Raw genomic sequence first — 72089 nt, forward strand, 5'->3', positions numbered from 1 at the left:
CCTCGCTCGTACTGCGCTGGATGGCCGGAGATGTATTTCTCAATTTTCAGGTTGAATATCCGGTTGCCCGTTGTCCTGGCTCGCTGCTGGTATCTACCTCGCGTCGCTCGCCCTTGGGGAAGGTGCTCGTCGTCGCCTGTGGCTGGATGACGCAATCTAACCCCCCTTGGAATAATGGACTCGCCCGGGATGGCGTTGTTGAAAATAATAACAAGACACTTAAACTTTCACAATGCTCTGCTTTATTATATCACATTCACTCGTACACAGGCCTCGCACAATCGGCAGGCGCGTATTATTCGCGTACGGCGATGCTTCTAGAACGGACCACGTTCTTGTTGCTGGGTGCCCGAAATATCGCGATTTTTTACGCGTTCGCAAATTCTAACGCGGAAATATCTGCGTTCGAGCGTCGTCGAGTTGTATTCGCGTAGTACTATGCACTCGCGCTCGATATTCGCGCTCGGATATAATTAATTGGGCGATTCCACCTTTCGCTAGCGAACGCTGTCTCGCACGCACGTCCGTTCGCTGTGGATGCCACTCGCAGACTTTCTTGCCTGGATACTGCGATCCGTTAGGACGTCTGCATGCACCCCCCACCCGACGCCCTCCGATTGGCGCTTCCGGTGTCATACGTTTCCTCTTGCCAATCGGGGGACTTCGGGTGGTTCCTTCTCATTCACACTCGAAGTCTTCTCTGTTCGGCGTCGAGCCCCGCATGCGCATACGCCGCTCGACCCCGAACAGAAGTATGTTCTGTTCAGAAATGCAATTCCGGTGCGTTCCTTTTCCGGCGTTTGTCCGGTACGGCCAATGAGGCGCTACAAGAAGTAAAATTAAATATGCGTTCATACGCATCATGTAACGAATAAAAAAAAATTAATTAAGATCATGCCGGAATTGCAGCAATACTATGACCTATCCGGTCGTTATACATATGTATATAAATGTAAACTTAATATTATAACATGCACAATACAAGAGATTAAATAATATGAGAAAATAATAATAATACGTGTTATTCGCGTTCGTCACGTCGCGGATTCGTCGATGGTTGTATCATATATCTCGTAAAAGATTGACGCGTAATCCGGCGCGTGATTATTAATAACTAATGAAATGAATACTAAATAAATAACGTTTCCCCATCTTATCCTTAGATAAAATGTAATGCCTTGCGGTATTGGCAATATTATACGCTGACTCTCCCTTCGATTGTATCGCGGTGTGTCATCCATGTCGCTCGCGACTCGCTACACTGGGGCTCCTAACCTCAACCTGTCAAATTCTGACGAAGGTGAGCTCGCCGCTCAGGTAGTTTTCTCGGTCGGCGGATCGCGTCGGGTGGTGCTTCCTCGGGTGGCTATCGGCCCCTTGCACCTGTCGACGTATGGTCGGGTAGAATGAGTCATTTGCGTTTTAACAGAAAATAATACAAAATATAATCTTTATTTGATTCAACGTAATCTACGCGTTTCTCGCGTTTAACATAGAGTTTCTCATGCGCTCGGCGCTGGTTAATGTGATCATGAACATATCTTTCTTTTAATAACATATAATATATTTTAGTCTTATAACTACGTGTGTATTCGCGGCATTCACTCGGTCGCATTCACACCTTATAGAGTATTCGTCGCTCTCGGCGCGGTTTTACAAAGAATATCTTAATATCTATTTCACACGGGATTATATGTATTTTTACACACAAGATTATATGATTATATGATTTTATGATTATATACGCGCGGTTCGCGGCTCTGCCGGTCGCGTTACAATGCGCTTGACTTAATACTATGTTTTTCACACTTCCTCGTAGTGTGAGACGCTTTGGGACGCCTGGTGCATCCTGTCGTCATCTTCCTGGTCGTCGGCAATCGGCGGCGGCTCGTACACCATGACTTTCACGGCGCTCGAGTCCGTCGTTTCCGTCGGCGTTGACGTTGGCACTCCCGTCGGCGTTGACGGTCGGCTCCTCGGTGTCGGGACGTATCTTGGCGTTGCTCTCGGTGATTCGGCTCGGCCGTTCGTCCTCTCGTTCATCTCGGCTTCTCGGGCTGTTGTCGTCACGTTGTCCATCCTTGTGATGGCTACGGCGAGGCTGCGGATCGGCGCAGCGCCGGATACTGCTGGCGGTTGCAGGGGCAGCCAAGATCACGGAGTCGCATGTCCGCTCGGCCTTGTCGCTTCTGGAAAATAAATAGGCCAAGTTTGAATCACAGCACCGCAAGCTATTGGATGATTATCGCAAGGACCTTGCGACTTATGAATACCTCACCGGTTATTATCTCGACGAAGTCGAGGCCACGTATTTGGCGCAGCACGGTCACCTGACGGAGTTGCTGCGGTCTTTTACCGCGAACCAGCCGCCTGCAGTCGAACCTCACTCTATTAAGTCAGAGTCGACCTCGTCGCGCAACACTCTGCCGAGGATCGACATCCCGCATTTCTTGGGAAAATTCGAGAAATGGCCGGCTTTTCGTGACTTGTTTCAGTCCATAGTGGTCCGAGAGTCTTCCCTGTCTAAAGTAGAGAAGCTACATTACTTGAGAACCAGCGTGGACGGAGACGCGGATCGACTGATTCGTAACTTACCTACCACCGAAGAGAATTTCGATCGAGCTTGGGAAAGCGTAAAGTCACATTACGAGAACAAGAGGCTCCTGGTGCGCGCTTACCTGACAACCTTCACGTCTTTACCTCAGAAGTCCGATTCCGTCGATGACCTTCGTACCATCTTCCACGGGGTCGTAACCACCGGCGCCATTGGCGCCCTGGAGGGCATTGGCCGCCCGATCTCCAATTGCATGAACTTGTTCGTGCATCTTGTGGTGGAGTTACTGGATCCTCGGACCCGGCTGGCGTGGGAGACGTCCTTGGGGCGTTCCGCCGTGCCGCCCTCCTACGAGGAGCTCCATGACTTCTTGCATGAGCAGCTGGTGACGGGAAGTGTTCCGCATTACGAAGCCCGAAGCGGGCTCCGGGAAACCAGCGGGAAAGCAGACCAAGCATGCTCGTTCCAACGTTTCCCGCAGGTCCAAAGTCGAATTTCGTGGGCATTGCTCGCTCTGCAAGGGAGATTACTTCGTCATGACTTGCAAGCAGTATAAGCAGAAGTCTGCTCGGGAGCGTCGAGATCTGGCTAATACTCACCGGCTCTGCTGGAATTGCCTCGGTCGCCACCAGGTTAGCGATTGCCCCTCCACCAGAAACTGCGGTAAGTGCTCGGCACGACACAATACTACGCTGCACGACGCATTTGCGACGTCCTCGCTCGCGATTGCGGCAGCGGCCCCGGCGGTCACCGTCCTCGTCGCAGGACTACCCTCCGTGGAGAGTGCTCCGGTGCTCCTTGCCACCGCTCGTGTTTTTGTGACTGACCGCGCGGGTACCCGACATCCGGTGAGAGTGCTAATCGATCCGGGCTCCGAAACGTGCATGATTGCGGAGTCGCTAGCGCAACGTCTGCGACTTCCTCGCACCCCCACTTCCGTAGCGATTTTCGACATTGGCGGTCAACAGACGGGCGTATCGCGCGGACGAATCACTCTGTCACTCGTCTCACGTACCGGGAAGGCTACTCTGGAAATCTCAGCCCTTGTATTCCCGCGGATGACGATCTACGGCACTTCGGTTGATCGGGGCTCTCGGGCGTGGCTGCACCTGGACGGACTGGAATTGGCGGACCGGAATTCTGCAGTCAGGACTCTGTCGAGTTGCTGCTTGGCGCAGACGCTTACGCGCACATCGCGCTGTCCGGACTACAAAAGGGTGGATCCCGCAAACCCATCGCGCAGAACACGTCGTTCGGTTGGGTCATCCTCGGCACTGCCGGCGCTTCTCATGCTGTCTCCGCTGTCTCTTCGTTGCAGTGTTCGTCGCTTGATGAGTTGACCGTCCTGGTGCGTTAATTCTGGAAGCAGGAGGAACCACCACGCCCTGTCGTGCCTCTCATAGCTGACAAACAGAAGTGCGAGAAGCACTTTGAACGCACGCATTTGCGCGTGCCCGGCGGTCATTACCAAGTGCGTCTGCCGGTCCGGGACCCGCTTCCGGATCTTATCTTCTCGCGCCTCCCGGCCTTGCGGATGCTGTCCATGATGGAGCGCCGCTTCGAGAGGGACGCCATCCTGCGTGATCGCTATCACGACTTCCTCCGCGAGTAGGTCGCCCTGGGCCATATGTCTCCTGCAAACGTCACCGCTGGCTGGTCCCCGCCCGTCGGTGTGCTATCTGCCGCACCATGGCGTCTGGAAGGGGGCGGATGACAGTGCAAAGATCCGCGTGGTCTTTAACGGTCTGCCCGCGTCCGCCTGGGAACGTCCCTCAACAAATGCCTCTTCCCGGGTCCGAACCTGCTGCCGTCCCTCGCTGACGTACTAACACGCTGGCGACGACACCGCTTCGTGGTTGTCTCTGACATCGAGAAGATGTACCGGCGGATCCTGGTGCACCCTGAGGACCGGGACCTCCAGCGAATACTGCGGAAAGAAAATAATCTATTAACCGAGTTTCAGCTCAACACGGTGACGTACGGCCTCAGCAGCGCGCCTTATCTGGCGATCCGTGTACTCCGACAGTTGGCCGCCGACGAGGGGTCGACGTTCCCTAGAGCCGCGGAGGGCCTGCAACACGACGCCTATATGGACGACATCCTGTCCGGCGCTTCCAACCTGCCCGATGCAAAGCGCCTTCGGCGAGAGTTAACGTCGCTGTGCACGGTGGGCGACTTTCTCCTGCGAAAATGGACCGCCAACTGCGCCGCGCTTCTGAATGACGTACCCGTCGAGTACCGAAGTCCGCGCGCAACGGATGACTTCTTGCCGGTTGCCGAACACTCGGTGCTGGGTCTCCGTTGGAATCCGGAGAGCGACTGCTTTTCACTTATCGTCCAGCGTCCCCCGCCGATGGCGCCTACGAAGCGGTCGTTGCTGTCTGCCTCGGCGCGGCTGTTTGACCCTCTAGGATGGTTGGCGCCGGTCATCGTCCTCGCCAAACTGCTGATCTAGACGACCTGGTTGCAGCAGCTGGATTGGAACACTCCCTTGACCGCGACCGAGGCCGCTGCCTGGTCCCGGCTCGAGACCGAGCTTCACGATCTAGAGGCACTGCCGGTGCCCCGATGGTTTCAAAGCGATGATACCGCGGCGCGGATCAAGCTCCATGGCTTCTCCGACGCGTCGGAGAGAGCGTACGCCGCGGTGGTGTATCTTCGCTCGTCGTCGGACGGGGAGACATCTGTCTCCCTCGTATCTGCAAAGACCAGGGTGGCTCCGCTGAGGCGCGTGTCGTTGCCTCGTCTGGAACTTTGCGGGGCCGCTCTCCTCGCTGGACTGATTGCTCACGTGCGGTCGACCTTGGACCTGTTGGACGTGCTTGTTCACCTGTGGACAGATTCTACAGTTACTCTAGGCTGGATTCGGGGCCACCTGGCGAGATGGACAACTTACGTTGCCAATAGGGTCGCCGAGATTCAGCGCTCGGTGCCGACTGCCCGATGGCATCATCTACCTGGCCGAATCAACCCCGCGGACTGCGCTTCTCGAATGCCCCCCCGAGAACTGCTCTCTCACACGTTGTGGTGGGACGGACTTCCTGCGCGGGGATGTTTCGCGGTGGCCGGAGGAGCCAGAACCGTTGACCCTGAGCGACGACCGCTCCCGTGCCTCGCGGCCTTGAGGATGTCGGAACCGGAGGAGCTCACCCGTTTCTCCTCGCTGCGGAGACTGTTGCGCGTCACGGCTTGGATGCGTCGATGCTCTCGGCTTCGCGTGACCGGGGCCGCGGAATCGCTGGTGAGACCTGCCCCCTTGAGCGTCAAGGAGTTGCGCATGGCCTTGGAGTGCTGGCTCAGGGTGGTGCAAGGCGGCGCCTTCCCATTGGAGCTTGCGGCCATCGCTGCGGATTGAGCGCTCCGCTCTGGGAGCTCGCTCCGACGTCTCGGCCCGATGGTGGACTCCCGTGGAATCTTGCGCGTGAGTGGCCGCCTGAAGCATTCGTTGCTCGACGTGGAGCAGCGGCATCCGGCAATCCTGCCTCCGGAATTCCACCTGACCTTGCTGGTAATCGAGGATAACCATCGACGGACTTTCCACGGCAGCACTCAAGCGACGCTGGCAACAATCCGACAGCAGTACTGGATCTCCCGGGGATGACAGCTCGTGAGGCGTTACATTCATCATTGTACGCGCTGTGCCCGATGGGCGGCGACCCCGCAGCCTATGATGGGCAGTCTGCCCCGAGCGCAAGTCACGCTTGGACGTCCCTTCTTGTGCACTGGAGTGGACCTCGCTGGACCGGTGCTGTTCCGGACCAGCCGGGGTCGCGGCCATAAAGCGTACAAGGCGTTCCTGGCCGTCTTTGTTTGTTTCAGTTCCCGGGCGATTCACCTGGAGGTGGTGAGCGACTACATGGCGGATGCCTTCCTGGCCTTCCGCCGCTTCATGTCTCGTCGGGTCTGTGCCGGGCTGTCTACAGCGACTGTGGCGGCGCCAACTTTGTCGGCGCAGATTCGCAGCCGCCCTCTTCGAGCCAGCCAGTCGAGAGGTCCATCGTATACTGGGGAGCCTAGGGACAGACGGAATACAGTGGCATTTCAACCCACCGGCTGCACCGCACTTTGGTGGGTTGTGAGAGGCCGGCGTCAAGTCGGTCAAACACCATCTTCGCCGAGTGATAGGAGAAACGAAACTCACCTTCGAGGAAATGTCGACGTTCCTGGCTGAGGTAGAGGCGTGCCTCAACTCCCGGCCGCTCCAGGCCTTTGGACGATCCTGACGACCTTGGGGCCCCTGGACACTTCCTGGTGGGCGGCCCGCTGAACGCCATCCCCGAGCCTGCGTTGATCGAGGTGCCAACCAACCGACTGAGCCAGGCTGTGCGTGATCATCTGTGGCAGCGGTGGACGCAGGAATACTTGCAGGAGCTGACCCCACGTCTCAAGTGGTGGCGGACTACGCCGAACTTGAAGGAGGGTCAACTGTGTCTCCTCCGGAGCGAGACGACACCGCCAACCCGCTGGCCGCTGGCATGAATCGTGCGCCTGTATCCTGGCGACGACGGGCAGATCCGGGTCGTTGACGTGCGGATACCTGCTGGGACGCTCACCAGGCCCACCGTGAAGATTGTACCGCTGCCTGCTGCCGACGCCGATGCTGCCCTTGAATAGTTTCCTCTGCATTTTTAACTAAATCCGTGTCAACTCGTGACCTAGTTTCTGTACATAATATTTCGAACAATAGCGATTAATTTGACATTATCATTTTCTATTCGATACCTTTGTTAAAATTTACCTTTTAATTATGAGAATATTTTGTTATTTTTTCCTTCGCGTAGAAGAGTCCTTACCTGACACCGCAATGAGGATCTGTCATTCGCTTGATTTTGTCATGCGCACGTGTTACATCGCCGGTGCGGTTGCACGCTGATCAACTGATTGCGACCCCGTGGATCAGGCTGAATCAAGATCGGCACTTCACTCGTCGCGATTCCCGCCTTATTGAAGAGCAATCACAGCGCCCTGCCGCGTCTACCGACGAGGCGGGTGGGATGTTTCGAAAATAAGCGCAAATAGCGCGAAGCCTCGGGCGCTCGCGCTCTCGCTAGCGGCAAGCCGAGCCCTCAATATTTTGCTTGAATCGGCAGCCTTCACAATTCGTGAATATCACTGGCGAGTCGCGTGAGATCGATGGTACGCGGGAGCCTGTTGTCAACATCTCGAGTCTCTGGAGGAGTCGTGTTCACTCCGTGTTATTTAGTCAGATATTTGTTTGATTGACTCCTCCGGAAGTTCGAAGAGACAAGGCCCGTTCGTTGCTCTCGGAACCAGTGAATCGCTAGACCGTCGCCGAGTGCGGACCGCATTTTCTGTCTTAGCGAAAAAGCGCGCCTTCTTTCTTTTCTCGTTTCGCGCGTGCTACTCGCCGACATTCGCAAGCTTCTACGTTCGCGAATAGCCTTTGTATTTTGCGAGTCAAAGTATACGTAACTTTCTTATTGAAAACGCAGTTTTTATTTCTTTCGCTTGATACACATCTTTCTCTCCTCTCATCCTCGCCTGAGTGAACGCCGCGGATCCGCGTTGTGTCCGATTCTTTTCCGGAACTCTTTTTTGTGACATATTGTTACAATAAAACTTTTGTATAAAACATTTTTTGATATCTCCAATACCTTTCGAGATATATCGGAAAAAGATAAATAGCAAAAATCTGCTTTACATTATGCACTGAAAAAAGCATGAGAGAATGCGACAGCATCGCGACGGAGAGCGTTAAAAATATTTTAAAGAAATTTTTTATTAAGGTTTATTTATGATATTGGATATAATATAAGATACTAAAAATATAATAAAATAAAATAATATAAAATAATATTTTGAATAATATAATAATATGTAATAATATAATATAATAATGTCGCACGTGAATGCATGCTGATGTGAGTGAAAGAGAAAGAGTAAATAATATTAATATAATATAGTAATATAATAATATAATATAATATAAAATATTTATATCCAGACTTCTCGGTCCGGATCCATTAGAGAAGATTTCTGAGACATTCCTAAAAGTCCATTAAAGAAGCTTGAAAAACTTCGATTCCTACTCCTATCAAATTGTCAAGTAAAAAAAAGAAACGATCTTTGATCTAGATCAAAATTAATATAATCTATGATCTAGATCAAATGTATGAAAAATGATCTGTGATCTGATCTAGATTTAATATTTTGATAAAAATCTTGATCTGATCTAGATTATTTATTTAATGATCTATTACAACACTGGAAATAAGTAATGCGATATTTTTCATTACGCATTACTTTTGAAATAAGTAATGCGATTTTTTTCATTACGCATTACTTTTGTAATAGGTAATGCGATTTTTTTTATTACGCATTACTTTTGAAATAATTAATGCGAGTTTTTTCATTACGCATTATTGTTTTAATAATTAATGAGTAAAGAAATAATTACTTATTAAAAAATTAATAAGTAATGCATTATTTTTTAATTTGCATTTTCATTACTCTGATTCAAAGTATATTGTTGTTTAATGTATAATGCCACACTAAAATATGTTAATTTTGTATCTAGACATGGATATATCTCGATAACATCCACATACATGGATTTATCAATATAAGAAAAAGATTTTGGACGCGATATTTTTGCAAGATCGACAGAGAGCGAAATAATGCCTTAATTGACAAATCATATGGCTGATTTGAATTGGCAGATGTCGTCGATCTGCGTCGACTCTTTGGCATGTCACTGCTAATGAATCCGGACCAAGAAGTCTGGATATAAATATTTTATGTTATATTATATTATTATATTACTATATTATATTAATATTATTTACTCTTTCTCTCTCACTCACATCAGCATGCATTCACGTGCGACATTATTATATTATATTATTACATATTATTATATTATACAAAATATTATTTTATATTATTTTATTTTATTATATTTTTAGTATCTCATATTTTATTCAATATCATAAATAAACCTTAATAAAAAATTTCTTTAAAATATTTTTTAACGCTCTCCGTCGCGGTGCTATCGCATTCTCTCGTGCTTTTTTCAGTGCATAGTGTAGAGCAGATTTTTGCAATTTATCTTTTTCCGATATATTTCGAAAGGTATTGGAGATATCAAAAAATGTTTTATACAAAAGTTTTATGGTAACAATATCTCTATCTAACTACATTAATAAAATTAAAAAAAAAAAAAATTTTATTAAAAAAATTGTTTAAAAAAAATTTTTTTTAAATTTAATTACTGTAGTTAGATAGAAGTACTTTTACTGTAAAATTTTTGTATAAAACATTTTTTAATATTTTGTTTAGTTTACGAGATATATCGAGAGAACGAAAAATGTCTCAATCTTTGAAGGGTGGTTTCATTCCTTTAAACCGTTTTTGGGCAGTTACGAAAAATTTTAAATTCATGTATTTACCCCCTCTACATTTATGCCAAGTTTCATTAAAATCTGAATTTTCGAGTTCGCGAGGTTCCCTTGTAAGATGTACAAAGTGATACTAAAATGAGCCTAAACTGAGAATTTGTATTTTTGAACATTGAAATATGTTAAGATAATAATGTTTTACTGCGGTATTCAGTGTTCATCTGTTGGTAGTTACTAAATAGAACTACGGTAGCAGTCCGTGGTTGGCTGCCCTTCTTCTTACCGCTTTTCTCCTTACCTCTGTCTTTCTGCGTTCGTGTAAGCAGGCGGCCGCATTCGTTTTTAATTCATTCACAATAAACTCAGTATAATCAAAGAAGAAACAATTTCCGTTTATTACTTACTCCACAAAAAAGAAAGAACCCACCATAACAACAAAATACCACAATTAATTTGTATTTTAATTTTGTTTGGACATGAATCAAAATGTTTCAATAATCGTTTTATACTATTTTCAATATCAAAGTGGATATAAGTACCATTATCCATTTTTTTAATGTTGCGAGTGGCTTGTTTTGATGTTTGCATTTATACACTTCTTGCATCACGTGGCAAATCAGATTCGTGACCATGACTGCGAAGAACTCGTAATAAATTATTGAGCGATTGATGAGATATATTGTCTTTTATAACCCATAACCTTAAATCGTCAACAGTAGGAATACAAGGCTGGTTCTAACTCGTGAGCTCTGAGGAGGGTGCGGGTGTGCGGAGGGAACTTGTGGGCGCGGGGGGGTGTTACGGCGGGAAGGGGGTGACGTCACCCGGGGCTCCGGGAAAAACCGCTTATCAGAAGTAAACTGATATCCCGCTTATCAGACGTAAACTATTTTGCGGTGCCTTTGAAAAAACTTGATATGTTTTTGAAAACTTGATATGTTTTTATAAGGGGGTATTGATATAAAAAATGCTACTTTTTACCCCCTCCCTGTTTTGGGTGTTAGATGGGGGGGGGGGCAACGTTGCATTAAACATGTTGCAACATGTTTCGCGATAACGTGATTGGCTCTCGATGATCACGTGATTTAAACGTCGGCAACGCTGTAATTTTATAAACGTCGGCAACGCTGTAATTTTATTAGGTGTGATGAGTGCTCCAGTTGAGACAAAGGATTAAAAAATTTGTGGAGGAGTGTACAATATAAGAAGAGTTCTGACAATGGTACCGCATCACTCGCGTGTTACAAGACGGACAGCAAAACTTCTCGTTTGCTCCTCAGTCGGTGGAAGACAGACTTCAAAAGCTTCCCGAAACGTACAGCATGAACTATTACGTTCCGATCCAACAGAACGAGGCGTATGATAAACCGTAGGTATTTTTTATAATTTTTAAAATTTTCTTCATATTAATATCTTATATTTTTCTATAGCGAGCTATATTCTTTTTACAGAGCATTATCGCAGCCGCGTTATACTCCACGCATCTTGGATAGGAGATACGCCTTGACTGCCACAGCATACAAATACTTGGATATTGCAATCAGCGTGGGGCCTATATCTTATGTGGAAATACTGCTTGGTGACAACAGGGGCAATCAAATAATTTTGCCATACGCAACATAGAAAACGTTTATAGATCGACGGGTGGATATTGAACGATTTGTGCAGTCAACTTATTTTGACTGCACAACGATTTGTGCAGTATCTTCAAGATTTGCAGTTTGCGATCTGATTATAAAACTTGTAAAAATGCGCGATGAAAATATTATAAAGTTGGTGTTGCATGATAATTGCATGTACATGAAGCCGTCAACCTTACTGTTCCTATATGAACTTGAAGATTGTGTTGATTATGTATGTCATCAATTAGATCAACATACGTACAGCGTGAGCGATAAATATAAGAAGTTTATTACTATTTTGCGTCAAAATCATATTACTAATCAAAGCGACGCTGCAAAGTTATTACGCGAAAAATATGATAAAACATGTCTCGTAGAGTGTGAGCTAATTGCTTACGCTTTTGATAATATTGTATATGATGCTTTATATGACAAGTAAAAATGTGTAAAGAAAACCAATCTTGTAAACTGTAAGCTAATTACGTTGTGAATCATATTGTACGTTATGCTTTATATAACAAAATAAATGTATAAAAATGATATTGTTCGAATTATTTTTTCTCATATAGTTTTAAGTTAAAAATTATTGTATAAATAAAACGAGATGGGGAAAAAGGGAAATATGGGGGGGTAAAAGAATGTAAAAATGGATACGATATATATTTTTTATTCTTAGACCACCAATTAAACAGCTTAAATACATTTTGTAAAGCACAGTTGTTCACATGATTCTGACATCGTAAAGTGTACATAATGTCCAACTTGTTTAGAGGTTCTATGTCTTCGTAATGCGTCTCGATATTCTCGACGTAAGCTTCCTGTCTCGCCTCGTCCAGAAGCAAATCACGCAACCATTCTCGTTTCTCACATCCTTTGACGTACACGAGAATTTCATCATCGGTTGCAGTTCACCCATCACCGCCTTTGTAATCAAACTCCTAGCCATGCTGTGTGGAATTCATCCATCCTCCCATGATATTCCATGATGATTCACTTTCAACCATGCCACCTGACATCTTTCTGCCTTGGTAAGGTATTCCCATGGATAAGTGGGTGTAAACAAGTAGTGGGTGAGTTCAAATCCATCTTTGAGAGAGGCAAATTCCTTAACGATAAATTTTCCTCCAACGATGAAACCATGCAGGTCTACGAACGTTGGTGCAGACATGACTGTTGTTATTAAGAAGACTGTGATTGACTTCGATGCGTCGTAGAGTTATATATTGTCTTATCTCCCTCTCCTTTAATGTACAACGTTGTTAGGTGATTTTGCGCACAACGTTTGTCAACGGGTTGTACTGAACCACGCGGTCGTGTATGATGAGGCAGTACGCGGTGGTATTCATCGACACATTCTCTTTGCATTCAAATTCTATGCGCACGTCCACGGTTGCGCTCTTGATCGATTCATTTTGTCGAGAGCAATCGATGATTACGAATGGACCGTTAAGTAGAAAAGTTGAAGTGGTGAGGTTCGGCTCGAGATACTCGTATCCATAATAACCCTTGCAGAAACGCGCGTACATGTCGTACAGAATCGCCCATTTATTTTTATCGAAATCCAAGTTCATATCGTCGTATGGATAACATTCCGAGTTCAGATACAGTTTCACGTTTGTCAATTTGCAATGATCGAATCAGCTTGGATCCTCGGACACAATGTTCTTTCGACCCGTCTGCAGAGCAAAGATAACATATCGTGGCTTCTCGAGCTGAGTAGCGGTCTTGATGGCCCACGAATGCTTAGTTGTTTGCTGCAATAGTGGAAACTCGTACAGATCCCACGAACGAAAAGCCATGCTCAGGTACCGTCCGCTCTCCAGAGTACGCAGCATCGACAACTTATGTATCTCGTTCAGCAGTACGTGAGGCATGCGCCATTGTATCTTGAATATATCAATCGTGGGTTCCAACTCCGAACTTCCCATTAGACTGTTGTTATCGTTACGCGCGCGTATTAAAATTAACTCGTGACGAGCGTTGATCACCACGCATCTGTAATCCTCGCAAAACCCCAACAACATGTTGAGTGGTACGCAATAATTAAAGTATCCATTCACGTCCCAACCCGAAATCCATCCTGCGTTCCTCAGAATCACGTTTTTGTCTGACGACACCGTTGCATAGTTTTTCAGTGTGCTGGTTATTCCAACATTTCTGTTGCGATCAATTTCTACACCGTCGAGTTCGTATCAAATCTCATCGAACATGAACGCGACACAATTATTTCCCAGTACCACCGAAAATCCCTCGGCTGGTTTGTTTATTGTCACTTTTCCCTCGATGTATAGAAAACTTTCGAACGGCAATGTGTACAGATCCTGTTGGTGTATGGGTATTCGTATCTCGTCGCTGTGCCCGAATGTTGTGTTGGCAAACGGATTGTACGTATGAGTCTCGATCTTGACGATGCGATCATCGAAGATCGGCTCGTCTCCGATGTTTAGAATGTCAGTCATCGTTATCAGACGTTTCGCACCGCGAATCCCAGAGATTGTAAAAATTTAACGTTTGACGCGTTGAGCTTCTTTTTCTCGGGACAACAAGATGATTGAATATTATTAAACGTTGTCGCAAGAGTATCGGGTGACTGTTGGAATGTTGGCACTGGTGTGGAGATAACGTTATCTTTTGCGCGCTGCGATGTGTTTAGCACGAGCATCTCACGTTCGCGTTATTGTTGCAACCGTCGTCGCACGTGCAGTCTGACGGTGATTTCTTCTCCTCGAAAATCAAGTAATCGTCCGTTCTGATCGACGGCGTGTATTGTCAGATCCGTAATGCACCGCACGATGATTGGCAGATAAATGATTTGTGTGGGCCTTTCCGATATCTTATATCCTGGTGGCACGCTCGGTGAAAACTCATGTATCGTGTGTACACTCTTATTGTTGCTATACGCGCCCGCGGTCACATTGCATTCCACGCGAATAATGTTCACGTTTATTATGTTGATCGACACGTCCGATTCGTGCCATTTTCGCGGTAGCAGTACACCACGCTTCGGTGAGAATCCTAGCAGCGATCCTATGTTGTTGGGTTTACCAAAATGTATACTGTAGGCGCATTTAATCTCACATCTCATTGTATTGTAGTTGGCGCGAAGCGTTATCGGATACTCCCCATCATTATCATCATCGTTGCCCCCACGCGTAACGTTACCGGAATGAGTTCCGTCGTGTTGCGGACGTTTTCGTAAAATTGTGCGTTTCAAAAATTCGTTTATAGCTCGCAGTTCGTACGATCCCTCGGGAATCGTAATCTCCGTGATATCCTTGTCAAAGTAAAACGTATTGTTTGAGGCATTCACGTTCGGTATCGTGTTATAGGTTTCAAAAATCGTTAGACCGAGCTCGTAATCATCGTCGCTCAAATCTATTGCCGGAGAATAGTGTGCCGCGAGAACGCTGCTCTTGCCGCTCAGGTTAAACGTCAGCGACATGATGGTGGTGAAATACTGAGTCTTTGCGGTACTAGTTCAGCTTTTTAAATTTACACGCGTTGAAGAAACTGCAGACAGAGTTGTCCACAAATGCTCTGATCGTACGTTTGATAGGACGTTTGATTATACTCAATCGTCACTCCGTCCCCAAAGTATCGTACTAGTTCTCTAGGCGGTTGAAGATTGCCGAAACTATCGAAATACGCGACGTGGTTACCCCTCTTTGCGTACGCCACCCAGTGAGTGCCGGGGCCCGTCGTATCGTCCAAATTTACGATACCACTCTCGTTTAGACGCGCACCACTCGTCGGTAACGCGTTACGCATAAAAACACCTCTGAAATATGGAATACGCGCGCGTTTTGCTAGTTGCGTCAATTGCACGTTCGTCGTCGCACCTGTGGGTAATGTTAATGTTTCTTCGACGTTTTTTTTTTCTTCTGTACACCTTTTCCATGTTTGTACGGGGCGAGATAGTCCTCGCCCACGTTTGTATGGGGCGAGATATAAACCGTGACCTTCCATCGCGCGATTGTGACGCTGTAACTCCTCGAGCTGACGTCGCGAGGCTTTGTTGTCATTCACCGCCTTTGCCACACCAGCCGCTCCACCAATCAAGGATCCGAGTGCACCCAATATTGGTAAAATCGGTAATGCACCGCCTCGTTTTGCAGCCTGAAGTATGCGTTTTTTTTTCGTTGATTTTTTCGTTGAATTCTTCTTTATACCCATACCAATCTTCGTCTTGGCTTTCATGGCTGCCCAGACAGCAGCAGCTGCTGCTCTTTCCCCGAGAGGTGAATCTTTCGCGATTAGTCGTTTTAGCGCTTTGTCCGCGAGTATCTTGTCCGCCGCGTGTCTGTCGATGAGCTCGTTGCTCTGGGAGTACGCAATGTCGTGTTCGCGACACGCTGCGTCGAGCGAATTTATACCTTGGTCACCTCTGGCCAATCGCTTTTTCAACCGAGTACCCGGATCGCAAAACTGGTAACCGGGAATATGTAATTCGAAAGGAAGAGCGTTTATCGTGCGATTCAGCAGTTGACCACAGCCACGTTTTACCGTTGCGACAGCTGACATTCGACACAATTTTTGATCAACGGTGCAGGTCCGTCGATGTGCGTCCGCTGCCACGGTTGATTGTAATGCTCGTAGCAACGACGATAGCTTCGAACCTCTAGATCAGCCCTTATATGTTCCGGAAGCCTGTCCCACACGTGTTCGATGTAGTTGCCACACACACGTAGCAAAATAGGTTTTGGCACGAATTGTAACTGCTCGGCGCTCAATTCGAGTATATCGGAGGGGTGTGACAGTATGAAATACATGTTTGATACTGAGCGATGCGTGATTTTACACGCCTATAAATAGCCTCAGATCGCAACATGTTTCGTTTTGAATAAAGAAAAAATATATAGAGAGATGTTAAACATATGTAAAACGGTTATACATACGTACATAAGAAACGGTTATACATATACGTAAGGATGTTTGAAGGAAACGTGAAATGAACGTAAGAAGTATGTGAACGAATGTGGAACGAACGTGTGAAGTATGTGAACGAACGTGAAATGAACGTAAGAAGTATGTGAACGAACGTGAGAAGTACGTGAAACGAACATATGAAGTATGTGAACGAACGTAAGAAGTACGTGAAACGAACGTGGAAAGTACGTGAAACGAACATAAGAAGTACGTAAACGAACGTGGAAAGTATGTGAACGAACGTACGAAGTACGTGAACAAACGTAAGAAGTACGTGAACAAACGTTAAAAGTATGTGAATGAATGTGAGAAGTATGTAAACGAACGTAAAAATATTAATTCTATATTAATTTAGCAGTCATCTTCAACAGGATTGCCCATTAGTACGCACAGTGATAAGTTGTGTCACGCCCGACTATTGATAAACACAACGATCGCGCCCAGCCATTGCGGGGTATAGCGTCACGCCCACGCAGCCATTGATACACGCTGTGACGAGCTTATCTTCCTTCTTCGCGCGGCCATTGATACGCACCCGCAATGAGCTTATTTTCTTTCTTTACACTTTCTCTATCCGTACGCTGCATTCACACACACGTACACATACTCATATACAGCATACGCTGCACTCACTCGCCTATAAATAGGTCGTTCGATTCCACTATACAGGGTGTTTGGTAAAGATTTATGCAATTTTTATAAGCAGGTAGAGCGCATTAAGCTGAACATAAAATCCTCATCGTTTTTTCATTTTCACAATAGTTAACCAGTTATAGACTTGTAAAATTTTCTGTATTAGCCCGGCCTACCGGCAAATGCAAGCACGCCGAGCGTCCGACCGCGGCGGCCGCCCCTCCCTAGCGCTTGAACCTTGAGATTGCTAGGCGCGCGGAGGGAGTTGTTACAACAAGCGGCAATGGCTACGCACAATGTGTATGTGTACATACATGTGTACAAAAAAATATCAGTTCTAATGCTTAAAGAAGCAATTACTAAATTTATTTTTTTTTTATAAATAATGATTATTTTTAATAAAACATTTTTTTGTGATAGTCTTAAATGTCGTAAACTGTCATAAATTTTAAAAGAAGCTATTATCATGTGCTCAAAAACAAATTTATTCTTCTTTAAACAACATTAGAAAATTTTATCGATTAAAATGGAAATAACAACCAAATAAAATGTTTGTTTCAACTTTATATTCTTAATTAAAAATTAAATAACGAGGATATTTATATTTTTAATACAATTAATCCTTGTGATAGACTTATAATACACGGAAAAAACTTTATGGTAAAAATTACTCTGGTAAGTAATAAACGCGTGACAAGGAGAAATTATGAAAATTTTTATTACGTTTTTCATCAAATTACGATAATATTTACATTACTTATATGATATAATTCTCTGAAATTTCTTCTTACAGTTCGTGGTTACTATCATAAATAATAAATCATATATAATTTTACTATAAAATTTTCTCCGTGTAGATTTACGAATATATGAATTTATTAAATGTTTGAAAACTTATAAACAATATTTATTTAATTCAAGAAAATTTAGTATGTAATGTGTGTGTATTTGATGTGCGTGTGCGTGTTCGTGTGTTTGTGTGTGTGCGTGTGCGTGTGTGTGCGTGTGTGTGTTTGTGTGGTGTATGTACGTACATACGCGAGAAAAGAATAATCACTTTGTGACAGGAAAATGAATAATCATTCCTTAGTTCGCGATTTTATATCACTATTATTATTCATGATTACTATACAATACACGCACACGTAGAAAAATATGATTCTAGTTTTAAGAAAATCAATTATTCATTTTTAATTTTATTCTTTTTTAATAATTATCTTATTTTTAATGGTTGAAAAGAATATTATATTGATAATAAACACCTCACTTTACACAAAACAAATAATGTTTAACATTTTCATGTATGTATCACACACACACACACACACACACACACACACACACACACACACACACACACACACACACACCAAATACACACACATTACATACTAAAATTTTCTTGAATTAAATAAATATTGTTTATAAGTTTTCAAACATTTAATAAATTCATATATTTGTAAATCTACACGGAGAAAATTTTATAGTAAAATTATGTATGATTTATTATTTATGATAGTAACCACGAACTGTAAGAAGAAATTTCAGAGAATTATATCATATAAGTAGTGTAAATATTATCGTAATTTGATGAAGAACATAATAAAAATTTTCATAATTCCTCCTTAGCACGCGTTTACTACTTACCATAGTAATTTTTACCACAAAGTTTTTTCCGTGTATTATAAGTCTATCACAAGGATTAATTTTATTAAAAATATAAATATCCTCGTTATTTAATTTTTAATTAAAAATATAAAGTTGAAACAAATTAAGAATATAAAGTTGAAACATTTTATTTGGTTGTTATTTCCATTTTAATCGATAAAATTTTCTAATGTTGTTCAAAAAATGATAAATTTGTTTTTGAGCACATGATAATAGCTTCTTTTAAAATTTATGACAGTTTACGACATTTAAGACTATCACCAAAAAAAATTTTTTATTAAAAATAATCATTATTTATTAAAAAAAATAAATTTAGTAATTGCTTCTTTAAGCATTAGAACTGATATTTTTTTGTACACATGTATGTACACGTACACATTGTGCGTAGCCATTGCCGCTTGTTGTAACAACTCCCTCCGCGCGCCTAGCAATCTCAAGGTTCAAGCGCTAAGGAGAGGCGGCCGCCGCGGTCGGGCGCTCGGCGTGCTTGCATTTGCCGGTAGGCCGGGCTAATACAGAAAATTTTACAAGTCTATAACTCGTTAACTATTGTGAAAATGGAAAAACGATGAGGATTTTATGTTCAGCTTAATGCGCTCTACCTGCTTATAAAAATTGCATAAATCTTTACCAAACACCCTGTATAATCAGATTCCGAAAACATGAGATTCGTGCGACAGCCGTTGGCGATATGCGTTACGAATTACGATGACAAGTTACGACTAATGGGGGATGACGAAGAGAGGCGCAAGCATGGCGCGATGCTGCCTACTACCATACGCGCGATTATTTGCGGCCCATCGAATTGCGGTAAAACCAACATTATGATAAACTTGTTGGAATGTCCGCACGGTGTGCGTTTCGAGAACGTGTACGTGTACTCGAAATCTTTGCAACAGCCGTCATATCGGTATTTGGAAAATTTGTTAAGATCGATGAATGAAATTAACTATTTTATGTTTTCCAATAACTGTGACGTCATTCCGCCGAATGAAGCGCGTCCAAACTCAATTTTCATCTTTGACGATATTGCGTGCGACAAGCAGGATGCCGTGAGAGAGTATTTTGCGATGGGTCGGCACTCGAACGTCGACTGCTTTTATCTTTGTCAGTCGTACGCGAGAATACCTAAACATCTTATACGTGACAACGCAAACCTGCTGATCCTGTTTAAACAGGATGGTACCAACCTGAAGCATGTGTACAACGATCATGTTAACACCGATATGTCATACGATGATTTTTGTGCGTTATGTCGTGATTGTTGGCGGCGTAATTATGGATTCCTAGTAATAGACAAGGATAGTTCACTTACTAACGGGCGATATAGAAGAGGATTTAACGAGTTCGCGATGCTGCGGAGCGATTAGTCGTCATCGATACTTCGTTGAGGGATGAAACGTGAGCGATCGACGCTCTCTGTCAACATGATTGGGGGCAACGATACGCGTGAGCGCGAAAAAATCGCGAAGAAAATTGAGAAAACGAGTGAATCGATTTGTAAGAAACATCGCGCTTTGAAGACCGGTAGGATCGAGGAGAATATCGCGGCGAAGAGACACTTCGAGCCGCTCATCGAGCCGCTGCAAAAGATCGTCGATAATTCCGGCGTCCGCGTGATAAAGGAAGAACCACGTGTCGATGACGTAGGCATCGAAACATCGTTCATCCAGAAGAATGTGATAAAAAATAAGAGAAAACGAAAAGACAGTTCAGTGCACCATGCATTAAGTGAATCGAACAAATGGGTGCGATATATGTCAAACGATGCAATGAATTTACCGTCGCCATCGGTGCAGCATACGTCAAACGATGCAATGAATATACCGTCGCCGTCGGTGCAGCGTACGTCCAACGACGTGATAGATCCGTTAACGATAACGTCCACACCGCGTACGGTAGCTGTACAATCAAGTTCAATTGAAGCTCCAAAACCGTTAAATAAGGCTCTCGAGACTGTTTTGAATCCGTCGACGATTCGTTTGCGACAACCGTTCGAAATCGATTACAAACGTCAGAAGGTCTAGAAACGTTATCTCAGCACTTGGGGCCGCTGGGTCAAAAGTACATCGGAGATTTTCTCAGCGGCCGTGGTGAAAAAGAGAAAATTATGGATACCGTGTACGGCGTTCGTGTAGACAAGGATGGTATGATGTTGAGTAATAAAACGTTCGAGGTCAACAGTAGTGATCACATAATTATCGATGATGTAAAATACGTTGGTACACACGGTCTTTACGAACTGATCTTTAAACGATATCCCAACGATTCAGTCTACACGGAAAACGATAAACGAAAGTAAAAAGATATATTGTTGGCTACAAACGCGCATAAACGTAATTACGTTACACACGGCCGATTATTAGCCAATAAGCCATGACACTAAACGACAACGTGATCGATTACGTGCATTGGGACGATCCTAACGAACTGGTGGATCGTCTACGGTTGCTCAAAGCCTCATATTGGGCTGGTCATAACGCTCATGACAACGAGATGCTGTCCATCATCGAAGAACTTCGCGAGGCAGGCCTTATTATAAATTAACTTGTGTATCGTCAAAACAAATCAATTGATCGACGTCATCCCATACACCAAACATGAAATTACTGAAATCTAATGTTAGTTCCAAAAAACGACGACTCGTCGAGGAACTGCGCGCTTCAGCGAGAAGAAATTTTCCACGGAGACATTTCATAGTTCGGGGATACGACGATTTGTGGCAGGCCGATATCGTCGAAATGATTCCGTACTCGCGGTTCAACAGAGGTTACCACTACATACTCACCGTCATCGATGTGTTGAGCAAGTACACGTGGGCTGCACTCAAGAGCAAAGGTGAAAGCGAGACAGCTGACTCGCTTTCACTTTTGCTCTATCGCTGAGATAATTCGAGAGAGCAGCAGGTGTCCGAGAAATTTACAAACCGATATGGGGAAGGAGTTTTACAACGCCGACGTGTAGAAACTATTGCAAAAACATAATATTAACCATTATTCTACGTACTCGGTAATGAAGGCGTCGGTCGTCGAACGCTTTAATCGCACGCTGAAGAATGATATGTGGAAGCATCAACGCTCAACGGCAATTACAAGTGGATCGACCTGTTATCACGTCCCGTGTCGAATTACAACGCTCGGAAGCATCGAACGATCGGTGTGCGACCCGTCGACGTAACTCCCGCGATGGCTGAAAGACTCTTGGATACGATATACAGCGCTATAAAGATTGCTAGTCCAGCGAAATTCAAAGTAGGCGACTCTGTACGCGTGAGCAAGTACAAGACAATTTTCGAGAAAGGTTACACACCAAATTGGACAACCGAGGTGTTCAAGATCGTTAAAGTGCAGCGTACCAACCCCGTAACTTATTTACTCGAGGATTATCGCGGAACATCTATCGCTGGAGCGTTCTACGAGCATGAGTTGCATCGCGCGACTCACCCGGATGTATTTCTGGTAGAGAAAGTATTGCGCAGGAAAGGAAATGAGGTTTATGTCAAGTGGTTGGGATTCGATGGATCACACAATTCGTAGATACACAAAGACAATTTAATCAGTATAAAAAATTGTTTTTTATTATAAACATAAAAAGTGTAGTGCATACATTATATAAAAAATATATAATTTTTTGCGACATATATGAAGCATCTTTATTATCCTTCCATCGTCCATTTCTAACGTTACACATAAATTATCAAATAATTTTTAAAAATACATATAACATAAAATACACAATATGTGTAACACGTAAAATATATGAAGTATTAAATGTAAATATATAAAATAAATGTAAAACGTAAAATACATAAAATATAAACTATAAAATATGTGAAACGTGAACATTAAAATATAAATGTAAAATATAAAATACATAAAACGCAAATATAAAAATGGCTGTACAATACAAAAATATTATAAAGGTATTTGATAATGCCCCCACGGCAACGTCTTTACCGAATCAGGTACGAGATACCGCTTGTCGTCGTATGGACTTAGAGCGATTTTCGTTTCACGTACCGTGTATACCTCATGCAATTTAGATCGTATATACGTCTGATGACGCGTCATCTCTATCTCATCTCGCAGACACCGCATGTAGTCGTCGAATGTTATCGTTCTTGCGACAACGTTACACTTTACACCCTTTGCCTTTTTAGCGTCATTTTTTCCATCCACTTTTAACGCGTACATTTTCGCTCTGAGTCCAACGAACTCGGTCATTATCGCACTGTTGTTTTCGTCCTTCATTAGCCCGGGAACTTTCTTGTTCGCAAGAGGCATACCGTACGCGTTACCAGTCGGATAATCGCTCGTGTCGAACCTTGCGATATCACGTTTTATATTTTCATATACGTCGTCGCACTCGATGTGATACACGAGACTATCAGTATCTGTGTACATCACTCTAGATTTGTCATGGTACAAAGGTAGCATGTACTCGTGGTGAAATTCATACAAGCAAATTTTCGATATGTCTAGTATACACATACCTACATAAATCGGCTTGTTGAATTTCACCTCAAGTTTTCGGAGTTCGACTGCAATTAAATTTTCTGCAAAAATACTGCGACTATGGAAATTTGGTTTAGCGATCATTGCCTCCGCACCGTATCGTCCTGTCCATTTTGTCAAAAGTTTTACATCTACGTGATTGCGCACATTTTCCATAGTTTTTCCGAATACGGCGTTATTCATCAATTTATATAAATTTTTCTCGAAATCGTTTTTCGCGAGGGTACGAAATTGTGTGTTTAACTCGATATAATCGCGAAGCCAGGCGGATTGAACGAATTGTAATACACGGTGTATCTGTGTTATACGGAGACCATGACGAGTGCATTGCTGCAAGTTGTGATAATGTATGACGTACCGCTTCTTATCGTGCAAGGTCGCTAAAAGTTTACGTTCTCGCTAAATATTATTTAGTCTCTCGAATTTTTTAATGTCTTTTAACGCGATTGGAAACTCAATGTCATCGAAATTCAGAACGTTTGTATAATGAGGGTATGATGACTCCCTTTCTGAATTTCTTTCTGCGGGATATAGAGCTATCACAGACCATGCGAAGCAAGCATTGTCCATCGATTTCACGTTAACAACCGCACGCTTTGTTATTATTTCCCGCGGTAATGTCGTGTGACATCCCGCGCGCATAGAATTGTACTTATTCACATTTACAGTCAAATTCTGTATACGCGACAACGCCCACCCACTATCGCGTTCTTGGAATTCCTCGAGCGATGCTAACGTGGGCTCGATAACGCACCGCTCGTACCACTCATCCAAGTCCGATGTTCTAAAGAGATCACTGTTTTTCGTGGTAATACTTTTATTGGCGCGTTTACAAATACGCCATTGAATGCGGTGTTCACTTTCACAGAGTTGTGTCTTTCGATAGCGTCCCGCACTCGCTCGAGTACTATACCACCAGCGTCTTCTAAAAACTTTCGCGGTTCAATGTAGTTCTCATTGATAACCGCTCCTGTCAGAACGCGATTCTCAAACGCGGTGTCAATTTCTCGCCACACGAGTCTGTCCGCGTTGTCACTCGCGTAATTACCACCGACGTGCACGAAACGTCTTTGCAGTCGCGTCTTTTCACCCGCGAGTCGCGCGATTCTCGCCACCAAAGATTGTCTTTGTCCAACGTTGAGTCGAGGGCGCTTGACGCGGCTATGTTCCTCTAGTCGTTCAATACACTCGTCGCACCGCTGCAACCACTCGAAACACTCGCCCAAGGTAGCGACCCTGTCAATTTGGTCCAACAGCTCGCGCTCAAAATGTTCCATTTTTAATACTATTTTTTTTCAATAATTATTAATAAGTCTTTACACTGTGCAAACCGGACACAACTTACTGGAAATCATTACAAACATGGGCTGTCTACAATTTGAGCAATATTTTCCAGCCTACCGAACGCATTAGTAATATGTTTACTAAAAGCATGCATTATTCCGAAATCAGTGTCCGCTATTCGCATAATGCATTCGGCACATACTGAATATGTATCACCCGTGGTGTAATAAAAGTATATACCGCAATGTTTCGATCTTGCGGTTATGGCACGCACTTCCGCAGGTGTCAAATGTTTCTCAACGACATCGATATAATCCTCGCTGTCCTCGCTGCAATCATCACTAATGTAGTTACTATCTTCCGATGCTACGCTCTCTTTATCCATTATATTCTCAAAATTAATGTCATTCACAACGTCTATTATCTGGGCATCGTCTATTTGTTGTATATTGTCCACAACATTAAAGTTTTCCGGATGATTATCCGCAATGTTTATCACATTATTTGCACCATCCACAATATCTATTACTTCGTTTTCATCGTCTGCAATGTCTATCATTTCGACATCATCATCGTCCGCAATGTCTATCACTTCGACATCATCGTCCGCAATGTCTACAAGTTCCACCATCACTTTATTCGAAGTCATTTTTTCACGTCACACTGATTCGCTCACATGAACTTCTCACATCTTGAACTTCAAGTCGACTGTGCGATCGTGCATTTTCTGACCATTTAAATACTTCCTATAACCCTTTGTCTTCCTTTGTCTCAACCAGAACATAGGCATCGCCATTTTTGTTTATATATAATTTCAAAGAAAGCTCCTAATTCTGCGAACAGCTGGATATCGGTGCTAAACCGCGAATCGCATCCCTCGTAGCGATTGAGGTGTCAGTGCGACAAACGTCTTTTATTTCTCCATCCTATACCACTTCTCAAGTTTTCACATTATTTTGTCTTCGATGGATTTCAAGAGTATCTTCTCCCATGACTACGCGTCTCATAAGTTAGCAGCCGATAAAAAATTATAACATTGTTGTTTACAAATTTTAACCGTTTGGACAATAGATTTCGTCTATCGCTGATAGTAGAGAGAATTTCAAAATTTTTTTTCCAACGACTTCCCCCTACCCACATCTAATCTTTGTATATTTTATCTTTTTTCCCTTTGTCTCAACCGAAGCATTTTGTTATTTTGTTTTTTAACTATACAATTTCACAGCGAGCCGCTATTTTTACAAGCAACTATCAGGTATCGATACTTAACCGCAAATCGCATCTCTTCCACGAATCGCATCCCTTATTTACAATTCAGTTAAAACGTCAGTCGGTGTGACAAACGTTTCTTATTTTGAATTATACACCACTTCTCAGATTTTTTTATATTATTTTGTCTTCGGTAGGTCTCAAAAGGTATCTTCTTCCACGACTACGTGCATTGTCCCCCCTCATTAGTCGACGCCGACACAGAAAATTACGGCGTTTCTATTTACAAAATTTTAACTGTTATGGCGACACATTTTGTCTATCACCGATAGCAAAGAGTAAGATTATTCCCACGACTTCCCCTCTCCACGTTTTCCCTTATTAATATCATGAGCTTGGTGTGAGTAAAAACGTGCAAAAATATATATGCGGTGAATGAGAGTAAGAGCGCGCGAGAGAACGCTAGACCGCATCCCTTATTTACAAGTTGTATCGATCGAAGCGTTGGCGCTATCTTATCTAACGTCTAAATAATAACTTCCGACTGATGAAAGATTCCGCTACGTACGCAGCATCTCGCACAATAAGAAAGGTGTACTTACTCATTGTCAGTCAGTCAGTCTCGAGTCGTCCACCCGTCGAGATGGACATTTCCGCGTCGGGACGGGCGTTTCCGCGAATTCAGTTTTTTACGCTTGTGAAAATTACATGCGATCGGTCACATGGTGGATGACTGCACTTCGCCTTCGGAGTCCGAATCATTCATGTCGTAACTGTTTTCCCCTAATCGATAAATTGTTATATTTGTAAAAAACTGGTAAATATCGAAGTCTTGCGTTAGATCTTGAAAAAATTTTTTCACAAATATAACAATCTATTGATTGCGGGGAAACAATTACGACATGAATGATTCTGACTTCGAAGGTGAGGTACTTTTATTCATCACATGGCCCATCGCCTTATCAACTGTGTTAGTGAAAGTGACGAGTCGCCTGATGGATGGGCACACTTCGCATCACCAACGAAAAATATATTCGCGTCACTGCCATATAATCGGCAATGGCATGTTACGCTATTGATGCAAATATATTTTTCTTTGGTGATTCGAGGTGTTCTTATGCATCGATCGACTTGCCACCATATCATCGTAATTAAATTCATTTGTGTGGTAATTTCAAAAACGGGAAAGGGGAGGAGAAGATTTTTGGACTCTGATTAATACTAGAAAAATTAAAAAATCTATTATTGCTCAGAGTCCATTAGCTCTTTTTGCTCCCAGTTCAACACACAAGTGACATATGGATTACGTAAGTGACATGGATTACGTGAAAAAAATATCTCCTAACACGACGAAAGTCGTAATGTAAGTCTAAAAACTATACGTTTTTAATATCTTGGGGGAGGGGGAATCTTTTGGAGTCGGCTCATCGTTAGAAAAATTAAAAAATCTAATGATGGCTTGATTCCAAAAGATCTCTTCATTCCCAGTACAACATGGTATACAGTGACATATGGAGTACGTGAAAAATCTGGGGGGGGGGGGGATTGGTTCAAAAACTCCTGAACACCCCCGCACCCCCCTCGGAGCTCACGAGTTAGAACCGGCTTAGCTTTCCTACTGTCAACTAAATTTGTTTTATTTAAACATACTTCTGAATTAAAATCAGCATTATTATTATAAGAGCAATCTCCATTATTGTGTATATTTACATTTATGTCATATATATCATCAATTCATCATCGGTGCTATAGGAAAGTAAATCAATCTTTGAAATATGTGATATATTTATTGAATCAACTACTGTATTGTTAATAAAAACAGTTCTGTCACTTTTTAACGCTATAGTTTCATTTAAATTATGATAGTTATTTTCACTTTCTGATACAGTTTTTGGTACATGTACCAAACGATCGTCAAAAGTAGCTTATTTGTGATATATTTTGAATATTTCCTCTAGCCGAATATTTCCGTATAAATACTTTTGCAACTGTAACTTTACATAGTTACAGTTATTTAACTTATGTATTATATATATATATATATATATATATATATATATATATACATATATATAAGCTTCTGTATTAAACAGTTATTAAACTTGTTTATTTTGTATATAAAAATTTTATGTATTTCCCTGAATTTTTCTTTTTACATATTTACTAAATAAAGTGCATGCGTTAGTGCATTACATATTTTTTCTTTTGTATATATCACATTTGCATCATCCTAAGTATTTGAAACAAAGGGCATAGCGGAATAAGCAGGTGAAATCTGCCCCCGCACAAATCGAGCTCAAATTGATATCATTAGTTGGCACCCTTGAGATGTAAAACTTCCCCAAAAATTAGCTACAAAATTGCATTTTTGGGGGAGTTATGGAGGGGGAAAGAAAAATAAAAGTGTTTTTTTTTTAATCAAAAATAGTTGGACCGATTTTAATGAAAAAAATATATGTTATAAACATCGTTTAGACAAATTTAAGAAAATTTTAAGTAATTTTTGTGATAAAAAAACCCGATAAAATAATTTTTGAATTTTTTATAAATTTTTGGGCGAGTGATAGTTCTGAGGTACCACTTTTATATTTTCACAAAAACATCTCTAGATTTTCTTCTTTAACACATATTTTTTTCAAATGAATCGGAGTGGTGGAACATGGTTAAAAATAATAATTCACACAGCGCCGCCGTGCCGCGCCGCGCTGGCTGGGCGACCGCGCCACGGCGCACGGCAATTGTTGTCATGTTGAACTTACATACTAGTTGCAGTGTTGCAATGTTTAGTTGCCAAGAAAAATTATGATATAATAATATAAAATATAATAATACATATGCTATTTCCAGGACGTCTGCAGTTAGCCTATAAAACTTATCGTTTCGGCACATACGAATATGAGAGAAAGAGAGTGAGAACAGTATGTGTGAGAGTTAGAGCGAGAGCGAGAAATTACATTGCATGCAATGGTATTGAACTGCTATCAAACCGCATCGTAAAGATAAAGAACTCGTAAAGATAAAGATAAAGAACCGTTATCAAATGTGTTTTATACAGCTGCCGAATTATGGTTGAACCGCTATCGAACCACATCATACAGCTATCGAACCACTATTGAACCGTTATCAAACTGTATCATACAGCTATCGATCCGCTATTGAACCGCTATGTAACCACTATCAAACTGCATCATACAGCTATCAAACTGCATTGTACAGCTATTTAACCGTTATCAAACTGAATCATACAGCTATCAAACTGCATTGTACAGCTATCAAACTGCATCATACAGCTATCAAACAGTATCATATAGCTATCGATCCGCTATTGAACCGCTATGTAACCACTATCAAACTGCATCATACAGCTATCAAACTGCATTGTACAGCTATTTAACCGTTATCAAACTGGATCATACAGCTATCAAGCTGCATTGTACAGCTATCAAACTGCATCATACAGCTATCGAACCGCATCGTACAGCTATCGAACCGTTATCAAACAGCATCATACATCTATATATCTTATATGTACAGGAAAAGGTATGTAGAAATAAACATTTTATTGCGTTTTATTTTTCTTTATTTTGAAAAAATTTCGCAATTATTTTGGTGTTGCGACCACCAATTATATATTTTAAATACATTTTGTAAAACACAATTCTTAACATGTTTTTCACATCGTATAGTATTACTAACATCTAGATTATTCAAAGATTCAATGTCTTCGTAATCTGCATCCAATGTCTTGATATATATCCCATCATCGACATCGAGCATGTTCATCAACTATTCTCGTTCCTGAAGTCCTTTAACGTATATGATAGTATTGCTGTCATCCGTATTACACACAGCAGATGTAATCAGACGTTTCGCCATGCTGTACGGGATCATCCCGTCCTTCCATCGCAATCCATGATGATAGGCAATCAACCAAGAAGCGCAAGACTTGTCGGATTTTGTAAGAACATGCCATGGCACAGGGCTAGCAAAAATGTAATGCGTGAGAACTGTTCTTTTTCTCAGTACCGTCACTTCCTTTACGATAAATTTTTTATCGACAATAAATCCTTGCAGATCCACAAATGTCGGTACGATCATTATGAGTAACTCTTCAAGACTGTACTTTAATACCAAATATCTCAGTTTTTATCAGTTTGATGTTACATGATTTTGCGCACTACGTTGGACAATGGACAATATTCAATTACACGATCATGTAAAATGAGACAATAAGCGGTAGTATTCGCGAGAACATTTTCTTTGCAATCAAATTCTATGCGCACGTCTACGGTAGCACTCTTGACGGATTCGTTTTGTCGCGAACAGTCAATGACCGCAAAAGGTCCTTTTTCCAGGAATGTGATTACATTGAGCAGCGTTTCACACTCAGATCCATAATAAGATTTACCAAAACGTCGATACATGTCATACAGAATTGCATATCTAGATTTACGAAAGTCTAAATTCATATCGTCATACGGATAAAATTCGGAGTTTAGATAAAGTTTTACGTTGGTCAAATTACAGTCGTCAAAGATTGTAACATCTTGAGACATGATATTTTTTCAACCAGTCTGCAGTGCGAAGATAACGAAGCGCGGTTTCTCGAGTTGAATTGCAGTTTTAACAGCCCATGAATGTTTCGTCGTACTCTGCAGCAAAGGGTACTCGTACAGATCCCAGGAGCGAAAACTCATACTTAGACATTGTCCACTCTCCAAAGCTCGCAGCAAAGATAATTTGTTGACTTCGTTTAACGTAACATGCGGCATTCGCCACTGCACTTTAAATAATTCAATTTCCGGTTGAGCCGTAGAATTTCCGACGATAGAATTGTTATCGTTGCGCGCTCGTATCAAGATCAATTCGTGACGAACGTTAACAATCACGCGTTTGTAATCTTCGCAAAAGCCCAATAATACACTAAGCGGTACGCAAAAGTTGAAGTATCCTTCCGGTAGGTTATACGAAAATTCCCATCCTGCATTCTGCATAATTACTGCTTTGTCATATGATAACGATACATAGTTCTTGAGAGTGCTGGTTATTCCAGCGTTTCTGTTGCGATCAATTTCCACACCGTTGAGTTCATATCGAATTTCATCAAACATGAACGCCACGCAATTATTTCCGAGATTTATCTCATCTTTATCCTTATCCTTATCGTCTTTCTTCTTCATCACCAATCTTCCTTCAACGTAGAGAAAATTTTCACATGGTAACGTGTATAAATCCTGCTGTTGTATGGGTATCCTTATTTCATCGCTGTATCCAAAAGTAGTGTTGGCGTACGGATTGTACGTATGAGTCTCAATCTTGACGATGCTGTCGTCAAAGATAGGCTCGCCTCCAATGTTCAAGATGTTAGACATCTTAGATATTTCGTACGACGAATCCCAATGATTTTAAAAATTCAACGTTTGACGCGAAGAGTTTCTTTTTATCAGACGATTGAATATTTTTAACTGTCGTACAATTTATGTCACACGGCCGAATATTATTGATTGGTGTAAAAATTGTGTCCTTCACCTGCTCATTCAATACGAGCATCTCACGTTATCGTCTTCGTACGTGTAATTTAACGGTAATCTCCTCTCCACGAAAATCGAGTAATTGACCGTCCTGATTCACAATGCGAATCGTCAAATCAGTAATGCTCCGTGCGACGATTGGAAGGTAAATGATCTGTGCAGGCGTTTCCGATATCTTATATCCTGGTGGTACCCTCGGTGAAAATTCATGTATCGTGTGTACGCACTTGTCGTTGCTGTACGCACCTGCAGTCACGTTACATTTTATGCGAATAATATTTACGTTTATGATATTTATAGGTGCATCCGATTCATGCCACAATCGCGATTCAAGAATACGATGCGATGAAAATCCCAATAGCGGTCCAATATTGTTAGGTTTAATGAAATTTATCCGATAAGCACACATAATCTCGCTCTTCATTGTATTATTGTTAGCACGAATCACCAGCGGATATTCGCTCTCGTCTTCATCTTCTTTGCGAAACGTCCTCTTTCCCGCAACATCGGGATGAGATTGTAAAATTGCGCGTTTCAAATATCTATCCATATCACGTAATTCATACGATCCTTCGGGAATCATTATTTCCTTGTCGTCTTTGTCATAGTAAAAATTGTTATTCGACGAATTTACATTAGATATGGTATAGTATGTTTCAAAATCTATGAGGCCGAGCTCGTAATCGCCATCGCTCAAATCTACGGCTGGAAAATAACTTACCGCGAGGATGCTACTCTTGGCGGTTAGCGTAAACGTCAGTGACATGTTGAAACGAATACTGAGTTAAATTGCACAATGTTAGCCTTTAAATTGATTATTAACTGTTTGGAGAAAACGCAAACACAGTTGACCGCAGTTGCAGTCGTAACGTTGATAAGGCGTGTGATTGTACTCGATCCGCTTTACATCTAAATATTGCACCAGTTCTTTCGGCGGTCTAAGATTGCCGAAACTATCAAAGTATATAGCGCGATTTCCCTTCTTTGTGTATGCCACCCAGTGTGTACCCGATCCTTCAGCATTATCTAAATTTACAATACCACCCTCGATTCGATATGCTCCAGCCGTTGGTAATGCCGTACGCATAAAAATTCCTCTAAAGTATGGAATGCGCATACGTTTCGCTAGCTGTAATAATTGTATGTTGGTAGTTACATCTTTCGGCATTTTTAACGTCTCTTTGACGTTTTTTTTTTTTCATCGAAACTCCTTGTCCACGCTTGTATGGAGCGAGATAAACTCCATGACCTTCCATGACGCGATTATGACGTTTTAATTCTTCCAGCTGACGCTGCGCTGCCTTGTTATCATTCACAACTTTCGCAACTCCCGCCGCTCCGCCGACCAACGACCCGAGAATTCCCAACAGCGGTAGAATGGGCAAAACACCGCCGCGTTTCGCTACCGGAAGTATTCGTTTACTCGCTCTCTTCTTTTTATCTCTTTTTTTCTTTTTCAAGCCCATACCGATTTTTGTCTTAGTTTTCATAGCTGCCCAAACGGTTACTGCAGCAGCTCTTTCTCCGAAAGTCGAATCGTTTGCGTTTTCGCGCTTCCGCGGCGAGTATATTGTCAGCTGCATGTCTGTCGGTGAGTTCGTTGCTCCAGAAGTACGCAATGTCGTGTTCGCGACACGCCGCGTCCAACGGATTAATACCCCGATCGCCTCTGGCCAATCGCTTTTTCAGCCTAGTACCCAGACCGCAAAATTGATATCCAGAAATATACAGTTCAAAAGAAAGCGCATTTATCGCACGATTTAACAAGCCGCGACCTACCGCTGGCATTCGCGACAATTCTTTATCAACGGTGCGGGGCCGTCGATGTGCGTCTGCTGCCACGATTGATTATAATGCTCGTAGCAACGACGATAGCTTTGAACCTCTGGATCAGTCTTTATATGTTCCGGAAGCCTGTCCCACACGTGTTTGATATAGTTGCCACACGCGTAGCAAAATAGGTTTCGACACGAATTCTAACTGTTCGGCGCTCAAATCGAGTATATCGGAGGGATGTGACAATATGAGAAACATTTTACATACTGAGTAATTTTGTTCGGCGCGACTTTATAAATAGATTGGTCTTATTATAATTTTTATCAGTTTTTATGAGACCATAGAGGGGGAAAATATGCGGTTCGTATAATATTCACCAGCGATTAAAATAACAAATTTCGATGACAGGATAATGTCCGAACGAAAGATACGGAAGCATGGAAACATGTTGCCGAGTTCTATACGCGGTATAATTTGCGGTCCGTCAAATTGTGGCAAGACAAACGTATTAATAAGTTTGTTGGAAAGTCCGCATGGAGTACGTTTTGAGAATGTGTATGTGTACTCGAAATCATTACAACAACCGAAATATCGATACTTGAAAAATTTATTGACACCGATTGAAGAAGTTAATTATTTTGCATTCTACAATAACTGTGATGTCATTCAGCCGAGTAAAGCGCTTCCGAATTCCATTTTTATCTTTGATGACGTGGCGTGTGATAAGCAAGATACGATAAGAGACTACTTTGCAATGGGGCGACATGTGGATGTCGACTGCTTCTATCTCTGTCAGACGTATGCAAAGATATCGAAACATCTTATACGCGACATTGCAAATTTGCTAACTTTATTTAAGCAGGATGGTACTAATCTAAAGCACGAGTACAACGATTATGTAAGTACCGACATGTCTTACAAGGATTTTAGCAATTTATGTCATACTTGTTGGCAACAGAAGTATGGATTTTTAGTGATAGATAAGGATAGTGCGCTCGCTAATGGACGATATCGAAAAGGATTTAATGACTTTGCAATACCATAAAACAGTCAGTTGTTTTCGATACGTTGACCAAGTAGCGGTTCTCAACATGGATAGCACAGATAACAGTATGAATCGTGAGAATATTGTGAAAGAGATTGCGAAAACGAGTGATTCAATTCGCAAAAAATATCGCGCTTTGAAAGCGGGTTAAGTGCAAGAAGAGATGGCGTTGGAGAGACACTTTAAGCCCATTGTCGAACCATTAAAACAGATTGTTGAAAACACTGTTGGTGAGGTATCAGATCCGATTAAGAATGAAACGTTCTTTTCGGGGGAAGACGAATACGCAGAACCAAAACCGAAACGAAAGCGATTAAACGCTTCACTTAACAATTCTATGATGACTTCTACTCCTGTTAAAAAAATGAGACGATCAAAAACTGTACCAACTAATTTGAATGAAACATCGCAAATATTACATGATAATGATTTATCATACAGTCATGTACTTTCTGTCGAAGACGTTTTTGAAGTCGCAGTCAATGAACCGCTTGTGACGTCTATTCGACAACAGTTGGAAACGCGAGAAGGACGTAAAAAGTTGCACACACATTATGGTCCATTAGGATCAAAAATATATGGGAGCTGTTCTGAGTGGTAAAAAACCAGTCATAATAGATACTGTTTACGGAGTTTATTTCACCGACTTTGGAACGATGCTCGGCGATAAACGCATCGACATACATAAGAATGACAGCATAGTCATAAATGGTGAAATATATGTGGGAACGCCTGGTTTGTATGAATTAATTTTCATGAAAATTCCCAACATGTACACGAATAATGACCTGCAGAATTATAAAAACATTCTATTGGCGACAAATGCGTATAGACGCGGACATAATGCACATAATCAAGTAATGGTCAACAAAGGGTCTAAATATAAAAATATAATTGCGCCCTTAGTAACAGACGCAAAAGTTGAACAAGGTATACCGAGCGCTATTACATTAAATGATAACAAGATCGATTATGTTCATTGGGATGATCCCAACGAGCTTGTGGATCGCTTTCGATTGCTCGAGGCCTTACACCAGGCAAGACACAATACTCACGACAACGAGATTCTATCAATTATTGAGGAACTTCGCGTGGCTGGTCTTATAAATTAAAACTGCATGAAACAAATCATTTAGTCAACATCGAAATGTCAATCAACAAGTTTGGAACATCGCTTAGAAGAGGTGCGGAACCATACTATCAATGGAGCGGATTAGTCAGAAATTATGTGCGCGATAACGCTCTTTGCATGGCTGCCACTGATTTTGATGCAAAGTCGCGCAAGATTCGACGTGTAGCACTGCCTGTAGACGATAGTGATGCAACGAATAAACGATACGTACAGCAGACCGTGAAAATTTTAAAGGATCGACAGGATAATATCGAGAGGAAGATTGAGACACTCCAAAGTAGAGTAGAAATTACAGCTCATATGCTAAACGAGTTTCAAAGACAGCTCGACGCGGTGACGCATCGTGCAGAGTAGAAAAGTCGATACATCGAATATATATGCCATTTGTATATTATACTCCAAGCATGTCTGAGAAATAATTGGTTGAGGAGTTGCATGCTTCGGCGAGAAGAAATTTTCCTCGAAGACGTGTCATAGTTTGCGGATACGATGACCTGTGGCAGGCGGATGTGGTTGAGATGCGTTCTTACACGCAATTTAACCGAGGTTATCACTACATACCGTTATCGACGTGCTGAGCAAGCATGCATGGGCTGTGCCGCTCAAGGCCAAGAGTGGTAGCGAAGTTGCTATTACGATTGCAAAGATAATTCGGAAAGATGGAAGATGTCCGAAAAATTTGCAAACAGACAAAGGAAAGGAATTTTACAACGCAAACGTGCAGAAACTATTGAAAAAACATGATATCCATCATTATTCCACGTACTCTATAATGAAAGCATCAGTTGTCGAACGCTTTAACCGCACATTAAAGAACGTTATGTGGAAACAATTTACACTCAATGGAAATTATAGATGGCTCGATCTACTGCCACGTCTCGTGTCAGATTACAATGTACGAAAGCATCGAACTATCGGCATGCGACCCATCGATGTTACGCCTGCAATCGCTAAAAAACTCTTAACCACGGTGTACAGTCATGTAAAAATTGCAGCACACGCACGATTTAAAGTAGGTGACTCGGTACGCGTCAGCAAATTCAAAACTGTTTTTGAGAAGGGCTATACACCAAATTGGACTACGGAGATATTTAAAATCATCAAAGTACAGCGTACTTATCCTGTGACATATCTACTGGAGGATTCCTGTAAAAAACCTATCGCTGGAGGATTCTACGAATATGAGCTGCCGCGTGTTGCAAATCCTGACGTGTATCTTGTTGAAAAAATATTACGCAGAAAGGAGATGAGGTTTATGTCAAGTGGTTGGGATTCGATGGATCGCATAATTCATGGATACATAAAGACAATGTTATTTAATCCATATAAAAATTGTTTTTATTATATTTACATAAAAGTACAATGTAACCGTATAAACATAAAATACATTATTAATTTTATATTATGCGAGATTTCTTTATCATCCTTCCATCATCCTTAATACATTCTTATTATTAATACTTGTACTTTATTAATACTTTTATATAAAAATACGAATAAAATTATAATGTAAAACTATAAAATGTGTATATAAAATATAAAATATTAAAGCGGTATTCGATAATGCCCCCACGGTAACGTTTCAACTGAATCGGGTATAAGGTATCTCTTATCGTCATATGGACTCAAAGCAATTTTCGTTTCGGACACCGTACATACTTCATGCATCTTGGATCTTATGCATGATTGGCGGCGCGTCATCTCGATCTCATCTCTCAAACACTGGGTGTAATCATCGAACGTTATGGTTTGCGCTACTACACTATTTTTGACACCTTTCGCCTTTTTCGTATCCTTCTTTCCATCCACCTTCAACGCATACATCTTTGCTCTAAGTCCAACAAACTCGGTCATTATCATACTATTGTTCTCATCTTTCATTAGACCCGGAACTATTTTATTCTCGAGAGGCATACCGTATGTGTTGTCGATCGGATAATCGCTCGTGTCAAATCTAGCGATATCGCGTTTCATCGTCTCGTAAATATCCTCACACTCGACAAGATATACGAGACTGTCGGTGTCGGTGTACATGACTACATTTATCACGATACAGAGGTAACATGTACTCGTGGTGAAATTCATATAGACGCGTCTTAGAAATATCTAAGATACACATACCTACGTAAATCGGCTTATATAATTTTATCTCGAGTTTTTTAAGTTCAACAGCGATTAAATTTTCCGCAAAAATACTTCGACTATGAAAATTTGGTTTTGCGATCATTGTCTCCGCTCCATACCGCCCCGCCCATTTCGTCAACAATTTAACGTCAACATGATTGCGTACATTCTCCATGGTTTTACCAAACACCGCATTATTCATTAATTTATACAAATGTTTTTCGAAATCATTTTTAGCGAGGGTTCGGAATTGTGTATTTAACTCTATGTATTTACAGAGCCATGGAGATTGTGCGAATTGTAATATACAGTGTATCTTCACGATACGAAGACCGTGACGCGTGCACTGCTGCAGGTTGCGGTAGTGGATGACGTAACGTTTCTTATCATACAAGGTCGCTAAAAGTTTATATTCACGCTTGCCTGGTAATTTATCGCGTGTCGGGCAGAAAGGTATGTCAGTGTGCTCATCATGAAAGTCTCGAGGATACTTGAGATCAACTTCGAGAATGTATCCTGTTGGTGAATCAGGAGCGATCACACATTCGTCAAAATTTGAGACATCTGTGACCCATTGAAATTCTCCATAGGGCAACGGTTGACACATTGCCCATCCGTACAAATTATTGACATCAAAGTACATAAGATATGAGTATGGTTTCAATGGATCGTACGTCTGCATGTACTTGTTATTGGCTCGCGCATGTCTGCTTGAACATTGACTGAGGCCACCGCGTATACCATGTTTTATAAACATTACCATGTCAATGTCAGTAAGCAGTTCGAAAGTGATGTATTTTAACATAGCATCCCACGTGTATCCGGGGAGAGTGTAATAATGTGCGGGATCGAGACCATAACTTTCTAAGCATTTATCGCGGAAATTTTCAAAAATATCAGCTAATAATAAAACATCTGTTTTCAAATATAAATCGCTATATTCACCCAACGTTCGAATGGAGAATCGCTTCCAAACATTCTTGGCGTGCGCGTAATCGCTCTCGGATACAGTATCACCGGTCAAGGAACTGTAAAATGATGCGCGCGGCGGTAAACACATGTCCTGCAGCTTGTTCACGCAATCCACGTACTCGTACGGAAATACACCTTTTCGTGTCAATAAATTGAAATCCTCGTCAGACAAGTGTAAAAATTTGGAACGTACAATTTTTAATTTTTCTTTGCCTAGAAATGATGCCAATTTTTCGAGACTAGTATTTAAAAATTTATATCAATCTATAAACCGTAGTTTTATGTAATTGTGTGGATTTAATTTATCGGCTGTGTCTATGACATGTTTTGTGAAAGAAATGTACTTTTCTTTCGTGATGGGGAGTATGTCGGTCTTCCCTTTGAACGCAGTGGCTATTTCCTTAATAATGAAATGTGAATCCTATCCAGATAAATTATGAAAAATAATTGGCATGTATGATACATTTCGATAATTTAGATTACAAAGTGAATGTGCTGGATCGCGGTAACGACCGGTCAGGTGACAATGATCGCGCACCCGCGTATCTTCTGGCGCAAACGGCTTATCGCAAATATGACACCGCGTCGCGCTACGGTATGCCTCCAATTGTTCCTTCGATAACGTTTCCATGGGGACATGGATAAACGAGTTTTAACATTATGCGTTAATTCTTCGAGTTGTTTCGTGAACCATGCGACGCAATCTTTATCGCGACGAAACCTATACGTAGATAACGCGTCGTCGTACGAGCATCGCACGTAGTATCCGATGCTGAATACTTCGTGTTGTTGATATGTGTACGACGCTTGCTCTGCATCATGTTGTGTCTTCCACAGCACATACTCGAGGTCTGCGTAGACGACGAAGGGCACTCGTTCTTTGTGGTTTACGTTCTGAAAATTCAACCATTTGTTGTCTTCAGCGGGCAGTGTGATGGCACAGTCGTTCATCGTCTGGCAGTCCACATCATGTGATTGCAGCCTCTCGCAAGACGAAAAATAGTGCAAGCACCTGTAAAAAATAATTTAAAAAATTTTACTTTCTTTTTTGCTAGATCATGAAAGATTTTTTTTTGCAAGAGAATATAGTATACATACCGATCACAAATGTATCTTTTTCCATCATGTTTATTCAGTTGGGAGCTGAAGAGACGGGACAGATTTTTTATCCATGCAAAATGACCTACGCTGTTTTCGCGCAGATTTTAGTATAATAAATTGATGTGCTTCTCTTTCTTGTCGTTGGAGAGCCGCAGCGGAAAAATCTTTAGCATTGCCATTTCCTTTTTAATTCTATAGACGTTAATTGATACATTGTTAAGACTCTCAAATTTTCCAATGTTCTTTAGTGTAACGGGAAACGCAATGTCGTCAAACTTTAGAACTGTTGCATAATGCGGATACGATGACTCTCTATCACTATGTCTTTCGACAGGGTGTAGCGCGGCAACCACTGACCACGCGAAGCATGCATTGTCCTTTGAATTAATGTTTACTACCGCACGTTTTGTCATTATTTCTTACGGCAAAGTCATGTAACATCCCGCATGTAAAGGATTGTACTTATTTATATTTAGAATCAAATTGAGAATTCGCGACAGCGCCCATCCGCTATCACGTTCTTGAAACTCTTCGAGCGACGCTAATGTGGGCTCGATAACGCGTCGCTCATACCACTCGTCCAAATTTGACGCTCGAAATAGTTCACAATTTTTAGTGTTTATACTTTTGTTCGCACGTTTATTACCCGTTACAAACACACCGTTAAACATAGTGTTTACTTTCACACTATTGTGTTTTTCTAGAGCGTCCCACACTCGCTCAAGCACTATACCACCTGCATCTTCTAAAAACGTTCGCGGTTCGATATAGTTTGTATTTATCACCACACCTGTCTGAATGCGATTCTCAAACGCTGCATCTATTTCCCGCTACACGAGTCTGTCCGCGTTATTACTAGTGCTCGCGTAATTACCGCCTACATGTACAAAACGTCTTTGTAATAACGTTTTTTCACTCTCGAGTCGCGCGATCCTCGCAACCAACGATTGTCTCTGTCCGACGGCGAGCCGTGGACGCTTGACGCGGCTATGTTCCTCAAGCTGTTGTATAAATTCGTTTTCGCATCGCTGCAACCACATGAAACACTCGCCCAAGTTAGCGACTCCATTTGCTTGCTCTAACAGCTCGCGTTCCATTTGATCGAAATGTTCCACGTTTTTTTTATAACGTTTTGACACTTTTTAGCAATCACAGTTTTGCGTCGCGTTCGGATCATCAAATGTGATACCATGTGCTTCCCGACCAGTTATCACTCGTCACTCGAATCACTTTCGCGTCGCGTTCGAATCATTAAATGTGACACCGTGCGTTTTCCGACCAATTATATATATTCTCATCATTTCTTTGTTTTAACTGAAGCACTGTCATATCAGCATTAGTACATCTGCGCTTCACTTTTGCAAGATTTGCATTCTTCGAATGCACGATTTTGAATGATCTCATCAGAAGATAAGATAAATGATTTATGTACGTGCCTAAAACATATTTTGTCACAGCAGCCATACATCAGCGCTTTTGCAAGATTCTTCGAATGTGATTTTTTTGAATGATCTCATCTGTTAAGGTTAAGGTTATCTAATATGGCGAAGAAATAAATTGAAAAGCTGATTTAATTTTGTGAAAAAAAATGATATGCGATGGCAGGAAAAGCGAGTGGATTTAAAAACCAAAATTAACTTTTATTATATAAGCTAATCACAAACACATATATAATTATCATAAGAAAAGTAAGATGGAAATTACAATAATATCCATATACAGATATTCAACAATAACATTAATTTGAAGATGACTGTTAAACTTAAATGCTAATTAAAATTGAATGTATGAACTGTTCAAAAGAATAATATGAGTATTGATAACAAATAATTCTAATAATAATTTAAAAATTAAATGAAATTTAAGTAAACTGAAGATGCGTATTCTATCGGTGCTCTCTCGTTCTGACTGTTGAATTTCGTCATCCTTAAGTTATCTTATCAAAGTGTCTGATTGTGACGTTCGTTCATAACCGTTCACTTCAACTGTTCGCTCGTATGTAATTGTAAAAAACCATACCTGTTATAAGCTAGATAGTTGCAGCGGTCAACCTTTGGACTTCCGAAGGCCCCACTAAATGGTTATAGATTTCCTGTGCGCTTCGCAAGGCCCAATGTGTTAAAGTGAGAGGGTCGCCACCACGCTTCGTAATGGCTTCCCGAGTGAGAGAGAGATAGCTGCCGTAGCGCTTCGCTAGGCTTGTATGATTGCTTGTGAAAGACGGCCGTTACGCTTCGCAAGGCTTTTTCCAAGTAACACTGTCACCGTGGCGCTTCGCCAGGTTATCCTTTAATAGCTGCGTATTCCTAGAGACTTTCTGTACTGACGTTCTGTCCGAGATTTTGATAAACAGATCTATGTACTGAAAACCGGTACGAGAGCTTCGCCCGTGCATCTGCCAGAACGTTCTGTACGAGCTCACCGGCGTTCCCCCACCGCGTTGCCGCGAAGCAGAGAAGAGCCGGACCGCCGAGAGTAGGGGGCCTCGGCGCAACGTCGTGAACGCAGGGCAAGTCTCCTCAAGTTCCCTAACCAAGGGCGCTGCTCCCTCCAGACCTCTTATTTCGGCCGGGAAATTTAAAACAGGCGAAAAGGTTTCTCCCTTCTAATTCCATCGGGTTTTAAACGCTAATGAGAGTATCGCGCTAGTTCGTCAACGTCTGAACATCATCAGAAAATATCAAATAATTTGTATACGTGCCTAAAGCATATTTTTACATCACAGCTGCCATACATCGGCGCTGACTTTTCAAAATTTGCATTCTTTGAATGTATGATTTTTAAATAATCTCATCAAAAATATGAAGACTATGGGATTTGTTCCCACTACTCTTATTGAGGTATGTGGAGGGGTGTACAGTATAAAAAGAGTTTAGGCATCTGTACCCGTTTGTTACCGGACAGCAAAGGTTTCTGAAACGTTACTGCAATCGGTGAAAGACGAACTTCTCGAGGATGAACTATTACGTTCCGATCCAGCAAAATAAAGCGTGTGATAAACCGTAAGTATTTTTTATTTTTATATATTTTTTTCTATATTTTCTTCTATATTTCCTTCTACATTTATTCGCACTTATTTCTAATTCCCTGTATTCTTTTTAAAGAACATTATCGCAGCCGCGCTATATTCCGCGCATCTTGGGAAGGAGATATGCTTTGACTGCTACAGCATATAAATATTTGGACATCGGAATCAGGGTGGAATCTATGCCCTGTGTAGAATTATTGATTGGTGATAACCGAAGTCGCATAGGTCACCTACACCTGACTTATGCGATATAGAAAACGTTCATCGAGAGACGTGTGGATATTGTGCAACTCATGCAGGCAGCTGTACCTTCTTCAAGAATTTCGATTCATGATTTAGTTATAGATCTCGTAAATATACGTAAAGAAAATATTGTAAAGTTAACATTATATAATACTAGTATGTATATGAAACCATCAACCATACAATTCTTATTAGAACTGGAAGATTGTGTTGAACAAGTATGCTACTAATTGCATCAAAATATTTATATTGTTGGTGAAAAATATAAACAATTTGTTACTATTTTACGTCAAAATCATATCACTAATAAAAGTGATGCTGTAAAGATATTACATGAAAAATATAATAAGACGTGCCTTGTAGATTGTGAGTTATTGGCTTATGCATTCGACAATATTGTATATGATGCTTTACAAAACGAATAAATGAAAAAAGTCTCATAGATTATGAACTTATGCATCAGACAAATATTGTATATGATACGTTATGAAATAAATAAATGAAAAAATTTATAAATAATTATTCTAACTTATTTTCTCTCTGCCCTATTCCTTTGCGGTATAATGGCGTGCGGAACTTGGTAGGAGATACATAGATAAGATGGGTGGGAACGTATATATGTGACTGTGTATGAAAGAACGAATGAAAGAGAAAGAGAGAATGATAAGACTACATGGTTGAAGATATCACGTACAGGCGACAAATACATTCAGTAGAAGGAGATCGCGAGCACCGCGGCGATTGCTGTTGAAAGAGATCGCGTACGGGCGAGAGAAATAGATTCGCAACAGAGAGAGAGCACGAGCACCGCGGCGGCGGGCGGCGGGCGGCGGGCGGCGGTGGCGGGCGGCGGGTGGCGGCGGCGGCGTCGGATCCCGATTCCCCCTCTACGGTCGCGGGGATCCGAAAATCATGCATCGACAATTCCCGCATCGCGGCCGTGGACCCGAAAATCCCGCGTCAGCAATTCCCGCACCGCGAGACCCCACCCCAATCCGCGTGACGTCATGCCCCCGCGCGCCTACGAGTTCTCCCCGCACACCCGCTCCCCCCTCGGAGCACCTGGGTTAGAACTGTCTCTGTATTAACTACTATATTGTATTAAGGGGCTACATACATCCAGAGACGTAAAAAATAGGCTTTTTTCTCGATTTTTTTTTTCGAAACGTAATGTCTGTAATTAATCCTAGTTTTCTTTACTTTAAAATACATTCTTAGAACATGTTTCAGAATAAATTTGAACTAAAAATATTAAAAAATGGCGGACATATTGTCCTCGTCGCAAGACCATGTTGAAAAAAAGTCCGCTCCGCGGTGCCAATTGCAGCTCGTACAGGACTTATCTGAAACAGACCAGCCTAGAATTTTCTTAAACTGAATGATATTATCTAGTCTTTATCGTAGTCGATTTTTAAAATATCGATTTTTGGCAAAATGGCGGCTGTTTAAAGAAAAAAAGCGATTTTTAAGGTAAAAATCGATGGTTTTTTTAACTTTAAAAAAAGTAAGAGCTCTAAAAAAAACCGCCACGATAAAGACTGCCTTTTTTTGTGTAGATTAAGCCCTCCAAATTTTAAGTAAATCGGTCCAGCCGTTTCCGAGATATTTTTGGCACGCACATTAAAAACATGGTTTCGAGAAAAACGCGTTTAAAGTTTGACATTCGGTTAAAACGTAGATAATTTTTTTTCAAACTTACATGGAGTTATCCACTCCAGGGCCATACAGTGAACTCTCCCCAGATGTAGCGGCATCAAAGGCTTTGATTCCAACTTGCCGGCGTAATATTCTTATGTAAGCTATCTGCTGCGAAGGATTAGAAAGCGCCCTTTGCGCCTCAGCATCGTCGAACGCGCTTAGACCTTTCTCGCTATATCTCCGATAATTTTCAAGAAATCACATTGAAACTTGCAAGGGATATTCTCAAGACCTTATACTTTACGAATGTGCACAAAACAAAAAATCCATTTTTTCAAAATTTCTGGGTATATGTAGCCCCTTAATTTTTTTATTTAAGTCAGGTCAACATTACAAATTTATTGAATATTTTTTTCACTATAACATGTATCAATGCAGTGTATTTTGATTGATATTTTTTAAATTATTTTGTTTTATAACATTTTCATAATGTTTATTTTAAAATGTTATATAACATGGCAATAACAATGTTATGTTGCAGTAATGTTTAGTGTAATAACAGTTTAGTATTGCATTTGTTATACGCACGTTATGTTATAGTCATATAACATACGAATAACAAGTGTTTATTACTTGTTACTTCCATGTTATATTGCTGTAATGAATGGTGTTTACTGGGATATTGCATGAAAAATGTGATAAAATGTGTCTCATTGATTGCGAACTATTGGCATATGCATTGGATAATATTTTGTATAATGTTTTGCATGACAAATAAATGAAAAAAATTTGTACATAATTATTCTAATTTATTTTCTCTCTTACATATTTGCTTAGCAGTATAATGGTATGCAGGACTGACACTGAGTAATAAGGTCAAATACATAGATAAGATGCAATAGGTGGGAACACATGTACGTTAATGGCAGATTGCGTATGAAAAAGTGAACGCAACGGATGAAAGAAAAAGAGTCAAAATGATAAGACCGCGTACGGTTGGAGACATCGCGTACAGGCGAGGAACATACAGATTTGCAATAGAAGGAGAGAACGAACAACGCGACAACGGCGGCTGCCAACGCAGATTCCGGAGCGCAATTCCCTCTCCCGCTCAGCTCTTTCCCGGGGACGGTCGCGGACTCCGAAACGTGACTGCAAAACGTGATCCCTCCTTCTATTTATCTTGGCGCGCAGCGGGATCCCGATCCCCCCCTCCCCCGCATCAGCGGATACCCCCTGCAACCCGCTCGCCCCTTGGAGCTCCCTAGTTAGAATCGGCCTCTTACACCTACTGGAAATGTTAATGATATCTTTAAAAAGTTCTCTTAAGGAGTTAATGATATCTTTAAAAAGTTTTCTTCTACCTCTCAATAATACTCACTGGATTTATCTTAAATGTCATCTTTTATAGTGTAAAAGTCATATATTTATGTACTTATCCTAAGTTTAAACAGATTTATTGTTTTAAAAGACACGTGACTCGCGCCAAGTAAACGCGCAGCGCGAGCCTGACCGTGCTCTTTACGCGAGTACGTGACTTGCGAGCATTATCGCCATCCCGACACCCGAGATTATCGGATCTCAGAAACAGCTAAACAGATCGAGTTCTAACTAGGCTCAATCGAAAGCTTGGGGTCGATTTGTAGTAAGAAAACTATTTTTATTTTTTCTCTACGTACCCTATGAGAGAAGATATCACGACACAAAGCCCAAATGTCAAAATTTTCATGTAAAAAACGTCGGTATCATCATCGACCTCTCAAATCAGAAAATGTCACTTTCACACTTTTGATACAAGAGGCGCTTGTGTGCTATAAACGTCAGGTTATTTAGAAATCTGTTATACCGATGAAATATGCTGCATGAACAGAGGTCACATTCGCATGCTTCTTGGACAACGTTTTGTTTCACGCATAATGATATCTAACGTGAATCATATTACACAGTAAAGTTGTATTAGTGGATAATGCAATTCATTAATCAATGATTAAAATATTCGCTTTAATTAATCTATATATGTTACATCATAGGTTAAATTTGATGAAAAATATTTTATCTTAGGTTTATTTGATACATAAATAAATGTGATATGTATGTATTTATAAAGGTTGAATCAAAAGTGTGATTTTTTGCTTAAAGAAACACACATATATATTACTTAAGTTGAATTAGTTTAAATTTCAGTTAAAAAGTATTATCTTGGATTTATTTGATACATAAATAAATGTGATTTTTTCCATCCAAAGGTATATAACACTTAATTGAATTTGATCAAAAGTTTTATCTTGGATTTGTGACTTTGTTTATTAAACAAGCACGTCGGAAGCAAATGATAACAGAATCAATTAAAGATGGCAGGAAATTTTAATGATTTCAAAATAATTATTGGCAGAATATAAAATAATCTATGACAATTTTGGTAGAGACGGACTTTTGTAACAAATATAATGAAACACACATATAAGATTACACACATATAAAATGACATACATATAAGATTACACAACAACAAGAAATTATTTAAGTTAGTAGTTTACAAAATTATTCATACAATAAAATTCAACGGTTAGTCACATTAATAATCACGCATTTCATACAATGAGCTTTATGCAATAAAATTATAATGTTAAGATTTACAAATGAATAAGTAGTATTATTTGTGAATAATAAGCATAATGAAAATTATGGAACAATACAAGGATTTAGATTTTTACATCAACAATTTTTAATAAAGCACGTGAATGTTCTTTGTCGCACATAAAGCCGGGATAAAAATAATATTACATCAACAGTATTTCAAGTGAATTGACGCATATGCAAAGAAAGTTATAGAAACTTTGAATAATAAATGTTTAATATTTAAGTAAAATGTCTCTCATTGGTTTAATGACTCAGAAAATAATGCATTTGATAGTAATGCATCTGATAGTAACGACAGCATGAAAACGTAACTGAATAATTGCTGGATAGAACAGCTGAACGGAAACCTCTGAGTTGAGTTCTGTCGGTTAGCCGTCGTGTTAGTACCGAAGCAGGATGAAATCACTCTCAAGAACTCAACTGAAATCACTCTACAGAGGTTCCGTGTACCTGGAGCTTGATCTCCTTCTCTCTCTCTCTCTCTCTCTCTCTCTCTCTCTCTCTCTCTCTCTCTCTCTCTCTCTCTCTCTCTCTCTCTCTCTCTCTCTCTCTCTCTCTCTCTCTCTCTCTCTCTCAGCAGGCCGTAGAATTTGGGGTCGAATATGTCCCTCTCTCTCACTCTTTCTCTCGGTAGGCCGTAGTATGGTATCGAGTATGTCTCTCTCTCTCTCTCTCTCTCACTCTTTCTGCTCGCCGTGGTGACTGCAGGAATTGAATACGAACTCTATCTTTCTGCAAGCCGTAGGGTCTGCAGGAACTGATTATGCAGTGTACTTGGCCGTTGATACGTCTCTGCTTGGATGTGCAACCAATTTGCACGAGATACGTGGCACCTAACGAAAGACTTTTACAATACGTATGTATTGTAATCTCAATGAGCGTCTTACTCCAACGCTCGTCTCAGAAAGAATGAATTAAAATCTGACTGTCTGTTTGTAGCGTCGTCAAGAGAAATTGGGTCAAACGACGCAAGATCAGACGTGAGTCGCGTCGAGGAATCGGTCAATGTCCTCGGTATTCATCATGTACGAATGTACACAACTACATAGAAATTATCTTATGCATATGCGTCCTTTAAATTTCTGAACAGACTTTTTCCTTAAAATAAAATATTACTTAGTCTATGTTATACTGGGTTATGTAAATAACGATGGCCTTGTAGGTAGAACACATTTTATTATAAGTCAGAGTTCCTCTTACACCAGACAAGCGGAACGATGTATATCGAACGCGCGCGAGTGAGTTTGGTAGGCATAAGAATAGGTAGGGCGCTACACTCGTATAAGGCGCGGACGGTAAGGTAGAATACTAACACTCCCCCTCGAGTGTAGTGTCAAGATGATCTGGTTTGACTCCGACGAGGGCCAGACATCTGTAGTGTTTGACCTTGGCTAATCCCTTTGTGAGAAAGTCTGCGGGCATTTTCTTTGAAGGAAGATGTTTAATTTCTAATTTACCGCTATGAAGGACTTCTCTTACGAAATGATGCATCAAGTCAATGTGTTTCGATCTTGCGTGAAACACATGATTCGTTGCCAGGAGTTGTGCTCCGCGGTTGTCAATCATTACTTGAATCCTTGTGGAATCAGAAAGCTTGAGTTCTGATAAGAATCCTTGTAGGTATATGGCCTCCCTAACAGCTTCTGTCAGGGCCATATACTCCGCCTCGGTGGAAGAGAGAGCCACGGTGCGCTGCTTCCTGGATTCCCAACTTATAGTAGCCCCGCTTAGGCTGAACACGAATCCGGTGTAGGATTTACGATCTACTGGGCATCCAGCCCAGTCGGCATCAACGAATCCCTTCAGAGCTCCAGCTCCTTTGTAGTACGTTATCCCGTAGTTGATAGTTCCCTTGAGATATCTAAGGACCCGCTTTGCTGCCCTCCAGTGCTGTTCATTGTGACAGGTATTGAACTGACTTAGACAGCTAACGATATGCGAGATGTCCGGTCTCGTGGCGATCGCCAAGTAATTAAGGGCTCCGACGAGTTCTTGGTAGGGCTTGGTCTCCATGGGCCGTCCTGTCCCATCGGTACCCCGTTCGAGTTTTATGCCTGGTTCCGCGGGAGTCTCGACTGGATTACAGTCTTCCATCCGAAATCGTGAGAGAAGCTCTCGAATATAACCAGATTGGGAAATAGTGATCCGGTTTTCTCTTCTGGTGACTTCAATGCCCAAACAGTAGCGCGCTGCTCCCAGATCCCTCAACTTGAATTTCTGTAACAGACCTTTATGAAAGATATTAAGATCTGTTTGGTTACGATAGAATATTAAAATGTCATCCACATAGATCAGGACTATTAATAGATCTCCCCCTCGTTTTGAGTGGTAAACGCATGGGTCTGCATTGGTAGGGGTGAAACCCAACCCCCGGAGTGTTTCGTCAATTTTCTTGTGCCACTGACGACGGCCTGCTTCAGACCATAGAGAGCCCTCTGCAAGCGACAGACCTTCTCGCCTTCTCGAATTTGATGCAGCATCTTCTTGGCCTGGTCTCTTACGTTGTGTTCGTTGTCTCCCTCGATGATCCTGTTAAGCATTTTGTAAGAACATCAGGTACTTCCATGTATACCTCTTTTTCGCTGGTGCCGTGCAGGTAAGCGGTCGTTATATCCATCTGATGCACGTTCAGATCGTATTTGACTGCGAGAGCGAGCAATAATCGCATGGATCCCAAACGGGCGACGGGAGCGATATCCGATAATATTACGATCCTTGGGTCGATTCACGATTCGCCACGTCTTGTTTCTTATTAGGCAGCCGACTTCCTCGACGATGGCGTTCATCCATTCTTCCTTGTCCGGTCCGTTAAGCGCTTCCTCGTAAGGGACTTCCGATGAGAGACTGACCAAGTTCGCCTCTGGGTCTTCCTGGACTTCCGATTCATCGTAATCCGAATCCTCTTGATGTTCTTCCTGGGTGCTTGGTCCGGGTAGATTAATCTGCTGTTGCGAAGGTTGATACAGTTTTCGCGGGCGTCCTCTTTTTCCTGTGTGAACCGTCTTGGGTCTACCAGGGCCTCTTTTAGGAGTCTCCGCGAGATTGTCGCGTCGCTCTGTGTCTTCTCCTATCAGAGTGTCGTCATTCTGCGATTCGTCTCCAGGTTCCTCGTGATTATTACTTATGCGATAATCAAAGAAAGGGAGTATAATAGACTCTTCCGGATTGTGATCTGAGTTCCGACCTTGACGTGGTCACCCTCTGCTTGCTGGGAACCCACACTCGATAACTTTTGGATGGTTTGTCATATCCGAGGAAGATACATTTAATTCCTCGTGGGTCAAGCTTTCCTTTACCGGGAGCCTTGTCCAATATATAGGCTGTCTCCCCGAAAGTTCGCATATGCTTAACATTTGGTCGCTTTCCATGCCATAGTTCATGTGGTGTCTTACCTTCCAATACCTTTGTTATACACCGGTTTCGGATGAAGTTGGCCGTGACTGCTTCTGCCCAAAAGGAGATAGGGAGTTTTGACTATGTCATCATGCAGCGCGCCATTTCCATGAGAGTGCGGTTCTTTCTTTCCGCTACTCCGTTCAACTGTGGCGTGTATGGCGTTGTAAGTTTTCGTGCGATTCCTTCTTTCTTCAGGAATTTATCGAATTCTTCATTGCAGAACTCTCGTCCGTTATCGGACTGAAGGCACTCAATTTTCCGTCCCGTTTGCTTTTCAACGAGAGCTTTATACTCCTTGAAGGATTGCAGAACCTCGTTCTTTTTATGCAATAAACGTATCTCCGTCCATCGAGAGAAGTCGTCCGTAAATGTGAGGATGTATTTCGTCTTTCCTCTGGACTCGTTTCGCATCGGTCCGCACACGTCTGCATGTATGACGTCTAATAGTTGATTACTCCTATGCATTTTCTTCTCAAATGGTAATGCGATGATCTTGGCTTCTGGGCAAATCTCGCACGTAGTCGTTGTCCCGTCGTTTTTCAAATTCAGTCCGGAAACCGCTTCCGTTTTGCTCATTTCCAGGAGATCGCGATAATTGAGGTGACCAAATCTCTCGTGCCAAGTAGTCATCATAGACTTGTGATTTTTTGTTGAGGTATTATAGGCCAATTCCTCGTTCGATTCGTGTAGGAGATAGAGATCCCCTTTTCGATCAGCGACTAAAATTACCTTTCCGTGTTTGTTTCTTATGATAGCTCTTTCTTTTCCAAACGTCACGGTGTTTCCAGCGTCCGTAATTTTTGCGACGGATATTTAATTACTTTGTAAGTTAAGTATGTGTAGTGCGTTCTCCAGGCGTATAGATTTAGTCGTGTTTCCATCTGTAGCAGCTATCTTTACGGTACCTTTCGCCCTTACATCAGTAGACCCGTAATTCGCTAGATGAAACTTAAGATTTTCTGTGTTCGAAATTTCCACGAATTTTTCTTTGTCGCGACATAGATGCGATGTGCATCCGCTATCGAGGCACCACATGTTATTTCTTCGGGTATCTCCTGCGAAACAAGGTTAAAAAGGAAATATCCTCACCGACAGCAGCTTTTTCCTTATTTTCTGAGCTCTTTGTGTTTCGCTCAGTTTTGTTTGGACAATCGACGGCTTTGTGACCGACCTGACGACACCGATGGCATCTGAATTTGGATGTCCCATCGTGGCACGAATTTTCCGTGAGGGCTGGTTTGTTAGAGGTCTTTTTTTTGTTATATTTTTCCTTCCGAGCGAACATTGCTTGGTTGTCGACTTGACTACGTTGCCTTCTCGTTGCGTCTTCATCGACAATTTTGGTTTTTAAACTTTAAACTTACTTGTCTCTGGTTTTGAACCCGGGACCTTAGGATTACAAACCTTGTACTCTATCTGCTATGCCAATTTGACTCATCGATATGGGTACTTGTTATTGTCTACATATACATATATGTTATAAACTGACGCAATTATATTATTTTTTATAAAAGCAATTAAATTTTGCAAAACATATTAAAAATAAATAGCATTAATTTATTTACTTATTAATTTCATTGTTAAATTTATTTTTTCCATAACCTTAATAATTTGATGGAAATTGCGATCTATTTAGCATTAATACTTTGAAGCGTTCAAATGGTTAATTAGATAATTTTAACTATATAGATCACATATATTCTAAGAAAAATTGAATAGTACATTTATTATTCTGTTTTTGTATTCAGTACATGATAAATTTAGATTTTGTGCATTTTTTTGTGCGCAGTAATTGTAGACAAACCGTTATTTTTGAAAACATTATCTTTATGATAATTTTTTTTAATATCAAATGGATCTCTCATTCAGGATGCTATAGTGTTGTCTGATTTCTGAGTCAACTACGACGCGCATGGACGGCTCAAAAATTGGACAGCATTGTGATATCTTTTATGAGATATTAAGCTGATATCATTTAGCTGTGATATCATAAGGATAACATTTTCAAGAAACTTAAATGAAACTCTTCCATGAGTTATCTCAAAGACCTCTCTTAGTAAACGTCTCTGATAAATGTTACCATTTGGACATCATTTCCAAGATATCTAAATGTTTTCTTAAAAAAGTTCTCTTAAAGTTTTCATTTTGATAAATGTGTTGTCTGGGTAACTTCTACCATGAATATAAATGTTCCATACAGCTATGGAAGTTTAATGGATACCTAATGCACGTCTATCTAACTTCCATCATGGAAGTAAATGTTCCATAGAGCTATGGAAGTTTAATGGATTCTTAATGGACGTTTGTCTAACTTCCATCATGGAAATAATGTTCCATGGAGCTATGGATGTTTAATGGATCCCTAATGGATGTCTATCTAACTTCCACCATGGAGGTAAACCTCCAATGGAGCCATGGACGTTTACTGGATCTTTAATGGACGTCTGTCTAACTTCCGCCATGGAGGTAAATCTTCAATGGAGCCATGGAAGTTTACTGGATCCCTAATGGACGTCTACCTATCTTCCGCCATGGAGGTAAATCTCCAATGGAGTTAAGGAAGTTTACTAGACATCTAATGGACGTCCATCTGACTTCCATCATGGACAGAGACGTCCCATGGATCTATGGAGGTTTAATGGACGTCCATTGGACATCCACTGGATGTCAATTTCTATGTGGGACGATTCTGAGTTTCAGCGCGATCCAAACCATCCACCAAGCTCAAGGAAGTCTTATCGCTATGTCTTGCTGCATGAGACACAAGATCTATTTTATCCGAGGCAATCCTTTTTATTTTTCCATTAAATTTTGTACTAAATTTACAATTTGGCCGTAGAAAATATTGTACAGCTATATTTTGTAATTATTTTCAATAATATGTAATTGATCATTCCAGATATTCAGTTTGCAAAATTGAGATTAGTCTGCAAATTTATAGCAAATTTAATAAAACCATTAATCTCAATATAAGATTACAGTCATATAATTAAAATATAATTGTTGCATAACATTTATGTTTTATCTCAGTTACATGTTATATTTATATAATATAACTATAACATTGTATGAGTAGGAAATTACAATTAACATGGACGTTACATGTAACGCACATATTATATTGCGTGTTACTTCCCGTTTTATTGTGCCAGCATTGATGTTATGTAACTGTGTTTGCTGGGTGAGCGTAATAATATAACGTGTGCAATGTGCACGTGTGCAATAGCGTCGCGTGTGCAATGTGTATTTTGTACCTTGATTATTTTTGTGTGTGCAAACGAAGCAGTAGGCAGTCGGGACGTGGGCAATCGGGAATATCGGCAATTGTGAATTTCTGCAAAATTTGTGTGTAAACGAAGCAGTAGGCAATCGGGAACGTAGGCAAACGGGACCCCCCAAAAAGGCGCCATGTATGTAGTTTTTCTTTAAGGAAAAATTTACAAAATTCAAGATAATACTTTTGATCAAATGCAATCTAAGTGATATATGGAATGGAAAAAAATCATTTAGTTATGTATCAAATAAAGTATATTATATTAAATTCAATCTAAGTGATACATACATCAAATTCAGTCTAAGTGGTCTATAAACACTACAAAATGCGTGATATCCAAAAAAGTTACCTTTTAAAAAAGGTAAAAAAAGGTGTGCGCCAAGTGTGTGGTTTTTTCTTTAAGAAAAAAAATTATTGGATAGTTCAACCTAAGTAATAAATACTAAGTGTGTTAAATTTAACTTAAGTAATATAGAAATATATATTCCTGAAAGGGCATAGCGGAATAAGCAGGTGAAATCTGCCCCCGCACTAATTGAGCTCATTAGTTGGCACCCTTGAGATGTAAAACTTCCCCAAATATTAGCTACAAAATTGCATTTTTTGGGGAGTTATGGAAGGGGAAAGAAAAATAAAGAAAGTGGTTTTTTTTCAAAAATGGTTGGATTGATTTTAATGAAAAAAATATATGTTGTAAACATCGTTTAGACAAGTTTAAGAAAATTTTAAGTAATTTTTGTAATAAAAAAAAACCGATAAAAAAATTTTTGAATTTTTTATGAATTTTTTGGGGGGTGATGGTTCTGAGATACCACTTTTATATTTTCACAAAAACATCTCTAGATTTTCTTCTTTAACACATATTTTTTTCAAATCAATCGGAGTGGTGGAACATGGTTAAAAATAATAATTTACACCGCGTTGCCGTGCCGCGCCGCGCTGGCTGGGTGACCGGGCCGCGGCGCACGGCGATTGTTGTCATGTTGAACTTACATACTAGTTGCAGTGTTGCAATGTTTAGTTGCCAAGAAAAATTATGATATAATAATATAAAATATAATAACACATATAATATTTCCAGGACAAGTCGCAACCCATGTGATAAGTTTGTAGGTTACTGTGTCCGTTTGGTCTGTACGCATTTGGTCCGTGCGCATTTGGTCCGTGTGCATCTGGTCCGTGCGCATTTGGTCTGTACGCATTTGGTCTGTGTGCATTTGGTCTGTGTCCGTTTCACTCAGCCTGCTGTGTCCGTTTATTACTGTGCGCATCTAGAACGCTCCCATTGCAGACGTCCTGGAAATATTATATGTGTTATTATATTTTATATTATTATATCATAATTTTTCTTGACAACTAAACATTGCAACACTGCAACTAGTATGTAAGTTCAACATGACAACAATCGCCGTGCGCCGCGGCCCGGTCGCCCAGCCGGCGCGGCACGGCACGGCACGGCACGGCACGGCACGGCACGGCACGGCGGCGCGGTGTGAATTATTATTTTTAACCATGTTCCACCACTCCGATTGATTTGAAAAAAATATGTGTTAAAGAAGAAAATCTAGAGATGTTTTTGTGAAAATATAAAAGTGGTATCTCAGAACCATCACCCCCCAAAAAATTCATAAAAAATTCAAAAATTTTTTTATCGGGTTTTTTTCACCACAAAAATTACTTAAAATTTTCTTAAACTTGTCTAAACGATATTTACAACATATATTTTTTTCATTAAAATCGGTCCAACCATTTTCGAAAAAAACCACTTTCTTTATTTTTCTTTCCCCCTCCATAACTCCCCAAAAAATGCAATTTTGTAGCTAATATTTGGGGAAATTTTACGTCTCAAGGGTGCCAACTAATGATATCAATTTGAGCTCGATTAGTGCGGGGGCAGATTTCACCTGCTTATTCCGCTATGCCCTTTTTAAAGTTTATACTCACACACACAAATTAACTTCTCTACAAAAATAGTGATATCTACAAAAATAGTGATATCTAAATATTTTGCGCCAATTGTAAGAACAAATATTTTTATAGCAACTAAAACATTATTACTATTCTTTAGCCAGTTTTTATAATACAAAACAATTTTTTAGATTTGACACTATAAAATGAGAGTATTGCGTTTTTTTTTCTTTACAAAAGTAATGATATACAGGGTGATTCAAAATAACTATATGTCCTTGCATAGACGTATTCTTAGTAATATTCTGAGTCAACTCCCATACAGCACAAAGCTCCGATTAAGCTCCCAAGGAGTTCATTTTGCTGAGCTCCCGAGAAGCTTACAAAATTCGACAAAACAAGCTCCCAGGGAGTTCATTTTGCTGAGCTCCCGAGAAGCTTACAAAATTCGACAAAACAAGCTCCCAAGGAGTTCATTTTGCTGAGCTCCCGAGAAGCTTACAAAATTTGACAGAACAAGCTCCCAGGGAGTTCATTTTGCTGAGCTCCCGGGGAGCTTACAAAATTCGACAAAACAAGCTCCCAAGGAGTTCATTTTGCTGAGCTCCCGAGAAGCTTACAAAATTTGACAGAACAAGCTCCCAGGGAGTTCGTTTTCCTGAGTTTCCGAGAAGCTTACAAAATTCGACAAAACAAGCTCCCAGGGAGTTTGTTTTGCTGAGTTTCCGAGAACCTTACAAAATTTGACAAAACAAGCTCCCAGGGAGTTTGTTTTGCTGAGTTTTCAAGAAGTTTACAAAATTTGACAAAACAAACTCCCAGAGATTGAACATATCGGGTAAATTAATGTACTGCATGTATAGTCATAAGCCGCGAGTAGTTCGCAAGATCGCCACTAGGCGATGGCACGGCGCTCTTCCTTCTCGTGAGAAAATTTACTCCAAAAGGCTTATAAAAGAAAACCATCACTCACGGTTTACCTAGCAGTTAGTACTTCACTAGCAGCAAAGTGTAATATATATTGTTTTTGTTACACGAAGAGAGTTCGTGGGCCTTCGCAACTCAGAGAGAGCTTCCGAAAATTGAGAAAATATAAAAATAAAATTTTTTCCGGCAGCTCCAATGTCCGCTTTTAAGAACTCCCTGAGAGCTTTATTTAAGCTCGCAGGGAGTTCAGAAATAATGTTTTAAGAACTCCCTGCGAGCTTCAAAATAATTCCCGTGAAGCTTTTATATAAGCTCCCTGATAATTTCATCTAAGCTCTCAGGGAGCTCCCAAAAGCGGACATAAGAGCTTCCGGAAAGCTTATATAGAAATTTCCCGGGAATTACTTTGAAGCTCGCAGGGAACTCTTAAAACATGATTTATAAACTCCCTGCGAGCTCAAGTGAAGCTCTCAAGGAGCTCTCAAAAGCGGACATAGCAGCTGCGTGCGAATCTTTTGGAAGCTTAAATGAAGCTTATGAAAAATTTTGTGAGCTCCTCGGGAGCTCCCCGGGAGCTCCTCGTGCTGTATGGGCTGTTTCTTTCGCAAAAATTATCCAGAGCTTAGATTTCTAGATATAATAAGAAATAGTTTACGTATCCTGAATCGGATACAAGAGGTAAGCAGGAGGGGCTCACCGCTGTTCGCAGGCACCACGAGCACCGCGAGGCATCTGCTGCGCTCAATAATCGATAATCATCTCAATTATCTTTAACGATGGTATTTAGTATTTTGAATTACCCGAATATTATGTAATAAAGGAAGAAATGAATAAGTGACAGAGAGAGAGAGAGAGAGAGAGAGAGAGAGAGAGAGAGAGAGAGAGAGAGAGAGAGAGAGAGAGAGAGAGGGGAGAGAGAGGGGGGAGAGAACTTGTTTCAACCTGTTTACGCACGTACCATCCTGCAATCAATTGATTGTTCTCACGATCCATCCTTCAGTTTATCGGATTAAAATTCTTTTTTTCTTTCTTTTTACATTTTATCACTTCACTCATTTACACACACACACACACACTCTGTTCACTCACTTGACCGAATTTATTTACACATCAAAAAAATAGTACGAAACATTTAACTATTAAACATCACTAATCACTCGGCGCGTCAAAATTATTCGAAGAAAGAAACGCGTATTTACTCGACGAACACACAACGCGTGTTTACTAGTTACTCGATGTCAGCTGACATCGAGCTCAGCTAAGCAAGCAGACAACTGACTTTATTGGTTATTGTGTCGTAACACTGTCGAATATGTGTCTGGAAACGCGGCAACTTAAAAATAAAAATATTGATTAATATAATTTACTATTATAATTTGTTGAAGTATATGTTGGAAATGCATACACGGAGACCCGGAGAGCAAAAAATTTGACATTCTAGTAATCAATTTGAATATTCTACCTAATTATTTAGATGATAGAAAATTAATTTTAAATCTGTATTAAAGATCTGTGTTAAAGATAATTGAGATGATTATCGATTATTGAGCGCAGCAGACGCCTCGCAGTGCTCGTGGTGCCCGCGAGCAGCGGTGAGTTGTGCCACCCCTGCTTACCTCTTGTATCCGATTCAGAATACGTAAACTATTTCTTATTATATCTAGAAATCTAAGCTCTGGATAATTTTTTGCGAAAGAAAAAATTGACTCAGAATATTACTAAGAATACGTCCATGCAAGGACATATAGTTATTTTGAATCACCCTGTATATAGAAAATGCGCCAACTATAAAGCAGATGTTTATACGAACTAGAACATCTACTTTATTATTCTTTGGCTGGCATTTATAGTTAATTTGTGTGTGTGATAAGATACACGTAGCTTATGCTATTTTTTAAATATGATTTATACAATCATGAACAAATTCTGTACGAGTCTCCACGGTGACGAGGTACAAACTGCTTTGGTAGTAGGGCAGGGGTATCTTCTCAGACACTCGGCTAACGAACGATCGCATTCGCACAAACGTTGAGCACAAGATCCCGATCCTCCCCAGCTACCATGCTCAATCGCTGTAATAAAGATTTTAAGGACTGTTTTATTTTGTCATGTCACGTTATTATGTGATATTACTCTCACAGCACATTAACATTCCAATAAGGCTATGACATCTTAACTCTTTGAGTGTTTTTACTTTTTCGAGTGGTTGGGGATTCAATATTGATATTTTGAGTGCTAAGGAATCGACATGTTTATTATTTTTATTGTTATAAATAAATGAGTTGATATAACATTAAGAAAAGAAGCGGGTCTCAAACAATGATGCGCCACTCAAAGGGTTAAATTGTAAGATGGTGATATTAAGGCAATGCTGGACTGCCTCTCAAACTTGATCGAGGTCGATAATGTAGAGTCATTCATGCACATCATTAATGAGATTTCGTTTATATCTCTTTTATAAATTTGGAAATTCTTTTCCAGAATTAAAGTACACATATTAATATCCATCTGTAAATTGAACTTTATATCGAGGACAAAAAACATTTTTTTTATTGCTTTACTTATCGACTTTTACGCGTATAACCTAAATTTTCGTTTCACAATTTCGTTTCAATTAGGCACTAAAATCTAATTTTCAAAATTCGATACTGTTTATTCTCGTCTACTAGTCTGTGAATACGAATTTCGTAGGTACAAACTGTAGATCTTTTATATTAAGCAAACATCCCAGTGAACACAGTAATATAGTAGCAGTGTAACAGCAATGTAACCGAACATAACAGGTTACGTTACTCTGAAATTACACGTAACTTACATGTAAGTTACAATTTCCGACTCAGCAATATAACATGTTATAATTACATGTTATCTAACCGTCACACAACAGTTACAAAGAAAAATAAAATTAAAAAAAATTTTATTTTTTAAAAATTATTTTTGTCAACAGCACATACTAAATTTAAGATAAATTTTTATTAATTAATTAAATTTAAATTATGTTATTTTTTATTTTATTTTTACTTACCGCTGCTAGGTTTGAATCCGGAACCTTAGGATGACGAACCTTGTACTCTACCTGTTACGCCAATTTGACTCATCGATATGGGTACTTGTTATTGTCTACATATACCTATATGTTATAAACTGACGCAACTATATTATTTTTTATAAAAGCAATTAAATTTTGCAAAACATATTAAAAATAAATAGCATTAATTTATTTACTTATTAATTTCATTGTTAAATTTATCTTTTTCCATAACCTTAATAATTTGATGAAAATTGCGATCTATTTAGCACTAATCTTTGAAGCGTTCAAATGATTAATTAGATGGTTAACTATATAGATCATAATTCTAAGAAAAATTGAATAGTATACATTTATTATTTTGTTTTTGTTCAGCACATGATCCTCTTATAAAATAGCCATGTAACCCTAAAGTTGCCTGCTAATCGCGATTGCATTGTTGCCTCTTTATTCCGATCGCGATTGGCTGTCTCGCGCTTGACTCGCTTCGTGTGCGAGAGTCGTGGTTTGACAGTTTAAGCTGTCATTGCGATTGAATTTTGACAGCTGTCAAATTTGGTGAAAAGAGTCGATCAAGTAAGTTGTAATTTATATAATCCAATTATGATACTTAACTATTTCTTAACAATTTATATAACATATGTGTGTGTGTGTGTATGTGTGTAAATTCTAGGATTATATATTTGTAATCGAAAAATAAACAAGAAAAAGACGGAAATAGATTGATAAATAGAGAGCGAGAGAGAGAAGGAGAGAGGGGCGGGAAAGGAAAGAAAAAAAGAAATATAAATCCAGGTAATGATATGAAGAAAATACATACTTATCTTTTAATATTATTTATATGAGAAACATAATTATTTATGACATAATATTTATTACACAATACTAAAGAGAAAGAATCAATTGGTATAAGAAAACCACGTAAGTGTTCTAACAAGAAAAAAACCATGATGTTTTGTGCATATAAATATTACATAATATTGTTTTTTGTAAAACAGTTATGTGGTTTTTTTATACCAATTGATCCTTTCTCTTATTTTGTGCATAATATTATTAAAATAAAATAATAAAAAATGAATATTTTACAAAACACTTTATAATTTGTATGAAATATTTCCTGTTATGCAAAAAAAAAACTATGAAAAAACTATGAAATATTTTGTAAAATATTCATTTTATTTTAATAATGTTATGCATAAAATAAGAAAAAAAATCAATTAATATAAAAAATCACAAAACTGTTTTTACAAAAAACATGATATTAATAATTATGTTTTTTATATAAATATGATTTTTAAAAAATAACTATGTATATTTTTGACATCATTACCTGGTTTTATATTTGTTTTTCTTCTTTTTCTCCCTTTCTCTCTCTCTCTCTCTCTCTCTCTCTCTCTCTCTCTCTCTTTTTCTCCATTTATATATTTTTAAAAAAAAACATCGTTTTCTGTATAATAGAGAAAATTTTATAAATAAATTATGAAATATTTTGTAAAATATTTATTTTTTATCATTTTATTTTAATAATATGCACAAAATAAAAAAAGAATAAAAAACCATGACATTTTGTGCATATAAATATTTGTTAGAATATCATACTTTTTATAAAAAACAGTTATGTGGTCTTTTTATAAAAATAGATTGTTTTTATTGTTTTATACATAATATTATTACAATAAAATAATAAAAAATGAATATTTTACAAAATATTTTATAGTTTAGTTCTTTGCATAACAAGAAATGTTTTATAAACATTATAAAATATTTCGTAAAATATTCATTTTTTATCGTTTTATTGTAATGATATTATACATAAAATAATAAGAAGAATCTATTGGCATAAAAAGACCACATAACTGTTTTTACAAAAAAAACGTAATATTTTAACAAATATTTATATGCACAAAATGTCATAGTTTTTTGTAAAAACAGCTATGTGGTTTTCTTATATCAATTGATTTCTTTCTTATTTTGTGCATAATATAAATTATTAAAATAAAATGATAAAAAATGAATATTTTAGAAAATATTTTGTAATTTGTATGTTCCAAAATATTTCTTATTATAGAAAAAACTAAGCTATAAAATATTTTGTAAAATATTTACTTTTTGATTACTTTATCTCAATACCTTTTTGCACAAAATAATGAAGGAATTTATTTATTATGTAAGGAAAAGGAAAAGACAGTAAAGAAGATCAGCACAAAATAATAAAAAGGATCTATTGATATAAAAAGATCACATAACTGTTTTTTTTTTTTTACCAAAAAACATGATATTGTGTACTAAATATTTATATGCACAAAAAGATGAGGAAAATTATTTAATATAAAGAAAATAAAATTTAAAAGAACAGTAAAATGAAGGTGAACAAAAGTCATAAAATTATAGTTTTTGGATATCTCGAATGGATAAACGAAATGCGAATTTTTCAATTTGTACGAAAGAGAGCGCACTAAAAGAAGCGCTGAGCCGCTTTAGCTATAGCACGACCCACTGTGTCAGTCACTGTGAAGTTGGCACCGCAAGTTTTCATGACAGTTCTACTTGCACCCCAAATAGTTCTAGAAGTCCTGATAAGTTTCAGAAATAGTTCCGTTGATTTAGTTAAAAAAAATGAAATTAAAAAAATGAGGTGCTATTTTTCCTGGCACCTTATTAATAAAAATTGAACGTTTTAACAGCATCTGTAATGTTCTACTTGCACCCATAATAGTTCTAAAGTTCCCGATAAATTTTAGCAATAGTTCCGTACATTAAATATATTTAAACAATCTTTTAATTTGGCTGTTGGCACCGCACCACAAGAGTAAAGTACCCCTGTCTAGCGAATTTCGGCCAACTCTATGGCCTTCTCTAACAGTCCTGCAATAATTCCAAAGCTTTTGTAGATTTCGTCGACAGTTTCCGTCTTTAAGCATTTTTTAATAATTTTTTTATTAGACGGCTGGCACAGCACTACAAGAGTAAACTACCATTTTATAGCAAGTTCCAGACGAGTACATAGTATTTTTTAATAGTTCTGCAATAGTTCCAAAGCTTTTTGCAGATTTCGTCAACAGTTCCGGTCTTTAAGCGTTATTAAACAATTTTTTTATTAGACGGCTGGCACCGCACTACAAGAGTAAACTACCATTTTATAGCGAGTTCCAGACAACTACATAGCATTCTCCAATATATTTCTGCAATAGTTCCAATGCTTTTTGTAGGTTTTGTCGACAGTTCGTTTGACAAACAATTGTATTTATACGTAACCTCTTTCTAAACCTCTCACGATAAGTTTTTATACATGTCATGAATTACTGGTTAACAATAGAGCGACATTGTAAGTTAATTTACAAATAAAATATTATATTAAAATTAAGTATATTTGACAATCAATACTGTAATTATGTTGGTAATTTAACTTAAACAAATCATATTTTAATTTAATGTAAAAAAGTTTCTCAAAATTAACTTTTATTTTAACTAGAAACAAATTAATCTTAACGTAAATTTAATAGAATTAGTATATATTTACGTAACTTTTAACATAATAGAATTAATTTCATAATCAATTAAATTTCATTAACTTACAAGGGAACCTCGCAACCCCGAAAATTTTGATTTTAATGAAACTTGGCATAAATGTAGAGGGGGTAAATACATGAATTTAGAAATTTTTAGTTGGTGCTTATAAACAGTTTAAAGGGGTGAAACCACCCTTCAAAGATGAGACATTTTTGCGTTTTCTCGATATATCTCGCAAACTAAACAAAATGTAAAAAAGTTTTATACAAAAGTCTTACAGTATAAATATCTCTATTTAACTGTGCTATTTATTATTTAAAAAAAATTTTTTTTAAAAAAAAACTTTTTTTTAAATAAATTTTTTCTGAAAAAATAAATAGCACAGTTAAATAGAAATATTTATACTGTAAGATTTTTGTATGAAACATTTTTTTATATTTTGTTTAGTTTGCGAGATATATGGAGAAAACGCAAAAACGTCTCGACTTTGAAAAGTGGTTTCACCCCTTCAAACCGTTTATAAGCACCAACTAAAAATTCCTAAATTCATGTATTTACCCTCTCTACATTTATGCCAAGTTTCATTAAAATCAGAATTTTCGGGTTCGCGAGGTTCCCTTGTTAGTTAAAAAAATAGATTAACTAACTCAACTCTAAAATTTAAAAAATGTCAATTACATTACTAACACATACATATTAGATACCATAAAATTGGCTGAAGTTTAAGTACGATAACGTAGTATTCATATCTAATAGTGCGAGCCAGAATCAAATAAAAAATTGTTTAAAAATGCATAAAGGCCTGAACTGTGGACAAAACTTGCAAAAAGCTTTGGAACTATTGTAGAAATATATTGCTATGGAGAATGCTATGTACTCGTCTGGAACTCGCTATAAAAAGGTAGTTTACTCTTTTAATACGGTGCCAACCGTCTAATAAAAAAATTGTTTAAAAATGCTTAAAGACCGGAACTGTCGACGAAACCTACAAAAAGCTTTGGAACATTATTGCAGAATTGTTAGAAAATGCCATAAAGTTGACTGGAACTCGCCAGACAGTGGTACTTTACTCTTGTGGTGCGGTGCCAACAGCCAAATTAAAAAAATTGCTTAAATATATTTAATGTACAGAACTATTGTTAAAATCTATCAGGAACTCTAGAACTATTGCGGGTGCAAGTAGAACTACTGTTAAAACGTTCAATTTTTATTAATGAGGTGCCACGGGAAATTAGCACCTCATTTTTTAAAATTTCATTTTTTTTAACTAAATCAACGGAACTATTTCTGAAATTTATCAGAAACTCTAGAACTACTTGGGGTGCAAGTAGAACTCTTATAAAAACTTGCGGTGCCAATTTCACAGTAACACGCATAACTCGGTGAAAAATAATTCATCGAATTGATATCAAATTAAGAGAGAATTGATATAAATTGCATTGATTAAATCAAATTGATGTCGATTTGATGGTTATTTCTCTGGAAAACCTATCTTAAAACGATGAATTTTACAACCGTATAAAAATTATTTACAGAAATGCTAACAAAATTTCTCTATTAGTAAAATGTTATCAAAGATTGATATAGGTACAAAATGAATGAAAAATGTATTAGAGACGAGAAATGAGCGTAAATAGTTGTTAAAAATTCTATGTAAATGTGTAATCATGCCATGTAACCCCCTTCCAAAGTTTGAGAAGTACAAGAAATAAACAAGTTGTGTATATATTATATGCGGTAGTAATTTTATTATGCAGAGTAATAACAAATAAAAAAATAACAGTTGGCGCGCGCGAAGCGCGTGCATGTTCTAGTCCTCTTATAAAATAGCCATGTAACCCTAAAGTTGCCTGCTAATCGCGATTGCATTGTTGCCTCTTTATTCCGATCGCGATTGGCTGTCTCGCGCTTGACTCGCTTCGTTCGTGTGTGAAGTTTGACAGTTTATAGTTGACAGTTTTTGACAGTTTGACTGTTTAACGAGAGACGGAAAGACACAAAAAGAAGCAAGAAAAATACCGGGAAAAAATTACTTAGACTGGAAGATTATAAAATAGCAGAGAGTATTTGTTTTGAATTGCAGATACGTTTAACTGATGCTTAACAAAGTAAGTTGAAATTTAATACAATATATTATGACATATTTAATTTAATATAATAATATTATGATATAACCATTTTTGTATCACCATCGCTGTTAGAAGGGTAAGGAAGAGACGTTGGACGCCACGACAGAAACACGTATTTATCAAGTAATTCTTAATTATCTTAATTATTTTTTTTGCCAATACATTAAATATAATTATAATTTTTTTATTTGTATTGATTAAAAAATTGATATATTGTTATGTAAATGTATGTATATTAATTAAGTTCTTATTATAATAAGTTTAAATATATAGTTGACAATTACAGGCATTACTGCTAAAAATATTGTATGGCGAATTAAATAACCTCGCAGTTGAGAATATAAAATTAAGAAAAAAAATTGTGTGGTACGAAAAAAAGAGAGAAAGAGAGAAAGAAACGGGAAACAAGATAAGGATCAGGATTAAAATAAGATAAGAAAAAAGAAGGTATAAATATTATGTTATTGATATTGATAAGTATACAAGAATATAATTAATGCTACTCGAACATGTTAAGTTTTTGTTTCAATATTTATAATTGGTAAACATTTTCATTTCTTAAATAATTTTCGAATAAATTTTTATTCTTTGGAGGATTTTTCGAAGTTTTTTAAATATATTTGATTAATTTTATTGATCTTGTACTGATTTTTGAATGTGTATGTACTTGACGTTTCTTTTTTACTTTTATAAGGTAAAAATATATTTTGGTTATATTTTGGTAGAATTTATCTTCTTTTTGTAAAAATCAAGTGATAGTTTGTTCCTTACATAATTTTATTTAAATTGATTTATTTATTATACATTATTCATTTTTTAATTATAAACATATGTAGATGTACGTAACATTATTAATATTTATATTGAATATACATGACTATACGGCAATCATATTTGTTAATGCACATATGTATAGATTTTAATAACAATATTAGTAAAACACAATATAAACACAACAAATAACATTAATATAATTAAAATTATATATGTATATGCATATATACAGGGTGACAGCTAACCGGCAGCCAATCTGTAATAGATAGATATATGTATATATATATATAGATATACTAATAGATAGATGTATACAAATATACTAATAGATATATTAATATACAAATAAACGTAAATATATATATATATATTTATGTTTATTTCTATATTAGTATATCTATACATCTATCTATTAGTATATCTATATATATCTATCTATTACAGATTGGCTGCCAGTTAGCTGTCACCCTGTATATATGTGTATACATATATAATTTTATTTATATTAATGTTATTTGTTGTGTTTATATTGTGTTTTTACTAATATTGTTATTAGAATTTATACATATGTGCATTAACAAATATGATTGCCGTATACATGTATATTCAATATAAATATTAATAATGTTATGTACATCTACATATGTTTATAATTAAAAATGAATAATGTATAATAAATAAATCAATTTAAATAAAATTATGTAAGGAACACTATCACTTGATTTTTACAAAAAGAAGATAAATTCTATCAAAACCTTATAAAAGTAAAAAAAAAAAAAACGTTAAGTACATATACATTCACAAATCAGTCGAAAGATCAATAAAATCAATCAAATATATTTAAATACGTCATATATAATTATATCTAAATTATTTCTTCATAAGATAATATTAATGTGAGTTTTTAATTGCAATCAATCCAATTAAATCGGTACATTCAATTTTGAGATATCAAGATTTCTTTCTCGTAAAAGTTCAATAACATTATTTTCTTCAGATCAGATTCTTATGTAATATACACACATGTAAATCCAGTTTGCCATTCAAGAGGCTTTACAATGTGCCTACATACAATTTCATTTTACTAAAACAAAATTATTATGTATAATGTAAATAATGAATTTACGAGAAAGAAATCTTGATATCTCAAAATTGAGTGTACCGATTTAATTGGATTGGTTGCAATTGAAAACTCACATTAATATTATTTCAGGAAAACATAATTTAGGTATAATTATATATGACGTTATATATAATTATATGTAATTATATATGATTTATATATACCAGCATATATAATTATATATAAATTATTTATGGGCACTATATATAATTTATATATAATTTATATATATTTATATATATTTTTATATATGGACTCCATTGTTCTTGCCGGCTTATATCTGAAGAAATGCAAATGCTTTATATGATTATAATAATATCAGGTCATATCTGATTGTACCTATTGAAGTTGAGTAATCATATATAGATATATATATAATCCTATAAAGTCATATATAGTTTCATATATGAAAGAATAAGAACAACTGAGTCTATATATGAATCTTTCCGAGAAAAAATAATTATATACAATTATATCTAAATTATTTTTTCATGAGATAATATTAATGTGAGTTTTCAATTGCAACCAATCCAAATAAATTGGTACACTCAATTTTGAGATATCAAGATTTCTTTCTCGAAAAAGTTCAATAACATTATTTTCTTCAGATCTTCAAATGACATTATATACAATCATATAAAAAAATGGCATTATACAATCGTATACGATTGTATGTAACCATATATAAACATATATAACCACATAGCCATATATAATTATATACAACCACATATAATTATATATAATCATATATGATTATATATAATTAACATTATATACAATCAGATTGTATGTAACCATATACAGATATATAAATATTTATATATAAATAACCATATATAGATATTTCTAATGAGTAAATCATAAAAATAGTGGCAGTCCTCTTCCACATCAGACAGGAACAAGAAGCTAATTTTTGCTTGCCTTAACCACGCTACGAGTGATCTTTATGTAGCCGATCGACTGCACTTTGCTCCTGAGAGAGTACGCCGCCTATCGACGGCGCCGCGCTCTAACTAGCGGGCAAGTCTGCATATCTAATTGTATATGGCGCCATATATAATGCTATATATAATTATATATAGGATGCTCACATAGCATTATATCTGGCGTCACATACAATTATATAAAATTAGATATGGTGCTATATCTGATTATATATGGACCCAGATTAGCCACATTAATATATATGGCTATATATGACTATATAGTTGTATATAATGCTATATATAATTATATACAAAATGCACTACTAACACAGCATTATATATGGCGCCACATACAATTATATACAATTAGATATGATATTCAGTTAAACGTACCTGCAATTAAAAATATACATTTTACATAACGATATATTAATTTTTTAATTAATACAAATAAAAAAAAGAATTATAATTATATTTAATGTATTGGCAAAAAAGATAATTAAGATAATTAAAAATTACTTGATAAATATGTGTTACTGTCGTGGGGTTCAACGTCTCTTCTCTATCCTTCTAACAGCGATGGAGTAACAATATAGTACTGGCACCCGTAATAGTTCTAGAGTTCCTGATAGATTTCAGCAATAGTTCTGTACATTAAATATATTTAAATAGTTTTTTAATTTGGCTGTTGGCATTGCACTACAAGAGTTCCGAAGCTATTTGCAAGTTTCGTCGACATATCAGGTTTTTAAGCATTTTTAAGCAATTTTTTTATTAGACGGCTGGCACCGCACTACAAGAGTAAATTACCATTTTATAGCGAGTTCCATACGAATACATAAAATATTTAAAAAAATAAAATTAAAAAAAATGAGGTGCTAACTTCCAGTGGCACCTCATTAATGAAAATTGAACATTTTAACAGCAGTTCTACTTGCACCCGTAATAGTTCTAAAGTTCCTGATAGATTTTAGCAATAGTTCTGTACATTAAATATATTTAAACAGTTTTTTAATTTGGCTGTTGGCATTGCACCACAAGAGTAAAGTACCACTGTTTGGCGAGTTTCAGTCAACTTTATGACATTTTCTAAAAGTTCTGCAATAATGTCAAAGCTTTTGTAGATTTCGTCGACAGTTCCGGTCTTTAAGCATTTTTAAGCAATTTTTTTATTAGACGGCTGGCACCGCACTACAAGAGTGAACTACCATTTTATAGCGAGTGCCAGACGAGTACATAGCATATTTTAATAGTTCTGCAATAGTTTCAAAGCTTTTTGCAGGTTTTGTCGACACTTCCGGTCTTTAAGTATTTTTAAACAATTTTTTAGTAGACCGCTGGCACCGCACTACAAGAGTAAACTACCATTTTATAGCGAATTTCAGAAGAGTACATAGCATGTTTTAATAGTTCTGCAATAGGTCCAAAGCTTTTTGCAGATTTCGTCGACAGTTCCGGTTTTTAAGCATTTTTAAACAATTTTTTTATTAGACGGCTAACACCGCACTACAAGAGTAAATTACCATTTTATAGCGAGATCCAGACGAATACATAACATATTTTAATAGTTCTGCAATAGTGACAAAGCTTTCTGTAGGTTTCGTCGACAGTTCCGGTCTTTGAGCATTTTTAAGAATTTTTTAATTAGACGGCTGGCACCGCACTACAAGAATAAATTACAATTTTATAGCGAGTTCCAGACAAGTACATATTTTAATAGTTCTGCAATAGTGACAAAGTTTTTTTGTAGGTTTCGTCGACAGTTTCGGTCTTTAAGCATTTTTAAAGAATTTTTTTATTAGACGGCTGGCACCGCACTACAAGAGTAAACTACAATTTTATAGCGAGTTCCAGACAAGTACATAGCATTTTTCAATAGTTCTGCAATAGTTTCAAAGCTTTTTGCAGGTTTCGTCGACAGTTCCGGTCTTTAAGCATTTTTAGGCAATTTCTTTATTAGACGGCTGGCACCGCACTACAAGAGTAAACTACCATTTTATAGCGAGTTCCAGACGAGTACATAGCATATTTTAATAGTTCTGCAATAGTTCCAAAGCTTTTTGCAGGTTTCGTCGACAGTTCCGGTCTTTAAGCATTTTTAGGCAATTTGTTTATTAGACGGCTGGCACCGCACTACAGGAGTAAACTACCATTTTATAGTGAGTTCCAGACGAGTACATAACATTTTTCAATAGTTCTGCAATAGTGACAAAGCTTTTTGTAGGTTTCGTCGACATTTTCGATCTTTAAGTATTTTTAAACAATTTTTTTTATTAGACTGCTGGCACTCCACTACAAGAGTAAACTACCATTTTGTAGCAAGTTCCAGACGAGTACATAGCATTTTTTAATAGTTTTGCAATAGTTCCAAATCTTTATGCAGGTTTTGTCGACAGTTCCGGTTTTTAGCATTTTTAGGCGATTTGTTTATTAGACGGCCTGCACCGCACTACAAGAGTAAACTACAATTTTATAGCGAGTTCCAGACAACCACACAGCATTCTCCAATATATTTCTGCAATAGTTTCAAAGCTTTTTGTAGGTTTTATCGACAGTTCGTTTGACAAACAATGGTATTTATAAGTAACCTCTTTCTAAACCTCTAAGGATAAGTATTTATACATGTCATGAATTACTGGTTAACAATAGAGCGACATTGTAAGTTGATTTACAAATAAAATATTATATTAAAATTAAATATATTTGACAAATAATATTGTAATTATGTTGGTAATTTAACTTAAACAAATCATATGACTTTTTAATTTAATATAAAAAAAGTTTCTCAAAATTAACTTTTACTTTAACTAGAAACAAATTAATCTTAACGTAAATTTAATAGAATTAGTATTTATTTACGTAACTTTTAACATAATAGAATTCATTTCATAATCAATTAAATTTCATTAACGTAGTTAAAAATTAGATTAACTAACCCAACTCTAAAATTTAAAAAATGTCAATTACATTACTAACACATACCTATCAGATACCATAAAATTGGCTGAAGTTTAAATACCATAGCGTAGTATTCATATCTGATAGTGCGAGACAGGATCAAATAAAAAATTGTTTAAAAATGTTTAAAGACCGGAACTGTCGACGAAACCTGCAAAAAGCTTTGGAACTATTGCTGAACTATTGAAAAATGCTATGTAATCGTCTGGAACTCGCTATAAAATGGTAGTTTACTTTTTTAGTGCGGTGCCAGCCGTATAATTAAAAAATTGTTTAAATATATTTAATGTAGAATACAGAACTATTGTTAAAATCTATCAAAAACTCTAGAACTATTACGGGTGCAAGTATAACTGCTGTTAAAACGTTCAATTTTTATTAATGAGGTGCCAGGGGAAAATAGCTCCTCATATTTTCAAATATCAATTTTTTTTAAATAAATCAACGGAACTATTTCTGAAACTTATCAGGAATTCTATGAAAAAACTTTATGTATATACATAACTTAGTTAGAAAAATAACCCATCAAATTGATATCAAATTAAGGGAGAATTGATATAAATTGCATTGATCAAATCAAATTGATGTCGATTTGATGGTTATTTCTCACTGGAAGGGTTAGAAAGATAAACAGAGACGAACAAAAACAAGGAAGATATGAAAAAATAATATGGGCAAAATATAATAGAGTGTACAAAGAAATAAAAATAGATGAGAAGCTTTTGTATATTTTAGTGGGGTAAAATAAGAGTAGGGAGTTAGTCTATGATAGCGAGATTTAAGTGCGGAAACGAGGCATTAGGGAATAGATATTGGAAAAAGGAAAAAGTGTAGGCTATACAATTTAAAAGTAGAGACTTTAGAACCAATATTAGAAGAATTTACAGAATTGCGAAGACAAAATTTCTCTGTTAGGAAAATGTTATCAGAGGTGGATATAGGTACAAAATGGATGAAAAATGTATTAAAGACGAGAAATGACAAAGAAAAGCGTAAATAGTCATTAAGAGTCCTATGTTATTATGTAATTAAGCTATGTAACCTTTTTTCAAAGGCCGAAATGTTTAAGAAATAAACGAGTTGTATATATGTTATATGCAATAGTAATTTTATGCAGGGTGTAATAACAAATAAA

General features: G+C 38.6%; 2 protein-coding genes and 1 pseudogene across 2 annotated transcripts; 1 reads left to right on the forward strand and 2 right to left on the reverse strand.

The window, feature by feature from the left end:
- Positions 1-21946: 21946 nt before the first annotated feature.
- Positions 21947-22297, forward strand: LOC118647497. The gene has a single exon (XM_036292538.1). It carries the CDS (start codon positions 21947-21949, stop codon positions 22295-22297), a length of 351 nt encoding a protein of 116 aa, XP_036148431.1.
- Positions 22298-36797: 14500 nt separating this feature from the next.
- Positions 36798-38979, reverse strand: LOC118647498. The gene is made up of 4 exons (XM_036292539.1): positions 38832-38979; positions 38322-38483; positions 37374-38276; positions 36798-37288 (listed from the first exon to the last, which is right to left on the reverse strand). Exons 1-4 carry the CDS (start codon positions 38977-38979, stop codon positions 36798-36800), a joined length of 1704 nt encoding a protein of 567 aa, XP_036148432.1.
- On the reverse strand, positions 38583-39862 carry LOC118647655 (annotated as a pseudogene).
- Between the last annotated feature and the right edge of the window lie 32227 nt (positions 39863-72089).

Source organism: Monomorium pharaonis, chromosome 10 (assembly GCF_013373865.1).
Source record: "Monomorium pharaonis isolate MP-MQ-018 chromosome 10, ASM1337386v2, whole genome shotgun sequence".
Taxonomy (NCBI): Eukaryota; Metazoa; Arthropoda; class Insecta; order Hymenoptera; family Formicidae; genus Monomorium; species Monomorium pharaonis.

Excerpts from the sequence above, each read along its gene's own strand:
- LOC118647497 (XM_036292538.1), top strand. The coding sequence starts at position 21,947 with ATGGCTGAAAGACTCTTGGATACGATATACAGCGCTATAAAGATTGCT.
- LOC118647498 (XM_036292539.1), bottom strand. The coding sequence starts at position 38,979 with ATGGAAACGTTATCGAAGGAACAATTGGAGGCATACCGTAGCGCGACG. Across the intron at positions 38,484-38,831 it reads CGATCCAGCACATTCACTTT|GTGTATTTCCGTACGAGTAC; the intron begins GTAATCTAAATT and ends TGACACGAAAAG. Across the intron at positions 38,277-38,321 it reads ATTCTCCATTCGAACGTTGG|CTGATATTTTTGAAAATTTC; the intron begins GTGAATATAGCG and ends TTTTATTATTAG.